This window comes from Bidens hawaiensis, unplaced genomic scaffold (genome assembly GCF_021521415.1).
Source record: "Bidens hawaiensis isolate Kalapana, Puna unplaced genomic scaffold, B.hawaiensis_p1.1 tig00002123_1, whole genome shotgun sequence".
Classification (NCBI taxonomy): domain Eukaryota; kingdom Viridiplantae; phylum Streptophyta; class Magnoliopsida; order Asterales; family Asteraceae; genus Bidens; species Bidens hawaiensis.
The window spans coordinates 3,597,931-3,670,019 of NW_027491112.1; the positions used below are offsets into that span (position 1 = coordinate 3,597,931).

The 72,089-nt window shown below is 38.0% G+C and overlaps 3 protein-coding genes across 7 annotated transcripts; all 3 read left to right on the forward strand.

The window, feature by feature from the left end:
• The first annotated feature begins 482 nt into the window (after positions 1 to 482).
• On the forward strand, positions 483 to 4,651 carry LOC143607442 (zinc finger CCCH domain-containing protein 46-like). Of its 5 annotated transcripts, none has more exons than XM_077082900.1 (9): positions 488 to 1,615; positions 2,388 to 2,567; positions 2,655 to 2,834; positions 2,924 to 3,018; positions 3,112 to 3,345; positions 3,421 to 3,505; positions 3,589 to 3,734; positions 3,884 to 3,952; positions 4,287 to 4,650. In XM_077082900.1, exons 1-8 carry the CDS (start codon positions 834 to 836, stop codon positions 3,898 to 3,900), a joined length of 1,719 nt encoding a protein of 572 aa, XP_076939015.1. In that variant the 5' UTR covers positions 488 to 833; the 3' UTR covers positions 3,901 to 3,952; positions 4,287 to 4,650. The 5 variants fall into 5 exon arrangements, with proteins under 5 accessions (XP_076939005.1, XP_076939010.1, XP_076939015.1 ...); XM_077082911.1 differs by having other exon boundaries at positions 490 to 1,615; positions 3,595 to 3,734; positions 4,287 to 4,649; XM_077082907.1 differs by having other exon boundaries at positions 494 to 1,615; positions 3,887 to 3,952; positions 4,287 to 4,648.
• Positions 4,652 to 50,261: 45,610 nt separating this feature from the next.
• LOC143606453 (uncharacterized) lies at positions 50,262 to 50,594 on the forward strand. The gene has a single exon (XM_077082221.1). The coding sequence runs from the start codon at positions 50,262 to 50,264 to the stop codon at positions 50,592 to 50,594; it is 333 nt and encodes a 110-aa protein (XP_076938336.1).
• A 57-nt stretch (positions 50,595 to 50,651) lies between these two features.
• Positions 50,652 to 50,996, forward strand: LOC143606460 (uncharacterized). Its single transcript, XM_077082228.1, has one exon. The coding sequence runs from the start codon at positions 50,652 to 50,654 to the stop codon at positions 50,994 to 50,996; it is 345 nt and encodes a 114-aa protein (XP_076938343.1).
• Positions 50,997 to 72,089: the final 21,093 nt, after the last annotated feature.

The following is a 72,089-nucleotide window of genomic DNA, read 5'->3' on the forward strand; positions in this document are numbered from 1 at the left end:
TAACCACCCTATCAATTCGATTCTTTTATCATCATAATCTTTTATCATATTTCATTATTCTGATTCCAAAATTTAATTGATAACATAAAAGGTTAAATTTTAAAAAACCAACAACCTCTATCTTCTCCAAATAATAATAATCACAAAAAATATATATATTCACATAAAAAATATATTATACTAATAGACTCCAACTAATAATCACAACATAATCTTACCATATATGCTTATATTTAATATTACTGATATATTACTAATACATTACTAATATAGAAAAAGTTAATATATTATTACTATGTTTAATAATTTTGATAATTACTTAAAAGAAAATGTTATACACCTGATACCCACTCCCTTTAACCCTAACACCCCCCCCCCACCCCCACTCCCACCCCCACCCCCACCCCCCAAAACCTCATCTTCCTCAAAGCTCCAAAACCCAAAGCCTCTGCTTGTAAACAAACCAACTCTTTGACCCATACAACTTACAATCTCTATGTGGGTTACAGCCAAGCATCAACTATGCATTAACCACTTGTACCTTATGCATCAACACTTGTACCCACACTCTTATCATTAATCCATCCCTAAATCAACTCTCTCAAACCGTTCCAAACATATTTTTCTCCGCTTCTTTCTCTATACTCTCTCTCTATATATCTTTATATCTATATCTATAGCTTTTTAACCTCACTTTCTCTCTCTAAAAAATCAAACCTTTTTCTAGAGAGAGAGAGCAAAATAAATGGTGGGTTTGTTTTAGTTTCTCACTCTGACTACTGGGTTTCTTGTTTCTTGGATTATTATTCAGTTTTAATATCATTATTCATACAATGGATACAGTTGAAGCTACTAAAATGGTGATGTCAAGAATCCAGAAATTGGATCCAGATAACGCTTCCAAAATCATGGGGTACATACTTATTCAAGATCAAGGTGATAATGAGATGATACGACTTGCTTTTGGCCCTGAAAACCTTCTTGTTTCGGTTATTAAACAAGCAAAAGCTTTCTTAGACATTTCGTCGAACACCTCATCTGCAACTTCTTTTGCCCCAAGAAACCCACCTCATATTATTATCCCACCCTCACCAAGTTCTCCCTGGTCGTTACCCGGCTCGTTCTCCGACCACCACCGCCCGCCGTACTCCGCCGTCGTTTCCGGTGGTGGGTCATTTTACGACGATTATCATACCAATAATAATAATATTAATAATAATATGGGTAATGATCAGAATGATGAGGTGCAGCAGCAGCAGCAGCAGCATTTACACCACCACCGGAGAAGCTGTTCGGTGAACGATGCTTATGAGGATGACGTCAGCGGGGGGGTTGGTGGGTATAAGATGACGTCATCGCCCTGCATGTATTATGCAAGGGGGTTTTGTAAGAATGGGACTGGTTGTAAGTTTTCACATGGGTTTGGAGATGAGTTGGGGCTGAGTGGTTCAAGTTCTTGTTCTTCACCAAGTGGAAAGATTGAAGCTTTTGAAGATTTGATGAGGATTAAAGCTATGCAGCAGCAGAGGATTGCAGCCATGGGTGGTGGTGGTGGAGGTGTTAACCATCCTTTTCATTTCAATAGGTGCATGAACTTTCTTAACGAGAATCCAAGGTGCAAAGTTTTTTTTTATTATTATTTAAAAAAATGCGAACTTTATTGATTATTATTCTTTAACTCATGTGTGGAATTTTTTTTTAAGTTTGTTGAAAAAGAGTAACATGATGTTTATTCTTGAATTGTATATGTTATTATTTGTGGTTTAATTTAAAAAGGATTATTTTTTGTTGAATTTGCTTGGATAAAGATTTATTTATTTTTCATTATTATTATTATGCCAAAAAAACTGAGCTTTATTGATTATTCTTCAACTCATGTGTGGGAATCTTGGGTTATTGTTTTGGTTTACAAAGGATGATTTTTGGTTATTCTTGTTGAATTTGCTTGGAAAAAGGGGAAAAAATGGAATCTTTACTTGTGTTTTATGTTTTTGGAACATGATTATTCCCTTTCTCCAATTTCCCAGCAGCTTCATCTATAAAAGTTTAAGAATATGTTCAGTAAAAAAATTATAACTTGGTGTTCATTATGCATTTTTAGATCAATTACAGTAAAACACAGGTAAAGATCCTCTTTTTTTTTTTTTTTTTTGGGTAAGTTTGAAGAAATAGAAATACTACAGGAAGAACTAAAAAAATATCTTTTAAAAGCACAAATAATGACATATAATTGAGGAATAAATATGATGTTCTTCTTTTTCATCATAGTATTTTTTGTTGTTGGAGAAAACATGATTATTCCTTTTCTCCATCTTCCCATTTTGTAAAACTTCAAAAATATATTATCAATGAAGGAATATAACTTGGTGTTGTTTTTGAATTTCTAGATCACCAACAGCTGCAATGATGCTCGGAGACGAATTTCACAAATTTGGTCGATGCCGACCCGACCGAAATGATTTCGGGCCGATGGGTTTTGGGGGCTCGAATTCGAGTTCTCGACAAATTTACTTGACGTTTCCAGCTGATAGTACTTTTAAAGAAGAAGATGTTTCAAATTACTTCAGGTAACTGGTTCTAACATGCAATGTTCATATTTGACATTGATTTAATTATTTTGTTTGAATAATGAAATGTTTGTTTTAATGTTTTAGTATGTTCGGTCCGGTTCAAGACGTGAGGATCCCGTATCAGCAAAAACGCATGTTTGGTTTTGTTACGTTTATGCTCCCGGAGACCGTGAAAGCAATTCTTGCTAAAGGAAACCCTCACTTTGTATGCGATTCACGGGTGCTTGTTAAACCGTATAAAGAAAAGGGAAAAATACCTGACAAGTATGGCTCTTTTGCTGTCTTGCTTTATTATATTTTGATTTTTAGTCATACATTGTTATTATAAACAATAATATGAATATGTTATGTAGGAAGCATCTACAACAGATGGAAAGAGGCGATTTTTCTGGTTGTTTGAGTCCAACTGCACTCGAATCAGCTGAACCATTTGATCATATACCATTCGGTGAGCAAAAGTTTCAATCCGAGTCCAACATTTAGCTTCTAAAACTATGCTATTTATATAAGTGTTTGATCTCCCAACTATTTCTGTTTGCAGGTGCTAGAATGTTTAATCATGACATGATGTTGAGAAGAAAGTTAGAGGAACGTGAATTACACCAAGCGATTGAATTTCAAGACCGACGGTTAATGAATTTGCAGTTAAATGATGTGAAAAATCATATGTTTCAAAGGAGTTTATCTCTAGGCGCTGCTATTAACTCGCCAACTCAATTGAACCAGAATCTTGTGTTTCCGATGGATTTCAACAATGAAGAACTTGTGGCTGGAGGTAGTTTTGAATATTATTTGTATCATATTTTTATATTTATTACTAATAACAACCAATCTATCGCATGTGACGCAGCACTGAATGATAAATCTGATCCCATTTTTCTACCAGAAGCAAAGGAAGAAAGCTCTGATCAGAATGAAACTCCTAAGAAAGAAAGGTTTTGAACTTTTCATAAAGATGCAAGTTTCTTAAATATTATAATTTGTGTTGTGTTATAATTGTGTGTATTTATTGTTTAAGTTGCAGCTTTGAGTATGCACTTCCGGATAACTTGTTTGCTTCCCCTAAAAAGTCAACCACCACAGATCAAACTAGTTTCTCAAATGATACGCCCGAAGCCGATTATTCTGCTGCAATTCCTATTAATGTTACTTCCAAATGCCAAGGTATAAATCCAAACACATATATTCTTTAGATATTTACTTTTAGTGAAAAAGTTTGTAACTTTTGATCATCTTTGTAATTAATCTTCTAATAAAAACAATGGTTAGTGCCAAAATTCTTTTTTAATATTTGCCTTTCTTTTTTGTGCAAGAAGCCATTGAAATGTAGGTGATTTTCGGCTTTTCAACAAGGGATCTTGGATCACAATTTTTACTTTGCTTGGTAAGAATATTTCAAATATTTTTTTGGTCATATTTTGAATAAAAACATCTAAACTTGATGAAAGTTCAAGTCTTTCAAGCCAATACACGGTCACGATCTTGAATCTTGAATATTTTCTTGTCAATTGTTTAATAAACTTGATGAAAGTTCGAGTCTTTCAACCAATATGCGGTTAAGATCTTTAATCTTGAATATTTTCTTGTCAAGCGTTAAAAAAATTCGCACAAAGTTGAAGAAAGTTTGAGTCTTTAGCCAATACGCGGTCAAGATCTTAAATCTTGATTATGACAATTGATGCTAAGTTTAAATTTTGTTTGTTTGTTTGATGCAGGTGTAGGAGCAGGATATACTTAAGGAGAAAACTATCATCAACAACAAAAAGAAAAACAAGGAATATTATTATTAGGAAAGACTTCAAGACTATTGTTATCTTCAATACCTACCTCCCCATACTACTTACAACTATACATAATATGCAATACATAAAAGAAAAGCAAGGATAGATGAACTGATTTTATGACAGTAGGGTTTCTTTGTTTGTTAACTTTTGTACCCTTGTGTGCTGGACCCCCCCCCCCACCCCCACCCCCACCCCCACCACCATACACTCATTGAACCATGCATATAACAAATCAAAAGAAAAAGGGTAGTAGTGGTTAGCAACTTTCTTTTACTCACTTGCATCATTATATATGATCATTTCATTTCTACTTATTTGGTACAAACTTATAATGCATAGCTTACAAGCTGCATGTGTATTAGTTGGTGTGTGTGAATGTTTGTGTTCAGATTGGGTATATTCTATTTTCTAAAGGCTAAAACGCAATTGAGGTATGATTGAATCTTGAATTCTTGGAGTAAAGCTGTGATCTTTGTCATATTTTTATACCTTTTTAAGTGTTTCTTTAGATTTGACTTAACCTATGAAGTCATGTTGATAATATTTTCATATGGTTTAGGCTTTTTTGGTTAAATAAGGTTTTGATGGAATTTTGGCTTGTCCACTTTGGGTAATTACTAATTAGGTTATTTGCATGTTTGGACATGCTTTGGTGAGTTGTACTTTGTGCATTGTGAGTTGTACATTGGAGTGGTTTGTTGTCTATAAAGTAGGTGGGATGAAGGGGATTTTGATTTAAAGGATACTTTTAGGAGTCTTTTTGTCTTATTTTATGGCTTGTTTTAAGGTCCACCATGTCACATGGGTTACTGACAACCCATTTTCAATCTTTCAATGGTAGAGTACCACACACCTTTCACTTTCATTATTTCCTTGCTTCATGCACATATTATTGTTACTGTGTGTGTTTGGCCTTTTGTTTTTATGGCTTGATGGTACATGTCCTTTTAAAAGCAATAATGTTATAGTACCTGTATGGTATGCAATAATACTTGTACCTTTAGATTTAGTCTTTGATTTGCTTATAGAATAACCTTTTGGTTTCGGAACATGGTTGTTTATAAACCGATGAAACACACCAAAGCGTTTGAAGCTAGGTGATTCGGCCGGTTTTGAGATTCAAACGGTTGGTTCGCTTTTTGGTTTAGGTGGTGCCGGTTTTAATGGTTTGGAACTTGAACCCTAGGTCCGACGGTGCATGCTATACAATATTAGTTTAGCTTTTCTAAACCAAACAATTTTATTGTCCATTTTAGAGACTTTATTGCATAAGTTGGTAAGTAAAATTGTTGCTTTTAGAGACTTTGAGACCCTATTGAAGGATGGGTTTCCAATGACATTGTTTATATATATGGTACAACACTGTAATTGACAAATGAGAAATTAGAATAATACTTTTATCAAATGTTCATGATTTTGAGACCTAATTCCTTCCATGCATTTATGTTTTATGTCCTTACATGATTGTGTGTTGTTTTCAATTTGATAGGTTAATGTTAATCCAGCAGAATATAATAATAAGCCACACAAACATAAAGTCATTTGTAATTTACAAAATGGTCCTTGTAGTTTGTTAAACGACTAAGTTATACACAAATAGATTATTAGGGGATGTCGGAAATCAAACCGAATCAAATTCACATGAATGTCTAGAAACCAATAGTGGTGGTGTTGGCATGGGAGATGAGATACTCAATGTATGGATTGTAGACGGCAATGTGTACCAAATCCGAAAGCGAAGGAGCTTTAGGATGATTTTATGTAGCAAATATTAAAGTGAATGAGATCAAGAGAATGCAATAATGATAATAGTTAAATTTTTTTTTAATACTTATGATGGTAAGTTTAGCATATCATAATTTAAGTAAAAATATGTGATAATGTTAAAACTACGAGGACCGTATTCTTAATTTTGGCATGACAAGGATCATATATGTAAATTGAGATAAAGTATGAGAATATTAAATTTAGATGTAGGCATGTGGTTACATCAATGTCTTTCTTTTTATTGAATACTTTTGCATATAATAAAATCTGGTCATGTTGTAACATCAATAGTCTATTATTAATGCTTATTTTCCATATTTTATGCCTTCAAGACATTTTTTTACTCCACAAATCTATGTCATGTCCTTCTTTAGTAATTCTGTTTTCATTTTTAATGTTAAACATGTACACGTTAAACAAAACATTTTATCTATAGATATACAAAGAAAAAAAGAATGATTTTAAATTATAAAATAATACTTTTTAGGCGACTATAATAGTTTAGAGTTTTGTAAAAGTTAAAGCCAAGTATAAAATGATTACAAAGTGCTAAGACATCCTAAAAGGTTTTTAAGAGTCATCCAGTGGATTCTGATTTGTAAGATTTGCGGCTTATTAGGGTGTAAAAGCGTGTTTATTATTTATTAATTATTATACATAAGTATTATTCTATACGTCTATAGTTGTAATTTGCATGTATATTTATTACTTATATTGGTGAAACTTATTATATTAAATCTTGATATATGAAGTTTGAGCTTGAGTTTGTTTATCAAACAAGTTCTAAATTAGGTTCCGTTTAATCCAAGGTAATAGTAAGTGGATCTCAAATAGTGGACGAATGACCGGACCTTTTTACATGTCTAGTCTTGTTTTAAATATGTGTTAAACTCTATTTTAAATATTTATTACAAATTTGTTAAGTAGTGATTAGTTGATAGCCAAGAAAAAGGTTAATGTACAATTATACATAGAAACATGAGTGATACCTTCAGATTTTTAACAGACAACCTCTAAATTATTTGCTACCAATGACACAAAAGAAAATATAAGTTTTGTAATTTAAAAACTATTAAGTCATTAAAAAATAAATAGACAACCTATTGACCTAATCACACATTTTTTAGACCTAAGTACCAACTCAATTACCCAAATCACACATCTTTTAGACCTAATCTCCCCTCCCCAAATCAACTAAAAGACATGTAAATTAAATCACCCGAGGTGGCAGGTCTTGAACAAATAATATAAGTGGGTCGGAGGATCTTGAACAATAATTTGGATGAGCCTGACTCAATACATATAACTTTTTTTTTCTCGGAAAAATTACACTACTGAGCGAAAAAGCTGGGTGGGTCGGCCCCGTCTATACCGTCGATTTAATGGCCCAGTTCAAATGGGTGAATCTAACTAGTTTTCAGTCTATACCGTCAAAACCTATTTCATTATCTGAAAGTAACTAACCAGGTTACAACGTGATAGGATCATAATTCTTGTGCCACATTATATTTCTTAAAAGATAAACCAGAAGTCCAGAAGTTTTCTAGAATGCATCTAACTTTAGTTTCTATATTTTTAAAGTTTATATCTCACATTTAATGTTATTGTCTCACATGAACTTTTGGTTCGTGATACATACATAATTACACCATACATATTTCTCATATCTGGATGTGGTTTTTCAATAGTCCACGATTATTGGAGGTTGGAATCATTCTATAGTGCATGTAGAGTTACATGAACGAGACAAGTAGATGTTATTAATTTTAATGTTATCAAGTCATTTTAGTTAGTTTGATTTATTCATTTAAAATTAAATAGAAATGCGAATAAACATTTATATAAGTTAGTCAAGTCCCGATCGATAATCAAACACGAAGTAAACAACTAACTCTCGTTTATATTAATCAGAAAATATAACTCAAAAAATTGATTACAAATACTCAAACCCTAACTCGGTTTCACTCTTCTTGACAAACCTAACTCTGTTTGACCCTTGATGAACCATTACTTGGTTGCATCCAATGTGTTATCTAATGTCTAACTATAACTCAGTTTATATAGACCAACTTAACTTGCTTGCCAATATATTACCTATTTTAGTTACAAAACAATTAGGAAACATATTGTAATTAGGATAAACTATGACCTATTTATCAATATTGGTCCCTCAAGTTCGTCGGCTTGTGATTTCGAGTCCGAAATTATCAATTGTTAGGAGGTGTGAAGTAGGGATGGCAATGGGTCGGGTTTGGGTATTCCCAAACCCATACCCGGTTATGAAAGTCTGTCCCAAACCCGTCGGGTTTTAATCAGGTAATTACCCGTCGGGTTTCGGGTTTTCCTATCAGGTTTCGAGTTTCTTATCGGGTTTTGATAAAATACCCGTCGGGTATACCTTGCTCAAAACCCGCTAGGTTTCTACCGGGTTTTGACAAAATATAACTAATCGATTACAAAGATGATTACGATAAATATAAAATGTCTCAAATAATTGACATAAACAAGTTCCGACAAATAATATATTTGGAATATAGTATATATATAGAGAGAGAAAGGATCAAATAAGAAGTTTGGTTTTCCTAAGAAGGCTAGGAAGGAGAGTATTTTAGTCTACTACCTTAATATTGAAACCCATAATTTAATTTCAAAAACCCACTTAATTAAAACACATTTAATTACACTTAAATTTTCACTCATCTCCTACAACTACCACTGCCCACCGCCACCCACCGCCACCACCTTGCCGGAAAAGTTTTCGAAAATTTCGCCGGAAAATAAAACACTATGAAAAACACAATGTAAAAAACACAATGGAAAAAACACTATGAAAATAAAAACACAATGACAAAAAAGACACAATGAAAAAAAACACTATGAAAATAAAAACACAATGACAAAAACACAATGAAAACACAATTAAATAACACAATGTAAAAAACACTATGAAAAAATAAAACACAATTGTATAACACAATTATGATAAAACACACCTTGTAAAAACCCACGATTTTTTTATTATTTTTATAAAACAATATGGTACTCATATAAAAGATAAAAAAACACTCGTTTTTATGGTGAAATTGTTTTGAAAAACAAATGTCGTATAAAAAAGTTATGGACGTTTTAAAATTATGGAGGAATTTGACATGTGCCTTGCATGTGGAGAGAGAAAGTCAACAAATGTGTTATCCCTATATGCCCTTACCCTTGTTTTACACTTGATGATCTCTCTAATCTAATTTCAACCATTCAATTCTCAAATGAATGGACAAGATTATTTCATATCCTTCCTAGGAAAACTAATTTTCTTATTATAACTCAACCCTATATATATAATATAATAAGCTATATCGGGAATATAATCGGATAAAATGGGTTTATGTTATAGGGTAACTGGGTCGGGTAATCGGGTATATTAGAAATCCCAAACCCGTCCTTAACCCACGAAAAAATTCAAAACTAATCCCAAATCCGTCCCAAACCCTAATGGGTCGGGTATTACCCGTCCTATTTATGTCGGGTTTCGGGTTTTCCTATCGGGTTTCATTGTCATACCTAGTGTGAAGTGCGTTCAAGATTATTTTAATTTCCAAAAACATTGAATTCGGTTGGGGGGGGGGGGGGGGGAGTGTTAGCCCATGATGGGGGGTATCGTTAACTAGGCAGCAGGCCGCGCCCAACTGCCCACAACAAACAGAAATCCAGTTTCTATGTATAAGGGCCTTCAGAAATTCTTTTGGGCTAACATGGCTACCTGTTTCAATTGGTATAAACTAGCCATCTTTCTACAATTGTGTTCGGAGGAAACAACTTTGAGCATAAATAATTGTGACCCTATTATGCATATTCAGTAATTATATATATGATCCTAAGATGCAAACGTAAATAGAGCATATGTAACATTAGTGTTCGGTTAAACGGGTTGATCAATAGGACACGACACATTTAACATGACTACTTAATAAACACATGCATAATAAGCTGGTACACACTTACACGGCATGTTTAACACTATTAAATAATAAGCGGTTTAAAAACACGAACAACATCATATGTTTAACACATTCAAGAAGATATAAGACACAATAATAAATATGTTTAGAAGTTTATTAAAATATAAGTCACCAAAAACTATTATCCATATTCATTTAAAATATATTTAAATAAATAATTATAAAATTACGTCGTTTTGATACAACAGGTCATAAACGTGTCAACGTATTGACCTATTCAAAACGATACGATAAACATATTGTGCATGTCATAACTATTTTAGTCGGGTCATTAACGTGCAAACCTGTTTTATGACCCAAACCCGTTCACCCCATAATATGCTTAAAAATTTACATCATAATGTTCAACTCACCAACGTAAATAATTACATTTTTATTCTCAAATAATTAAAAGTAAAACCTTGCTTTACCTGGGATGAAACCGTACAACTTGCATGCACGTGAGCATAACACCAGTTTCTTATCAATGGTAAAACACCAGTTCCTTTTCAACTCCATAGCTTTTAGTTTTATTGTCTACAAAAGGCAATTCATTCCATCACCTCATCAATTCACACGTAGAATCTTTCTATCAGGTGTTTTTGACCCTAGTTTTGATAGATAGTGTATCACACGTGAATATGTGACACAACTCATCTTGAACTCATAGGGAATTTTTTTTATTAAATTCTAAACATCTTTTGGCGTATCTAATCCATTATAGATGCATGTAAAATCGGGATAGAGAAATGTGACGTGACAAACATTATTAGGCGTTTTGGACCCTAGTTACTTAGGATGTGACGTTGTGCACCACAAGCGATACAACTCATCTTGAACTTGTAGGGATTTTTTTTATAAACTTCTAAACATGTTTTTCGTGTTTCTAATCAATTAAAGGCGCATATAGTTGTAAAACCGGGGTAGAAAATGTGTCAGGACTACAACACTTGAAATATGGATAAATCCACATTCAAAAGTTAAGAATTGATGTAATTTGTATTATAAAAGTACAATATAAAACATACTTTATAGTGTGTAAAATACGTTTTAGGGATACGCCATCGTTACATTTTTAGTTTTGTTTTATCGAGGTCATTAATTTGTTAATTAAAAACATTATAGTGGTCTATTATCAAAGATAAAGTCTATAAACACATTGGATTAAGAGGGTTTGAGAGGTCTTGAATTCAAACTTTTCAAACGATAAAAATTAAAAGAAATACGACATAAAAAAAATCTTCTACCACATGCAAATTGCATCCAAAGTATGTTAAAAAATTGTCTTTGCTTATATGTCGACATATATAAATTTAAACTGGTATCTTTTTTAAATGAATAACTAGGATATGTTTGTGGGTGTAGAAACATGAAATGAATCTGACCTGATCCATGACGATGTTCCCCGGTCTTCGAGATGAACGAACCACGACTCGATCTTCTTCTCCGGTAGCTTAAGATCTGCAATGGTTTTTGGGGGTGTGGAGGTGACTGCTAAGAAATCTCAAGGATCTCTTGTTTACAGACACAAAAATGGTTATGGTGGTGGCTCTTATTGAGAACAACCAACCTTTAATAAGGAGGTGGAGACCTCCTTATATAGGGAGCCTCAAGGCCACCATCATGGTACCCTAATGGGCCTAGCCCAGTTAGGGTTACCTCCACAAAACCCCCTCAGCCCAATAATATTGTATTAGCCCATATAATAAAACAAGCCAAACATAATAAATTAAGGTCGTAAGCCGGGTTTAGTATCATACCCCTACAGTGGGTGATAACTTTAATCAGTTGGCCTTAATATAAAAACTTTAATATTTATATATATTAGTAGCTAGATTGCGCGCATGATGCGATAAGCGGATAACGACGCCAAATTGTAACACTAAAGTGGTTTTTATGTTGGTTCATAAATCAACTTGTGAATATGTAACATGTAATCGAATTTAAGAGGAAAAAACTAGCTAGATTGCGCGCGTGACGCGACATCGATGCCAAATTGTAACACTAAAGTGGTTTATGTTGGTTCATAAATTAACTTGTGAATATGTAACATGTAATCGAATTTAAGAGGAAAAAACTGCTAAAATTATATAAATTTAAGTTGCAACCTTTTTATGTTTTAAAGACTTGTAAATAGAAGTATCTATGGCTTGTACTTTATAATCCGAGCATCGGTTTTAAATAAAATTTATATCAAAACGTAAATCAAAATAATAACATATCAACGATGTGTTTGAATTTTTTAAAGCACATAGTATACCTGAAAATATAAAGAAAATAGTAAACATAAATAGATTTGAGAAATATGTGGAGAAAGATAATAGCTTAAAATGTAAATATTGGTTAATTTTTTTAAAAAAACCAAACCAATTGTTACGTAAGATATGTTAATGAAAAAACAAATTTAGCCCTTAAAATTCAAAAATTCATGCAAAAGGTGTAGTACTTATGATAACAAGTTAGATGCCTTTTAAAATTTAAGATGTCCGTAACTCGTATATTATATGGGTAGAGACAGAGATGTTTAAATTTTCTGATCCTTAATTTTGATTAAAGGTGCCAATTTTTATAAATTCCACACAAATTAATATTGCAATTACAAATACTATCATATTTTGTTATACTAACAATTGCTGATTATTTGATATAACATAATGTGCATTGTAATTTAAATTATATGATTTATTGATAACAGAAATATACTATTCAGTAAAAATCCATATGTTCACATGATAATCTAGTAAAAAGAATTTATTCTCTCACATTTCTACCTTCCTCTATTTAAGGGTTACTTGCTTGTAGATGTAAGGTAAGTGAAAACTCACGTTTGACCGGTCAGAATCAAAGAAAGCACCACTCTCTGAAGAAGATCAACAGGTTTGTTTCTATATATTTTTCAATTGAAAGGTGCTTTTTAATCTTTTATAAAATTTATTGAACTTGTACGTATGTTTTATGTATACTTGTAATGTTTTTGGCTAGGAGTTTAGAAGTCATGGAGGATGTGATCAACAACTTTTTCAATGGTAAACTTCTGAACTTATGAAATATATATAACTTTTTTACAAATATAAGTTTTCATACATTATGTATAAATAGTAAAAACTAAACTTTGTTTCTCTTATGTTCTCTTATATAACACTAAATTTATTTGCTTATTAAGTGAACTCATGAGTCAAATCAAAGACTTGAAATATATATAACTTTTTTAAAAATCAAGCAACTACGAGACGGGTGTCTAACATGATCCTAGGTGAAAAATCCAGCAAGTAGCCAGTCAAATAAGGGTTTCAGGGGCTGTTTGGTTCATTTCGATCTGAATGAGTCTCTGTCCCATTCAGCAACAACAATAAATCTGAATGATTAAGACCTAATTTTAACCATTCAGATGTTATTCTGTTTGAAACCAAACAGTTTGAAGTCTGAATGGATCAGATATTTACATCTGAATGGTTCTATTCAGATGTAAACAAACAGTCCCTTATAGTTATCTAATTGTTAAGTTTAATAGATTTCAAAGTTTATTTATATTTTCATGGTATCTTGTCTTTTGTTATTCCACAAGTGTAGTTGTCTTAATGATGTTATAGCTTTGATAAGCGAGTTTGAGTCGAGTTAAAGCCAACTTCGACTCAACGAAGTTAAAATACAAGATGAACTTAATCAGCTCGTAATATTCAATTTAAGCTAGCGTTTGACTCGTTTTATTAATAGAAACTGGCCATCTTTCAGCAATTTCTACTATTGTGTTCAACCACAACTTAGAGTTTAAATAATTGTGATTTGTGACCCTACCATGCATAATTAATTTGTAACTTAGACGATCAATAATAACTGAGTTACTATTAATCAAAGTACCATCAGTATTATGTAGATTTGCGAAGGCTTTGAGTCAAATTTGGGCTTGGGATCAAATTGGTGACAAGGAGAATAAGGGCTTGGACCCTTTAATGTTTCTTGTTTAGTAAGCTGCTAATCCTAGTTTTGTCTCTATTTATACCTTGTTTAAATTGTAATATTTGCACCTTGTTAATGAAACAACCTAGTTGCAGCTTATGAATGTAGGTCCCCCACCGGGACCGATCACGTAAAATTCTTGTGTTGTTTGTCGCTATTATTTTCTATATTCTACGTGATATTGTGTGTTTTGTTTGTTAGTTGTTAGATCCGCTGCGCCACTTTGTTCCTAACAGGAGTTACCACTAAGGGAGCTACTACTTAAATATTTTATGTTAACAAAGTGACTACAGATGTTAACCGAATAATTGCTATTTAAAAGGGGGTTGCGGCGCAACTTGTTGCCCGTTTACCAGCCACTTTATTGTAATCGTTTTGTAGTAGCTGAATGTTAATTACAGATCAATAACAAGTCGAATTGATCTAATTTTTTTTAAAGTTTTTAACAGGAAACTCCCACACTCTTTTATGAAGTATTGCATCAATTCCCCAACTATAAATTAAAGGTCTTAGGTCAGTTTTAAATAAATTTTGGTACGCATTTTTCATAAGTTCATAAATTTTGGTACGCATTTTACACATACTCGTCCATGATAACATTTTCCATAACATAAGACATAGACCACATGATTAACTAAACGTGTCATTTTCTTAACCGCTAGCATGTACATGTTTACTAAGCGGGTTACATGACACGTTTAACATGATCAGATATAGCAGTTTAAAAACACGACTGATGCCATGTTTAACAAAGTTTAAAATTATACGACACAATGAATATATCAAAAGATATAAACCGATCGATAAACGAGTCGTGTTGACTTATTAACCTATTTAAGAAAATAAGACAAACATACTACGCGTGCCTTAAACAGGTTACGCAGGTTGAGCCCGCTTAGACATGTTTTTTATCGGATCATTAACGCATAGACCCGTTTTATTACCTAAAACTATCCACCGCATAGATATATATACTAACCCGTTTTACTTCATGTCGAGTACCTAGTTTTAACGAATCATGGCATAAATTGTCATTAGGGGAGGCTCGGAGGGTGTGCGAGCCGCACCGTCAGTCGAGGCACATAAGTTTCGGGGGCACAAATTTTTTTATACATATTACATATTTATGTTTTTTGGTGTTAAAAATAAGGTTATTTACAATGATTTATAAGATAATTACATGCTCAGAATGGTTTCTGCTTATAATAAATCGGTCGATAAAAATTTTATCCATGTACATTTGCGAATAAAAAATTTTCATTAAGGCCTACGGGCCTTTTTATTTTAGCTTGACCGAGGTATTTAAATTCTCGAAGACGACCCTGATCGTCATCTCTACTGAGAAGTTACTGATAGGTGAATAAATTAACAAGGGATTAAAATTACAATTTCTCTCAAATAATCTACCTGGTGTGTGTGGGATGAAACTTTTTGAGCATGTACATTGATGCATACATCATGGATTTTTATAATATTTAGCAACCGTACAACTTGCATGCACGTGAGCATAACACCAGTTCCTTATCAATGGCAAAACACCAGTTTCTTTTCAACTTCATAGCTTTTAGTTTTCTTGTCTACAAATGGCAATTCATTTCATCACCTCATCAATTCACACGTAGAATCTTTCTATCAGGTGTTTTGGAATTTGGACCCTAGTTTTTATAGGATGTGTATCACATGTGATACAACTCATAGGGATTTTTTTAAAATTAAATTCTAAACATCTTTTGCACGTATCTAATCAATTATAGACGTACATAAAATCGGGATAGAGAAATGTGACGTGACAACATTATCGGGCGTTTTGGACCCTAGTTTGTTAGGATGTGAAGTTGTGCATCACATGCGATACAACTCATCTTGAACTCGTAGTGGTTTTTTCGTATTAACTTCTAAACATATGTTTTTCAAGGTAGAAAATGTGATGTGACTGCAACACTTGAAATGTGGATAAATCCACATTCAAAAGCGTTAAGAATTTGTGTAATTTTTATTATAAAAGTAGTATAAAACATATTTTACACTGTGTAGTATACGTTTTAGGGACACACCATCATTACATTTTTTATTTTGTTTTTATCAAGGTCATTAAATTATTAAATAAAAACATTATAGTGGATCATTGGCAAAAACAAAGTCTTTAAACACACTCGATTATGAGGGTTTGGAAAGTATTGGGTTCGAGTCCCATGAACGACAAGAATTAAAAGAAATTTGCCGTTAAAAAAATCTTCTACTATATTATATATTTTATTCGAAGTATGTTAAAATTTTAAATGACTAATATAATCTTAACATTTTAAATTAAATAAGAATACTTTAACTAGGATATGTTTGTGGGTAATAACATATAACTTTAATATTTATATATGTGTCTGAATTTTATGATCCTTAATTTTGATTAAAGGCACAAAGATTAATATTGCACTCATTACAAATACTATCCTATTTTGTTATCCTAACAATTGCTGATTATTTGATATAACATAATGTGAATTGTAATTTAAATTATATGATTTATTGATAACTGAAGAAACGTGGATCGACTTACTAGTAGGATCAACTTTCCTCGGGTATGAGTGTGCTATATCACCGATGGTTTTCCGGAATATGAGTTCTTCCACCTACAAAATGAGCAGCACCGTGAAATTACCCCTCAGAAAGGGACAGAGGGGTCCTCTTTGGGGTAACCCTCCGGTGTGAGAATAAGATATTGTAGGAGAAGATGATAAGAATGTAAAAGTGAGTAAGGACTTAGAATATATTTTCTTGCTTACCTCCCCTTGTGGAGGTGGTGTGGTATTTATAGTGTTAGGGTTTCCAATGATTGGGCTCAGACCCAATTAGGGCCTTTTTGGCCTCCTCCTATTGCTTCGCGCCACGTGTCCTTAGGACACCTGGTGCTTTTTCATTGATTATTCTCTGACCAAGGTATTTCACCTGACCCATGTGCAATCACGTGGTAGCACATGGGTTTTGCTGAGTTGTCCACCTTTCATTGGCAGCTGTCAACATCAGCATATTCTTTATTCTTTAAAGGATACCTTCTGGAAGGTTGTCTGATGAGCACAATCATGGTTGTCCTTATCCTGATTTGGATAAGGACGTGGTTGATTATGTGCATGTGTGATATGCGCCTATCCTGGGGATGCGCGAGGTCTTCTCTTTATTCTCACGCGCAGATGTTTCATGCGCAGATGTGATATGCGCAAGCATATGTAATATGCGTGAGCATATGTGATATGCCCCACGCGCAGATGTGATATGCGTGAGCATTTATGATGCGTGAGCGTATGTGATATGCGCCACACGCAGATGCGCCACGCGCAGATGTGATATGCGTGAGCATATATGATGCGTGAACATGTGATACGCGTGAGCATATATGATGCGTGAACATGTGATACGCGTGAGCATATGTGATGCGTGAACATATGTGATATGCGTGAGCATATATGATATGCGCCACGCGCATAGGTTTTGGCTTTGTGTCTTCATGACATCCTGATTCCAAGCCTCTTGTCTATATCTTGTGGGTTGACCCGCCCCGCTCGATGTTAAGGCGGGTGCATACCTCTTCAAGCCCCCCCAGTCTAATGTGTGTCTTGTCTCGCGCGAGCGAGGTAAGATAGATATTAGACTTAATAGTTTGCTCTTTTAATAGGGTTTGTCTTTTCTTTTTTATTTCTCATATGTGCGTTGCGCGAAATTCTATCCTTTTGGTTGAAATGAATCGTCCATGTACGTGGTTGGTTGGTGCTGACATGCGTCAGAGATGGAGACGTTATGTGTCAGACTTTTCGTGTGCTCAAGGTGCTACAGTGACCTTTCATGTCTCCTCATACAGTGTCAGGAACACGTGTCGCGCTCATGTTGGCCTGCACCTGCGAGTGGGGGCGCGTGAGCGTAACTCTGATCTGTTTCTTTCTCTCTCCTGGGCCTATAAAAGCAAGCCTTTTGAGTGGTTTTTTCTTCATCTTCATTGTTATTTCAGAGCTCTTTCTCCTTCAATTTTCATTCCGATTAAGAGCCTTTGTCTTTTGCTTCCAGATTTCCGTGCTTAAAGTAACCGCTGTTTGATTCACAATTGTATGTCTGATAACCCAGACACCACAATTTCCCCCAGCAAACGCCGTGTAAAATCGCTAGTTATGTCCACTTTGAAGAAGACCGGCAAGGGTAAACGGGCTGCCGAGGCCTCGTCGGAGGAGGTGGGGAAGAACAAAACAGTGAAGAGATGGGATGAGATTCCCTGTAAATTGAAACAGTCTGATTTCGACAATCTCGTCGCCTCTCAGGGTTTTCTCCCTGAGTACGGCTGTCTGCTCCCGGTGGCCGGGAAAACGGCGGCAGATCCGCCCACCGGCTACATCTCTTTATACTCTCACTTTTTCACTCACTGTAACCTTCGTCTTCCGATGACAAGGTTCATGGGTGCGCTCCTTCAGTTTTATGGGATTCACATATCCCAAGTCCATTCTTGTGGACTAGTGCGCATGACTTATTTTGAGTTCATGTGCAAAGCTCAGCGCGAGGAGCCCACCCCTCGGCGCTTTCAATATTTTTACAAGCCAAAAATCAAAGATTCTTGGTTCTCATTCATACCGCGCAGTCAGAAGGTTAAGTGCTGCACTGTTTCCTTCAAAAGCCTTCATGACTGGTCTGAAAATTTTTTTTATATTAAGGCTGGTGTGATTCCCATCCGCATGACCAAGCGAGCGATCACTTCTGCGCCCGCGGATGAGAATGTTCTTAAGAACCCAACGAGCACATGGGTTAACAAGTTAACTGCTGAACCATCCCCCGCCAAGAATATTTGCGAGGAGGCGCTGGTGGGGGTTGGTATGAGCAAGAGGTGGACCGACAGCGCGACTGAGCCTGTCGTCCAAGTTGATGGCTTAGGTGAGTTATTAGCTCATTGCATTATTTCTGCGCAAATATAATTCGCTTTGCTGATATCATTTGTCTTGTTTTATGCAGTAAGCAAGGAATACGTCCATGCCGCCTATGACGAGCATATGGAGGGCGGCTCTGTCGCGCTGAGCGCTGGGGAAGTTGCTTTCCCCGATCGCTTCGATGATATGTTCATCCCTGTCGATTTAGAATTTTGCTTTGACAGCGATGCGCCTGGTAAGCCTTTGTACTTATGCTTATGCCTTTAGAATACCAAATTTGGTTAACATTTCTGTTGCACGTATTGTAGATGCGCTCGAGAACTATGAGTTGGAGCTTGCGGAAGAAGAGGTGGAGGAAGAAGCTGAGGCGCCACAACTCAAGCGCAAAGCTAAAGGCAAAACTGGCGCAGGGGCCAGTAAAAAACAGAAGAAAAATGATGCCCCTGTTGCCCAGGATCCTCCTACCCAAGCGAAGGGACTTGAGAAAACCAAGGGATTTACCTCCAAGTTTTCCTCGTCTTCTTTGTCTCGAGGTGTGGGCAATCCTCCTGTCCACACGAGGTATGGTGCTGCCACCTCATCTCTTCGCGCGGCGGACAAGGGAAGCGGCGCTGCGCCTGCTGTTTCATCTTCTCCAACAGGTATACTTTGTTTATATTTTGTGGTTTTATGAGCGTGATTCCGATAGAGTTATTAATGAAGCTTTGTTCACTCAAATGTTTGTAGAGCCGGCGACTTTGGTGGCTCAACCTCAGGCGCAGCAAGGTACCGAGGCTGCGCCGAAGGTTGCTTTGAAGTCCCCTGTTTTACCCTCGAAAAGGGGGAAAATGGACTTCATGGCGATGCTCAATTCGCGAACGGCGGTGCGCCAAGGTATTTATTGCGCTTTGATTTTCTGATTTTTTTCCTTTAGATCAAGTCATGAATCATTTCTCCTTGTTGGTTTTTTTCATAGAAATTATAGCTGGCACACAAGCTGCTGGTGGCACTGCCGGCGCCGGCGCCGGCGCCGTTAGTTCTGCTCCTGCTCCAACAAGCACTGAATCTCCTCTCATTGGGATTACTAAGGAGCAGGAGACTATTTTACGCGCTGATCTAACGGCGTCAAGACCTCCCTCACCTCCTCCTGCGCGCAGCCCTCCTCGCAAGACTGTTTTTGATTTTTCCAAGTCGCAGGAGAAAAGACCTGTTACAGAGGATGATGAGGAGGTCAATTTTGAAGATTCCGATGGCGGCCGTGCAAGCCCTGTAGCGCCACGAGATTTCGTGGCGCAGTCTTCTTCTCGTGGGGCTGGCGCTGACTTTTCTGCCGGCTCTCCGCAGGTATAAGTTTGTTTTGTTCCGCTGTGCGGACTTCCAGATTAGTGTTTAGATGACTAAAACGTTGCTTTTGCGTTGCTTTGTGTTTGCAGGAAGCCGATCACATATACCGCCCGAGATGGAATATTACTGAGGATAGCTCATTTCAATCCATGGGCGTGTGTGAAGACTTCTGGGCTCACTCTGTGCCTCCGGCTGAAAGGAGGTTTCAGGAGGACCGCGCTCGCGTGGACTTGCTCAACGACCACCTTTTTGCTGGGTCTGCGTTCTTTGCTGCCTCCCAAGAGCTTCGCAATGATTATATAAAAGTGCGCGATGCCCTTGCGGAGGCCAAGCAAGAGGCTAAGATTTATGCTTGGAATCTTTCTGACGCTCGAGAGAGAGCTGAGAAACTCCAAGCAGAACTTAGCGAGAACCGAGCAAGTGCCAACGCAGCCTTTGTGAAGCGCGGGCATGAGCTGCAGGCTGCGCGGGAGAAGCTGCTGGCGGCAGAAGCGGATGCGGCCAGGTACGCGCGCCGAGCGCTTGACTTGGAGTTGGAGGCAGAGGCGCGTGATCAAACTCTTGAGCAGGCTAACACTGACAAATCTTTATTAGAGAGTGAGGTTGCGCGCCTGAAGAAAGAGCTCGATGCTGCGCGAGCAGAAAAGGATGAAGCCTTGGCGGCAGCAGCGTCTGATAGAGAAGAGCTCGATGCTGCGCGAGCAGAAAAGAATGAAGCCTTGGCGGCAGCAGCGTCTGACAGAAAAGAGCTAAAACAAACCAAGGAAACTGTTGAGTTGTTAAACTCTCAGATTCCTGCTCTTGAGACGTCTGTTTCTTCTCTCGCGCAGGATCGTCAATGGCTAGTTTCACAGGGTGTGACTCGTTGCGCTTATGCGATGAAATACTCAGACGAGTTTCAGACCCTTGTGATGGATTGCAATGCTGCGTCGCGCTTGGTGGGTCGAGCTGAAGGGTTTAAGGATGGCTATGAATATGGCATGCTGAAGAAGAATCCATCCGACTACCCTTATCAGCTCGACGTTGTCTGCGCTGACATGGCCGAGGTGGGGGAGAAGTACTTGTATACTCCAATTCCCATCCTTGAGCAGGTATATTAACCTTAATGAGTTTACCTTGACTTATTTTCCTAATCTTTTGTACTCATACTTTTCCTTGTGACTTGCAGATAGCTGCGCTTACTGACCAGCCCGATCTTGGCGCGCTAAAGAAATTACTTGACGAATGCGAGGGGACTGGTGGCAGCGATGATGGCGCGGGCAATGCTGCCTCTGCTAGCGGCTCTGGCGTGGCCAAAAGACCTACTCCTGACACTATCGTGATAGAAGACGACTCCATTCAAGACGAACAGCTTGATTATGGTAAGTTTGGAGATGACGAGGAGCGGGCTGCGCCAGATGCTGAGGGAGGAGGTAATGATGAGGGCGATGAAGAGGCTGATGTTGATATAGAGACTTGAAAAGCCCTTCATGTTTTTTTTTTGTTTGTAGTTTTTATCTCATCATTTTGTAAATTCGTAAACTTCTATGTTTTGGAATGAAATTTAGTTTTTCCCTTATTCGCATCTTGCGCATTCCCAATTCATCTCTTTATATTGCATGTGTTTGCTTGTTGAATATAAGATATGCTTGCACATTGAAACTTGAACAATGTTGTAAGGAAATTATTTTACTTAATCCTTGTCATATTTCAAGTTATTTTGCAATATTCTGAATATGCTGACACGTGCCTTGGCATTTCATTATTCCTCTTTTGCGCGACGTTATCGCGCATTTATTATAGGGAATTATGAATGAGTTTTTTAGCCTTTACGTGTCAGTATGTGTTACTCTGATATCCATTACAATCCCCTGCGCGACCTCGACCTGAGACCTTAACAACTATGTTTTGGCATGTGCTTTGCCTTAGCTGTGCTTAGGTATTTTTATGGTTTAGCTGCGCAACATGTAGGATGGATGTTGTGAGTAATTTGAGCTAAGGCTCGTATTATTGGGCTAAGGCCCTGAGCTAAGGCTCATATTATTGGGCTAAGGCCCTGACGTTTTAGAGTTAAAACTCGTTAACGCGTTTGAGCTTGAAGCTCGCGCATGTATGTTTTACTTCGTTTTATTTTTAGTTTGATGTCAATACAATGTTGTCATATTGCTCAAAATTAATAAAGGGAAGTGTGAAACATGTATGCAAAAGGTAATAGAACACACATTAAGAGAAAATAGCGCGCATCATTATTCATAATGGCTTAAAGGGCCTTTATTACAAACTTGACAACTTTTACATGAAACATTTTCTATGTGTTGGTGCATAATGTCAGTAGTTCATAGTCTAGTGTCTGTAATCGAGTCTGTAATGTTAATTATGTTTTATATATGTCTTAAGCGAAGTTGTTAACAAGTTTGCCTAGGCGAACTTGTTAGTCAAGCGAAGTTATGGACAACTTCGCCTGAACATGCCAGGCGAAGTTGTCGTGTATAAATAGTCCTAGGTTACGGCTGTTTGGTTAGAATCAATTGTTTTAGTGTTCATTGTTCATCGAGTTCATTGTAACGTGAGGACGAGAGTCTGTAACAGTGATATTACATCACGTGTTTGAGTTATAATACATAACGTGTGTTCGTTTATTCGTGTGTTTGTTTGATTCGTTTTCTACGCTCGTAACGATCTACGCAGGGATTCCGCACCTGAGTAGATCGAGATATCTCGTGCGATCCATCCAGGGAACCTACAATTGGTATCAGAGCATTTGCTCGATTGTGTGGTTCGGGATATTCACGCGGGTGTAGAAATCGTCCCGTTTCGACTATTCGCGGGACGTGTTTTCTGTGTTTTTGAGTCAATCTTACCTCCTACCATCGTAGTCAAGCCTTTGCACCGTCAAAAACCTCGAAAAATCCAGATTTCAGATCTGCAAAAACGTCCGTGTTCATTAGGCGAAGTTGCCGTCAGGATACGTAGGGTTTCGGCGAAGATATAAGGTTAAGCGAAGTTATCCACAACTTCGCCTACCTTCTCAAGTTCGCCTAACTCAGCGAAGTTCTCTACAACTCCGCCTACCTCCTAAGTTCGCTTACCTTAAGCGAAGTTAATCATCTGCGAAGTTCTTCAGCGAAGTTAATCAGCGGCGAAGTTAAGGCTTAAGCGAAGTTATCCGTAACTTCGCCTACAGTACTTTTCAGAAAATTTTTTGATTTTTGATTTTTTTTTCGGGTTTCTTTGTTTTCGAGAAAGATGTCGTCAATTAACATCTCTGAGTTAGTAAAGATGGAAGTAGAAGCAGGGTCAGCTACTAAGGCCCCAAGGTTGCTGAAGGGAACCGATTTCGTTGCATGGAAGGATCGGTTCATACAATATGTCAAATACCAGGATGCGAAGATGTGGGTATGCATCCAGGATGGTTATATTCCACCAGTTATGAAGTATGAAGGTCGTGATCAAATCAAAAAGTATAGCAAAATGGAAGAAGAAGAGAAAAAGATGTATGAGGCCGAGAGCAAGGCTCATGCTGCTATTACTATGGCTCTTCCACAAGAGATCCTTCATACGTTTAGAAAGTATACGTCAGCAAGAGAGCTTTGGGAAGCTCTTGAGAACAGATTTGAAGGGAATGTAGGAATCCGTGATTCAAAGATAAAATTGCTCAAAACCCAGTTCTCAGTCTTCAAGTATTTGAAGAATGAATCTTTAGATGATATTATCACTCGATATTACCATCTGATGACTGAATTGAGCAACTATTCAATTTCCTACCGAGAAGAAGAAATAGTTGAGAAGCTTCTAGATGCTCTACCACCAAAATGGGAGATGTACACTGTGCTGATGAGGGAAGACAAAGACTTTCCCACATATGATCTAGAAACGGCAGTCAACAAGCTCAGAACCTTTGAGCTTAACATGGTCAGAAAAGAGACACCTATGGATCAGGTTCAAGATCCAGGTATGTATGGAGCTAAAGTCAACACTAGCTCAGGATCGAAGACTGAATCTGCTGCCTACTACTCGAAGGGAGAGTCGGGCGCAAATTCATCACATGAGGGGCATGTGTCAGTCAACACAAATGGTGATGTTTGCTATGTAGCAGGTGGATCGAGTGGTTCTCAACCCCAGGTAAGCAAGAGTAGTTGCTCTCCAAGTATTCCCAGCAACAACTACTCCAAGATGCCTATGAGTGTCAAGTCTGCTGAAGAGCAGTTTGGTCTCTATGCTTCTTTTATTGCTTCCTATGAGAACTACATTCAGGGGAAGATTGTTGATCCAGCTATGTTGGATGAAGATTATGACCAGATTGATGCTGATGATCTGGAAGAAATGGATCTACAATGGCAGATGGCCATGATCGTGAGAAGAGTGAAGCGGTTTATGAGAAAGACCGGAAGGAAGTTTGTCGGTGGAAGGCCAGGGTTTGACAAGACGAAGGTAAGATGCTACAATTGTCAGCAAAACGGTCACTTTGCAAAGGAATGCAGGAATGAGCGTGTGGAACGAAGTCAGGGCAGGTCTACACAGCAAAGTGGGGGTTCTAAAGATTATAGTGCAATGATTTCCAGAGGAGATGGTGAATACAACTGGAACTTGCATTCTGAAGAAACTTTCGAACAGGCCAATTTGGCGAAGGTTGAAACTGAAGGAAATGAGAAGGTTACCGGAGAAGAAAAAGCTTTTATGGCAGATGTTAAAGACCAGCTCTCCGAGGTATGTTCTAAACCTACTTGTTCTAAATGCGAAAACTTGTCTGAGCAATTAGCTACTATAACTGATCAGTATGTTAGTTTGGATGCTGAGTTTAAAACTTTAAAAGAAGATCATCACTATACTAAAACAAGAGAAAATAGTTATAAAGTAAAGATAAAAGCTTGTGAAAAAGATATTAAAAGTCTAAAAGCAAAACTTGCTGAAAAAATTGAAGTGATTGATCTAAGCTATGAAGTTTTGGAAGAAAAAACCAAACTAATCGCTGATAGAGAAAAACAGATTGCTGATCACCAGGTGAAAGTGGTGGAATTGAATAGAAAACTTGAGCAGTTCAGAAATTCCTCTGCTATTCTTGATCACCTTGTTAGTGATCAAGGTACCTCTGCTAAGAGAGGAGGAATCGGTTATCATGAGGTTCCACCACCTTATAATCACAATTACACTTTTAACCCTAGTGTTCAGAAATCTGTTGACTTTGAGGTTGCTCAGACAGTACCAGTTAAAGTAACTTGTAAAGAACCAAATGTTAGTGGAGGCGAAACAAGTTCGCCTGTTTCAAGTGTTCAAATTTCTGATCCAAGTCCAGTCTCATCGGATTCGGATAAGTCATCCAAGTCTGGTAAGGCAAAAGAGGAGGTGGTATTACCCAATGGTGGAGAGAAAGATAAGACGAATAAAAAGAGTACTCCACTAAACCCGTACGTCCCACCATATGTGAGACGAACGGGCTGTAATAAAGCCTCGACATCTAAAACACCGGTTGATAAAAAAGTTGAGCATAGGTGTTGTTTTAGGTGTAATCAATTAGGACATCTTGTTGCAGATTGCCCTATGAAGCAGCGATTCAGAGGTGTGAGGCCTACTAAAACTGAGAATGAGCCTAATAGTAATTATCATACTGCTAAAAATGAAAACCATTCAAAATTCAAAAATGTGACTAATTCAGGTTTTCATAGAAACAAATCTCAGTTTTACACTGCTAATAACCAAACCACAAGCTATAATTCTTTCAATTCACAAAGGTTTGGAAGGCCTCACAATCAATCTACAAGGAGGTATCCTAATAGGACTTACAGGAATTATCCAGATACTAACTTTGGAAAGCCAAAGTTTGGGATGTATAGATCCAAGACCAATTGGTCTTGGGTCCCTAGATTCTAATCTTTTGCTTTATCGTGCAGGAACAGTTGAACAGGGCTGCCAATAATCTTTGGGTTGTGGATAGCGGCTGTTCCCGGCACATGACGGGTAACAAAAACTTGTTACACGATTTGAAACCTGTTCAAGGAGGGAGAGTGAGCTTTGCAGGTGAAAGTGGAGGAAAGATTACAGGAATGGGAACGGTGTCTAACGGGAAGATGACAAAATTCTTGAACTCCCTTTCTGATGAACTGGTGGATGTCAGTTTCTTGGTGGCAGATTGGTGTCGTGGCAATGCAAGAAGCAGACTTCAGTCGCAATTTCAACCTGTGAACAGAATACATGGCAGCATCCAACTGCTGCTCCCAGGTTCTTTGGATTCAACAACAGTTGCGCGACTATGGTCTGAATTTCTTACTTACTCCTATTTGCATTGATAACACAGCTGCTATCTCAGTAACTAACAATTCCGTGAAGCACAGTAAAACTAAACATATTGACATACGTCATCATTTTATACGGGATTGTGCTGAGAAGAAACTGATTGTGCTTGAAAAGGTGGATACGCTTGATAATTTCGCTGATTTATATACTAAAGTGTTTGACAAAACAAGATTTCAGAACCTTATTGAGCTGAATGGGATGATCAATCCCGAGTAACCATGTTTTTTATGTTCGTTTAAAAAAAAAAAAAGAAAAAAAAAACGTCACTATCGCTTAGAATTATGTCGGTTGCCTCAGTTTGAAGGACATGTCTTAGGATATGTTTGGTCCTCATTTCTACTTGTAGAATATGCGGATAGCCATTAACCAGATGACTGAAAGTGACCGGGGCGGTTTACGATGTGTTTTCATTCTTTCGCTTAAAATTAGTCGATCATACTTAGTTAGAAGGACACATACTAGTATGTGGTCGGTCCAGCTGATCCATTGGATCTTCGGGATAGCCGTTTACCTGAAGACTTTGTTTTGGTTGGGGCGATTGATGTTAAAATTTTTCTTTTTGGGAAATGAAATTATTTTTCAAGTCTACTACTTCGTAAGAAGTTACTTTACTATGTTTAACAGAAAATTGATCCAACCTTGGAAAATGATAGATATACTGCTTTTGTGTGCTTAACTAGTGAAGTTATTAGGCTTAAAAGGCTTTAGAACAGTCATTGTATGTCATGGTAGCTTTTTATGGTGCGTAAAAGTAGATGTGATACAAACTAAATCTACTCGATTTTACGTGGAAACTCCTTAAGAGTTTTGCATGTCTTCATATATATCTTTCCGAATGATAGGCAGAAAAGCGATTACCCAGTCATACACGAGCCCATAAATGTTCTGATTCCCGTAAAGATAGTGTGTGAAGAAACTGCAGTGATCCAGATTCGGGACTTGCAGTTGTTTACTACTCTGAAGTCTATGTATATGTTTATCGTAAAAAAAAAAAAAAAAAAAAAAAAAAAAAAAAAAAAAACTTATGAGTTATTGAAACATTCTAGAGCTGACAATGTCAAGACTTCTCAATCATGGAGTAAGAAAGAGAACGGGAAGCAGATGAAGAGTACTTACAAACTTAATCAGACAATATGGGTCGAAGTCAATTCGGGGTGACTTGGGAAAAGCCAAATACGCTTTGAGAATAGATAGGAGGCATCATAATCTCTGAGTTATTGCCCACTTAAATTTTGAGGCATAATTGAACCTAACTCGTATCACAGAAATGATGAAAACCATTTTAAGTTATTTACCTGCCTACAACCTGTTTCTTTATGTCATAATACAGCTAAACATGGATCTATGTGACAGTCACGTAATTAGTATGATTCCTGTTCGGATCTTTTCTAAAACGTAGTAGTCCCTTATAAAGACTGAAATTTGATCCCTTAAACTTTAATTGTTAAAAGTTTTCTTTTTATGTAGTTGTATGCTTTTATATCTGGTTACTTGGACTTGATCGTGTCATTTAATTCTCAAAGGGAAGTTTTAAAAGTTAATTGAAAAATGTTCAAATTATAAGGTTTGATTTTGTAAATATAGGCGAAGTTGTTAAACAGGCGAACTTGTGAATAACTTCGCCTAGGCGAAGTTAACCGTAACTTCGCCTGTATAACAGCGCCCCTATATAAGGATTTTCAAAGGTCATTCGTTCATTATTCTCAAATATCAGCGAACTTATACTCTCCGATTTACCAACGAACTTAGCGATCTTACCTGTCGATTCATCTTTGTTATCTTTCTTCGATTTCAATCAGTATTCAAGGTGTGTTTGGGTTCTTATATCTGATAATCGTTGTTCATGTTGTTAATCCTAGGTTGTTTCGACAACCGGTTAATGACCTCGGACGATCGATCCTTAAACCCGATTTCAAAACTTGTCTTCACGTGGTCATGTACAACCTGGTCGTCTAGTTATCCTTAAAATCTTGTGTTTAAGAGTCCTAAATCTTCACATTAACCAGAAACATCAAGTTTTCGGAAGTTTGAAACGACCTTACTGTCGCCGATTCAGATTCAGGCGAACTTAGGGTTTGGGCGAAGTTATTCGTAACTTCGCCTGAGGCTTAACTTCGCCTGAGGCGATGTTGTGGTGAGGCGAAGTTATCATTAACTTCGCCTGGACCTTTTTAACTTATCAGTTATTAGACGAACTTAAAGCTGAAGCGAAGTTGTTCCCAACTTCGCCCCACCTTTAACTTCGCATATACAGATTTTTTCACAACTTCGCTCATGGTAACAAGCGAACTTGTGTTATGCCTTAACGTTTATCTAACTCGGTTCGTTTGTTGCAGATATGGCTGCAGTAGCAGGTGCTGGAGGTGCTGGAGGAGATGACGGAGATAATCAGAGGCAATTCTTCCCGGGTTACAACATGTATATCACCTTAGACCCGGAAGCAAGCGGTGTTGAGGATTACCGCGAGATAATCACATTCCTCCTTCGCTCGAGGATATTCCACGCAATCACTACGACTCTGCCGATTTCCTTACCCAATATTGAGGATTTTTGGCAGACAGTGGAATACGATTTCCGCGTTGAGCCCCCGGTTATGCGAGCAACCGTCAACAATCAAGAAGTTCAGTTCTCGTCTGAACAAATTCGGGTGGCTTTACGTTTTGGAGAGGAGACTAGGGATGACCCTACAGAGTTTGTTGCTCCGTTCCGCGATGGAGCATTTCTACGAATGGGCTTTCTGGTCCATTGGGCGATACACAACGGAGGAAGGGTTTCCTACTTGATCAGTGGCGCTTCCTCATGCACGTAATGATTGTCTGCATGTCTGGGAGGAAGGTGGGCACTGATGGTATGGGTGCGACCATGCAGTCAGCAATGACTGCTCTGACTTATAACAAACGTTATAGCTTTAGTCAGATGGTCTTTTATGAGATCGATAGACAGAGGAGAGCGATGGCTCGTGAAAGGTTCATCATGTATCCAAGATTCATTCAGATGATCTTGAATCATGTTGCTCCCACGTTGCCTCAACGACGTCCAATAAGATACGTGGAGAGTGTGAGCAAACGTATCTTCGCTCAATGCCGAACATCCAGCGCGAGGAGCAAGCCTGAACTGCGTCCAAGGCATACTCCACTCTTTGGGTACTTAATAAACCCGGGGTATGTGCCAGCTCGTGGGGATGAGTTCAGAGACCCGGCACCACAACAGGCAGGAGCATCTCAAGCTATACGTGCTGCTCCTGTTGTGTCACCGGAGGAGGAAGTGGACCTTGATTCAGAATTCGGAGGTCAAGGATTCTTCGATATGGATCGGGTGGATCCAGAGGAGAACGTTCAGATCCCAGTTGACCGTGTCTCGACTGTGCGTGTTACTAGAGCAGCTACGATGGTGGCTGACTTAGATCTTGATGATGTTATGGATGAGGCGAGAAGGATGTTGGTGACTCAAGAGAGGACGTTTGGGAAGAGAAAGAGGACAGATGATGATAGTGAGTCAGAAGAAGAAGAGGATATTCACAAGTTGATTAGACGTTCAAGACGGGAAAGGACAGGTGCAGGTATGGGAGGTGGAGAGACTTCAAGAGTTGTACGTTTCGCTCCGCCCGCACTGACAGGTATGTCAATTGTTCCTACATCACTACAGGTCACAAGTTTAAGCGCCACCGATGTACCCGTGGTGGCTACAACATCATCTGTTGGCCTCCCGTCTATCACACTCCAGCTGACGACTCCAGATATCGTATCGTTTCCGCCTCCAACGCTTACTCCGTCGGAGGTTGTTGCACAATTTGTTGAGTCGACAGTCGTTGCAACTGCAGGGTTGTCGCTCACGATACCACATGCGGTTACGTCCACAGCTGCTTCTGATGTCCCGGTTTCATTCGAAATCCCTGCTGAGTATACTCAAGACACATCTCACATGAGGTTTGATTTCGATGCAACCCTCTCAGACTCGGAGAGAATAGCTGCATTAGAGCGGGTCGTGGCAGAGCAAACAAAGATAAATCTTGTCCATACCCAGGCTATTCAGCGCCTTGTAGCAGAGAATCAACTACAGTCGTCCCTCCTGGTTGAACATGGGAGAATTATAGATGCTATGAAGGAGTTCTTGGCATCTCAGGGGGAGACAAGATGTAAAGGCGACGAGTTAAGGACAAAGAAGAGAAATGATAGAGACGATGATCCCAATGCATCGAAAGGTGCAGGTGGTGAGTTACCAAGAACTACTCAAGCTCTTGGGACTTCCACAGCTCAGGGGGAGTCTGCAGGTGCGGCTGGCAGTTCTGGTGGTGATGAGGTGGTGATGGTTGATGATGAAGAAATGGGAGATGATGTGATTGATGCTTTGAAAGAATTAGATGATGATATGTTTAGTGATGATGTGTTGTTTGATGATGATGTGCTGCCAATTGAGGAGATTGAGAAGATTGGCGCACAGATTGTGATTGAAGAAGATGTTGAAGAAGGTGAAATAGTAGAAGAGAATGTGGAGCATGACATTCCAGGTGTGGAGAAAGCAGATATGGGTAATGAGACAGTAATCGATGAGACTGAATGGGAAGAGCAGCCTAGGTGGAAGGAAGGCTATGCTCAGTGGTTCGTCAAAACGAAGAAACCGGCGGTCCCTACAATGTTTAAGAAGAGTTACAATATTAAAGGCTATGCTGAAGCGAAGAAAGGGATTATTTGCTGGATCTATGATGAGCAGTTGAAGCTCTTTGTGATTAAACGGTATGACGGCGTTCAGTATTTTAAAAGAATGTTAAGGTCGTTGAATACACTGCCGGAATGTGAAGTGAAAGACTTAGCCAGATTGGGGTTAATCAATCGAAATGACGATAATATGGCTAGAGTCATTGGGAAGATTGTATGGAAAGAGAGTATAAAAGAGAAGAAGTTTGAGCTGTTGAAACCGCAGAAGGGAAAACTTGTTGAAGATAAAGAAAGGGGAATGAGAGCAGATGGCAAGCCATGGATGGTGATGAAATACAAACCGATCCGATGCATTAAGGAGGTTCCAATGAAAATTATACCTCAAGATGTGTTGAAGAATCTTAAATGGTGGTATGTTGATTGCCAGACTGCTGAAGCCGTGATGGAAGAAGAAGACGAACAAGAAGTGCTAAGAGTGTATGATCCGATGCATCTTGTTAATTTATCAAAAGCTGATCTGCATGTGTTAAATGAAAAGAAGATATTTTATATTCCTGCTTGGAAAGACGAAGCGAGGAAATATCAGCGAGTAGTCACGGTACGTGTGAGAGAAGGAGTACATGCAGGAAGACAAAGAGATTGAAGGTTACAAGACACGTGCTTGAAGATCAAGACATGAAGCTACTGCCAAGGGGGAGTCTGTTGGTGCATAATGTCAGTAGTTCATAGTCTAGTGTCTGTAATCGAGTCTGTAATGTTAATTATGTTTTATATATGTCTTAAGCGAAGTTGTTAACAAGTTCGCCTAGGCGAACTTGTTAGTCAAGCGAAGTTATGGACAACTTCGCCTGAACATGCCAGGCGAAGTTGTCGTGTATAAATAGTCCTAGGTTACGGCTGTTTGGTTAGAATCAATTGTTTTAGTGTTCGTTGTTCATCGAGTTCATTGTAACGTGAGGACGAGAGTCTGTAACAGTGATATTACATCACGTGTTTGAGTTATAATACATAACGTGTGTTCGTTTATTCGTGTGTTTGTTTGATTCGTTTTCTACGCTCGTAACGATCTACGCAGGGATTCCGCACCTGAGTAGATCGAGATATCTCGTGCGATCCATCCAGGGAACCTACACTAAGCTGTGCTGGGTTCCATGTGCGCGGGATCTTCTTTCCATTCAAATCTTTTAGAGCGTATGCGCCTTTTCCTAATTCTTCAGAGACTTGATAAAGTCCCTCCCAGTTGGGAGACATCTTTCCCGGGGGTATTGCGCGACTAGCTTCATTGTTCCGAAGGACAAAATCATTCTTCTTGAAGTGGCATTCTTTCACGCGCTGATTGTAATATTTTTCTAGTTTTTTCTTGTATTTGGCTTCACTGATGATAGCCGCCTCTCTGCGCCCTTCAAGTAAGTTGAGATCCAACCTCCTTTCTTGCTCGTTGTCTTTTTTACTCATCATGAGCACTCTATAGGATGGGCATCCAATCTCTGCTGGAATCATGGCCTCCGTTCCATAGGTTAGGCTGAACGGGGACTCGCCATTGCTGGTTTTGCTTAATGTTCTGTGCGCCCACAAGACATTAGGTAACTCCTCGACCCATGCATGGGATTCTCCCTCCAACCTTTTCTTCAGCCCATTCAGCAAGCTTTGGTTCGCGCGCTCCACTTGGCCATTCCCTTGAGGGTGGTATACTGAAGTGAAGACTTGGTTGATGCGCAATTCCTTGAGCCAACTGGATATCTTCCTGTCAGTGAATTATTTGCCATTGTCGCTCACAATTTCCATTGGCAGGCCAAAACGGCATATGATGTGGCTCCAAATAAATTGCTTCATTGCCTCGGCTGTGATTTTTGCTAGTGGCTTGGCTTCAACCCATTTTGTGAAATAGTCTACTGCCACTACCAAAAACTTTACTCGCCCTTGCGCTTGTGGTAAGGGACCCACAATATCGATTGCCCATTTGTGGAAAGGCCATGCGGAGGTCACCGGAATCAAGTTGTTCTTTGGCCGCATGGTGTTTGGCGCATAGCTCTGACACGCTTTGCATTTTTGGATCTCTTTTAACGCGTCCAAGTACATGCCTGGCCAATAGTAACCTGCGTTCATTGCCTTGGCAACCACCATGCGCGGGCCAGCATGTATTCCACAGATTCCTTCGTGTATCTCTCTGATCACATAGCTTGCTTCCTCAGCATCCAGGCATTTCATGAGCGGTCCAAGATAAGAACGTCGATATAACGTACCATCAAGCAGTTCGTAGTTCTGCGACTTGTGTCTTATCTTCCTCGCCTGTGCGCGATCGTCCGGTACCTTTCCCTCCTTTAAGAATTCCATTATTGGAGTTATCCATGATGAAGGTGTTGTATGAATTACAAGGACAGACTTCGCTCCCACCGACGGGTTGCTCATTACTTCCACCCTGACATCTTTGCCAAAGTGATCAAAGCTGGTTGATGCCATCTTGCTCAGCGCGTCGGCAGACTTGTTTTCACTGCGCGGAATATGTATGATTTTGAAGAAGTCAAATTTCTCGGTGAGTTTCTTCGCTTGCTCTAAATACAGAGGCATAGTGTTCTCCTTGGCATCATAAAGGCCATTGACCTGTGCTGCTACCAAGTATGAATCGACATGAGCCTCTAGCTTTTTAACTCCGAACTTGTGCGCGATGCGCAGACCAGCCAGCAGGGCTTCATACTCAGCTTCATTGTTGGTGCTCTTGAAATCCAACCTGATTGCGTAAGTATACTCATGACTTTCTGGATCCACCAGTTTGAGGCCTGCGCCGGACCCTTCGTTGTTTGAAGCTCCATCAGTGAATAATCTCCAAACATTTTCTTCATTATTGGCTTGCGGAGGGTCTACTTCGCGCTGAGCCTCTTCGACTTTTCCTTCAGGGATTTCTGCAATGAAATCAGCTAAGACTTGTCCCTTGATTGCTGGACGAGGTTTGTAGGTGATCGTGTGCTCCCCTAATTTCAGCGCCCATTTTTTCAGCCTTCCTGAGAGCGCGGGACGTCGCAAGACTTGCTGGATGTTGTAATCAGTCAGGACTTCAATGAGATGACCATTGAAATATCTATGAAGCTTGCGCGACGCATGTGTTAGTGATAAAACTAACTTTTCTATGATGGTGTAGCGCGTCTCAGGATCTGTCAGCACCCGACTTACATAGTATATTGGTGTTTGGATTCCCTTGCGATCCACCAACAACACTGCGCCAATGGCGCGCTCTCCTGCTGACAGGTCCAACGTTAGAGTTTCGCCAGTAGTGGAGCTGTGAGCGCAGGCAGATTTATCAGACATTCTTTTATCTCACTGAAAGCTTGCTCGGCCTCAGGCGTCCACTTAAATTGGCTTTTTTTTAAGCAATTTCTCAATGTGTTAACGAATGGGGTAGATTTGCTTGCATGGTTTGCTAGGAACCTGTTAATTGATACCAATCTGCCATTCAACTTTTGAACTTCCTTCATGGTGGATAGTGAGGGCATGTCAAGGATAGCCTCCACCTTCTCTGGGTTCACCTTGAAACCATCCTTGGTGACCATTACACCGAGAAATTTCCCTTCTTCTACGCCGAATGTGCATTTGCTCGGGTTGAGCTTCATGTTTACTTCCTTTAGGCGCCAAAGGGTTTCTTCGATGTCTTTGAGCATTTGTTTTTCCTCCCTGCTTTTAATCACCAAATCATCCACGTAGACTTCTAAGTTTCTTCCAATTTGCTCGTTGAAAACCGCATCCATGAGTCTTTGGTAAGTGGCTCCTGCATTCTTCAAACCAAAGGGCATTTTTGTGTAACAGAAAACACCCTTGTCAGTTCTGAAGGCAGTCTTGTTCTCATCTTGCGGTGCCATTTGAATTTGGTGATAGCCCTTATAGGCATCCAGGAAACATTTGAGCTTAAATGGCGCCACAGAGTCCATCTTCGCGTCAATGTTTGGGAGGGGGTAACAATCTTTTGAACACGCTTTCTTGAGGTCCTTGAAATCAATGCACATTCTCCATGACCCATTGCTCTTCTTTACCATCACAGGATTGGCTACCCATGTTTGGTATCGTATTGGGCGGATGATATTTGCGCGCAGTAGATCTTCTACTTGCTCATTCATGGCCTTTGCCTTCTCATCCCCCATGACTCTTTTCTTTTGAGCAATTGGCTCTACAGACTTGAATGTGTTGAGAGAATGCTGCGCCAGGTCTTGCGGAACCCCAGTCATATCAGAATGTTGCCACGCGAAGACCGATATATACGTTGTGAGCAATCTTTTCATTCTCACCCTTGTGTCATCTGATATCGTAGCTCCAATTGTGATTGTTTGTTCTGGGAATTTTGGGTTGAGAATCCATTCCTCTGGCGCGTTGTTTGCCATTGGAAGCTTCATTCTCCCTTCTTGCGGTATACTTGTTACTGCGCACAAATGATCTCGGTATACAAATGTTACACCTGTTGGTGTTGGGAACCCCAACACGCCGTGCGCTGGTGACGGTATGGCGTTGAATTGGGCAATCGTTCCTCTACCCAAGATCATATTATGGCATGAAGTGGTGAGCAAGACCAAGAAGTTGACAATTTCAGCTCGCTTGTGTTTCTCATCCCCCATAGTTAGTTCGAATTGTATCTGACCTAGGGGGTGAATAATTTCGTTTGAGACACCCGAGATTGGTGCATTCACAATTTCGAGCCTTGCTTGGTCTGCTGGATCCAATTTCCTGAAACATTGCTCATACATGATGTCTGATTCACTGCCGGTGTCCACCAGGACTTTTGACACCTCATAATGAGCGATGTGTGCAGTGATGACTAGAGGACTGCTGATAGACGGGCCTCCTCTGATTCTTGGGAAGATTACTTGTTGCTCGCGCCAATCCCCTTGGACTTGCGCGCCTCTCTTCCTCGATCTTTGCCCTTGCTTTCCTCCTTCAGCTACACAGATTCTTTTGAATTTTTTACTGGCTGAGGCTCCGTCTGGTTGTTCATTCTCTGGTCTTGGGTTTTTCACCAGGTGAGCCAACTTGCCTGATTTCACATCTCTTTCAATCGCATCCTTCAAATGGTGGCATGCGTCGGTGTTGTGCCCTGTGGACTTGTGAAACTCACAATACTTGCCACTGTTTGGTGGTCCCTTATTGAGTAATGGCTTGGGGCTTTTAAACTGGACATTCTCTGTGCTTAACACTTGCGAAGGCGTTTTGGTGAGGGGAGTCCATATTCTTGGTAGAGGTCTGTTTGGCTCTCTGCCGCCTTCCCTCTTGTCACCTTCTCCGCGATTACGAATGTCTTTTTGGGGCTGGGGTGAACTTGGTTGCGTTTGCTTTTCTGCGGGAGAATAACTGGTTTGTTGCAACCTGGACCATACGGAGTTTTGTTTGCCCCTCCTTTCATTGTTGCGTGGTGCTTCTGTTTGATGCCCTCTATCTCTTGCTCTGTCTTGGGCAATTTGATTTTCATTTCGCGCGAAGACTCGCGATGCTTCCATAAGCTTAGCCCAAGTGGTTGGCATGCCATCTCTGCTCACGAGAGCTCTGCGGAGTTGATCACTGCGCGCACCTTGTATAAAGGCTACGCGCAAGAGTTGTTCGGTGATACCTCCAATTGCAAGAGATTCCTGATTGAAACGAGTTATGTAGTCTTCAATGGTTTCATCATTCCTGCGCACGCAGTGCATGATGTCATCGGGGTCGCGCGTGTGTCTGCGCTGCTGTACAAAGTTAGCCTGGAACTTCTCCAATAGCTCTTCGAACCCATCGATTTGTCCAGTCGGCTAGCTTTCGAACCAGACACGCGCTGCGCCCGTGAGGCAGCGAGCAAACATGTAACACCATGTTGGCATCGTCCAGCTTTTTAGGTTTCCAGTGTTGTAAAAACCTTGTAAGAAATCATCTGGATCTGTTGTACCATCGTACTTGCCTAGACCACTTGGCATCTTGGTTTTGTGTTGAATGGGAGCCTTCGCGATGCGCTCAGTGAATTTTGAATGCTTCACCAAGATGGATGGCCTATATGGTGTGGTTACGTCCACTTGCCCTCTCGCTTGTGGGTTGTACGGTGTGTATAGATCCAGATCGGCTTTGGTTCCAGGCGCTATGTTCATGTGCGCGCGGAGCTGTGACCCTCCTGCATGAGTATCTCGCGTCTTCCTCATGCTGTGCACTTCTTCCTCATCACTAAAATCAGCATGTTCGGTGTGAACAGAGTGACCATCTTCCGGCGCGCGCGCCCTTTTTGTTGTTCCCTGAATGGTTTGTTTATCAAATGCGAGCCTTTGTGTTAAGTCGGCTAACTTTTTGTGTTTGACCAGCTCATTGTATTTGTCCATTAAACGCCGTTGTTCGTTTATGAGCCATTCTTTAGGGTCATTGGTTTCAACTTCCGGACCCATTGGTCCTTTTTGTTTTGCACCAGTCAGGTTTTGGAACGTGAGATCGTCTGGAGGAGTTTCAGTCTGGCTATGAGGTGTTGTGATGAAGGGATAGTTACTGGTGGTGCGCGCAGTATCACGCGGCGCCCTCAGAAACTGCTGTCCCTCATTAACATCCTCAAGCTCATTATCCTCCAGAACTTGATCGCTGTTTCGAACACCGGAAACCATGGTGAAGATTCTCAGAGAGACCTGATGAGATAGTGGTTTTGTTGCCGTTGTAACAGGTGATGGCGCCAATGAAGAAACGTGGATCGACTTACTAGTAGACGATCAACTTTCCTCGGGTATGGGTGTGCTATATCACCGATGGTTTTCCGGAATATGAGTTCTTCCACCTACAAAATGAGCAGCACCGTGAACTTACCCCTCAGAAAGGGACAGAGGGGTCCTCTTTGGGGTAACCCTCCGGTGTGAGAATAAGATATTGTAGGAGAAGATGATAAGAATGTAAAAGTGAGTAAGGACTTAGAATATATTTTCTTGCTTACCTCCCCTTGTGGAGGTGGTGTGGTATTTATAGTGTTAGGGTTTCCAATGATTGGGCTCAGACCCAATTAGGGCCTTTTTGGCCTCCTCCTGTTGCTTCGCGCCACGTGTCCTTAGGACACCTGGTGCTTTTTCATTGATTATTCTCCGACCAAGGTATTTCACCTGACCCATGTGCAATCACGTGGTAGCACATGGGTTTTGCTGAGTTGTCCACCTTTCATTGGCAGCTGTCAACATCAGCATATTCTTTATTCCTTAAAGGATACCTTCTGGAAGGTTGTCTGATGAGCACAATCATGGTTGTCCTTATCCTGATTTGGATAAGGACGTGGTTGATTATGTGCATGTGTGATATGCGCCTATCCTGGGGATGCGCGAGGTCTTCTCTTTATTCTCACGCGCAGATGTGATATGCGCAAGCATATGTAATATGCGTGAGCATATGTGATATGCGCCACGCGCAGATGCGCCACGCGCAGATGTGATATGCGTGAGCATTTATGATGCGTGAGCGTATGTGATATGCGCCACACGCAGATGCGCCACGCGCAGATGTGATATGCGTGAGCATATATGATGCGTGAGCATGTGATACGCGTGAGCATATGTGATGCGTGAACATATGTGATATGCGTGAGCATATGTGATATGCGCCACGCGCATAGGTTTTGGCTTTGTGTCTTCATGACATCCTGATTCCAAGCCTCTTGTCTATATCTTGTGGGTTGACCCGCCCCGCTCGATGTTAAGGCGGGTGCATACCTCTTCAAGCCCCCCCCAGTCTAATGTGTGTCTTGTCTCGCGCGAGCGAGGTAAGATAGATATTAGACTTAATAGTTTGCTCTTTTAATAGGGCTTGTGTTTTCTTTTTTATTTCTCATATGTGCGTTGCGCGAAATTCTATTCTTTTGGTTGAAATGAATCGTCCATGTACGTGGTTGGTTGGTGCTGACATCCGTCAGAGATGGAGACGTTGTGTGTCAGACTTTTCGTGTGCTCGAGGTGCTACAGTGACCTTTCATGTCTCCTCATACAGTGTCAGGAACACGTGTCGCGCTCATGTTGGCCTGCACCTGCGAGTGGGGGCGCGTGAGCGTAACTCTAATATGTTTCTTTCTCTCTCCTGGGCCTATAAAAGCAAGCCTTTTGAGTGGTTTTTTCTTCATCTTCATTGTTATTTCAGAGCTCTTTCTCCTTCAATTTTCATTCCGATTAAGAGCCTTTGTCTTTTGCTTCCAGATTTCCGTGCTTAAAGTAACCGCTGTTTGATTCACAATTGTATGTCTGATAACCCAGACACCACAATTTCCCCCAGCAAACGCCGTGTAAAATCGCTAGTTATGTCCACTTTGAAGAAGACCGGTAAGGGTAAACGGGCTGCCGAGGACTCGTCGGAGGAGGTGGGGAAGAACAAAACAGTGAATAGATGGGATGAGATTCCCTGTAAATTGAAACAGTCTGATTTCGACAATCTCGTCGCCTCTCAGGGTTTTCTCCCTGAGTACGGCTGTCTGCTCCCGGCGGCCGGGAAAACGGCGGCAGATCCGCCCACCGGCTACATCTCTTTATACTCTCACTTTTTCACTCACTGTAACCTTCGTCTTCCGATGACAAGGTTCATGGGTGCGCTCCTTCAGTTTTATGGGATTCACATATCCCAAGTCCATCCTTGTGGACTAGTGCGCACGACTCATTTTGAGTTCATGTGCAAAGCTCAGCGCGAGGAGCCCACCCCTCGGCGCTTTCAATATTTTTACAAGCCAAAAATCAAAGATTCTTGGTTCTCATTCATACCGCGCAGTCAGAAGGTTAAGTGCTGCACTGTTTCCTTCAAAAGCCTTCATGACTGGTCTGAAAATTTTTTTTATATTAAGGCTGGTGTGATTCCCATCCGCATGACCATGCGCGCGATCACTTCTGCGCCCGCGGATGAGAATGTTCTTAAGAACCCAACGGGCACATGGGTTAACAAGTTAACTGATGAACCATCCCCCGCCAAGAATATTTGCGAGGAGGCGCTGGTGGGGGTTGGTATGAGCAAGAGGTGGACCGACAGCGCGACTGAGCCTGTCGTCTAAGTTGATGGCTTAGGTGAGTTATTAGCTCATTGCATTATTTCTGCGCAAATATAATTCTCTTTGCAGATATCATTTGTCTTGTTTTATGCAGTAAGCAAGGAATACGTCCATGCCGCCTATGACGAGCATATGGAGGGCGGCTCTGTCGCGCTGAGCGTTGGGGAAGTTGCTTTCCCCGATCGCTTCGATGATATGTTCATCCCTGTCGATTTAGAATTTTGCTTTGACAGCGATGCGCCTGGTAAGCCTTTGTACTTATGCTTATGCCTTTAGAATACCAAATTTGGTTAACATTTCTGTTGCACGTATTGTAGATGCGCTCGAGAACTATGAGTTGGAGCTTGCGGAAGAAGAGGTGGAGGAAGAAGCTGAGGCGCCACAACTCAAGCGCAAAGCTAAAGGCAAAACTGGCGCAGGGGCCAGTAAAAAACAGAAGAAAAATGATGCCCCTGTTGCCCAGGATCCTCCTACCCAAGCGAAGGGACTTGAGAAAACCAAGGGATTTACCTCCAAGTTTTCCTCGTCTTCTTTGCCTCGAGGTGTGGGCAATCCTCCTGTCCACACGAGGTATGGTGCTGCCACCTCATCTCTTCGCGCGGCGGACAAGGGAAGCGGCGCTGCGCCTGCTGTTTCATCTTCTCCAACAGGTATACTTTGTTTATATTTTGTGGTTTTATGAGCGTGATTCCGATAGAGTTATTAATGAAGCTTTGTTCACTCAAATGTTTGTAGAGCCGGCGACTTTGGTGGCTCAACCTCAGGCGCAGCAAGGTACCGAGGCTGCGCCGAAGGTTGCTTTGAATTCCCTTGTTTTACCCTCGAAAAGGGGGAAAATGGACTTCATGGCAATGCTCAATTCGCGGACGGCGGTGCGCCAAGGTATTCATTGCGCTTTGATTTCTGATTTTTTTCCTTTAGATCAAGTCATGAATCATTTCTCCTTGTTGGTTTTTTCATAGGAATTATAGCTGGCACACAAGCTGCTGGTGGCACTGCTGGCGCCGGCGCCGGCGCTGTTAGTTCTGCTCCTGCTCCAACAAGCACTGAATCTCCTCTCATTGGGATTACTAAGGAGCAGGAGACTATTTTACGCGCTGATCTAACGGCGTCAAGACCTCCCTCACCTCCTCCTGCGCGCAGCCCTCCTCGCGAGACTGTTTTTGATTTTTCCAAGTCGCAGGAGAAAAGACCTGTTACAGAGGATGATGAGGAGGTCAATTTTGAAGATTCCGATGGCAGCCGCGCAAGCCCTGTAGCGCCACGAGATTTCGTGGCGCAGTCTTCTTCTCGTGGGGCTGGCGCTGACTTTTCTGCCGGCTCTCTGCAGTATAAGTTTGTTTTGCTCCGCTGTGCGGACTTCCAGATTAGTGTTTAGATGACTAAAACGTTGCTTTGTGTTTGCAGGAAGCCGATCACATATACCGCCCGAGATGGAATATTACTGAGGATAGCTCATTTCAATCCATGGGCGTGTGTGAAGACTTCTGGGCTCACTCTGTGCCTCCGGCTGAAAGGAGGTTTCAGGAGGACCGCGCTCGCGTGGACTTGCTCAACGACCACCTTTTTGCTGGGTCTGCGTTCTTTGCTGCCTCCCAAGAGCTTCGCAATGATTATATAAAAGTGCTCGATGCCCTTGCGGAGGCCAAGCAAGAGGCTAAGATTTCTGCTTGGAATCTTTCTGACGCTCGAGAGAGAGCTGAGAAACTCCAAGCAGAACTTAGCGAGAACCGAGCAAGTGCCAACGCTGCCTTTGTGAAGCGCGGGCATGAGCTGCAGGCTGCGCGGGAGAAGCTGCAGGCGGCAGAAGCGGATGCGGCCAGGTACGCGCGCCGAGCGCGTGACTTGGAGTTAGAGGCAGAGGCGCGTGATCAAACTCTTGCGCAGGCTAACACTGACAAATCTTTATTAGAGAGTGAGGTTGCGCGCCTGAAGAAAGAGCTCGATGCTGCGCGAGCAGAAAAGGATGAAGCCTTGGCGGCAGCAGCGTCTGATAGAGAAGAGCTCGATGCTGCGCGAGCAGAAAAGAATGAAGCCTTGGCGGCAGCAGCGTCTGACAGAGAAGAGCTAAAACAAACCAAGGAAACTGTTGAGTTGTTAAACTCTCAGATTCCTGCTCTTGAGACGTCTGTTTCTTTTCTCGCGCAGGATCGTCAATGGCTAGTTTCACAGGGTGTGACTCGTGGCGCTTATGCGATGAAATACTCAGACGAGTTTCAGACCCTTGTGATGGATTGCAATGTTGCGTCGCGCTTGGTGGGTCGAGCTGAAGGGTTTAAGGATGGCTATGAATATGGCATGCTGAAGAAGAATCCATCCGACTACCCTTATCAGCTCGACGTTGTCTGCGCTGACATGGCCGAGGTGGGGGAGAAGTACTTGAATACTCCAATTCCCATCCTAGAGCAGGTATTTTAACCTTAATGAGTTTACCTTGACTTATTTTCCTAATCTTTTGTACTCATACTTTTCCTTGTGACTTGCAAATAGCCGCGCTTGCTGACCAGCCCGATCTTGGCGCGCTAAAGAAATTACTTGACGAATGCGAGGGGACTGGTGGCAGCGATGATGGCGCGGGAAATGCTGCCTCTGCTAGCGGCTCTGGCGTGGCTAAAAGACCTACTCCTGACACTATCGTGATAGAAGACGACTCCATTCAAGACGAACAGCTTGATTATGGTAAGTTTGGAGATGACGAGGAGCGGGCTGCGCCAGATGCTGAGGGAGGAGGTAATGATGAGGGCGATGAAGAAGCTGATGTTGATATAGAGACTTGAAAAGCCCTTCATGTTTTTTTTTTGTTTGTAGTTATTATCTCATCATTTTGTAAATTTGTAAACTTCTATGTTTTGGAATGAAATTTTGTTTTTCCCTTATTCGCATCTTGCGCATTCCCAATTCATCCATTTATATTGCATGTGTTTGCTTGTTGAATATAAGATATGCTTGCACATTGAAACTTGAACAATGTTGTAAGGAAATTATTTTACTTAATCCTTGTCATATTTCAAGTTATTTTGCAATATTCTGAATATGCTGACACGTGCCTTGGCATTTCATTATTCCTCTTTTGCGCGACGTTATCGCGCATTTATTATAGGGAATTATGAATGAGTTTTTTAGCCTTTACGTGTCAGTATGTGTTACTCCGATATCCATTACAATCCCCTGCGCGACCTCGACCTGAGACCTTAACAACTATGTTTTGGCATGTGCTTTGCCTTAGCTGTGCTTAGGTATTTTTATGGTTTAGCTGCGCAGCATGTAGGATGGATGTTGTGAGTAATTTGAGCTAAGGCTCGTATTATTGGGCTAAGGCCCTGAGCTAAGGCTCATATTATTGGGCTAAGGCCCTGACGTTTTAGAGTTAAAACTCGTTAACGCGTTTGAGCTTGAAGCTCGCGCATGTATGTTTTACTTCGTTTTATTTTTAGTTTGATGTCAATACAATGTTGTCATATTGCTCAAAATTAATAAAGGGAAGTGTGAAACATGTATGCAAAAGGTAATAGAACACACATTAAGAGAAAATAGCGCGCATCATTATTCATAATGGCTTAAAGGGCCTTTATTACAAACTTGACAACTTTTACATTAAACATTTTCTAAGCTGTGCTGCGTTCCATGTGCGCGGGATCTTCTTTCCATTCAAATCTTTTAGAGCGTATGCGCCTTTTCCTAATTCTTCAGAGACTTGATAAGGTCCCTCCCAGTTGGGAGACATCTTTCCCGGGGGTATTGCGCGACTAGCTTCATTGTTCCGAAGGACAAAATCATTCTTCTTGAAGTGGCATTCTTTCACGCGCTGATTGTAATATTTTTCTAGTTTTTTCTTGTATTTGGCTTCACTGATGATAGCCGCCTCTCTACGCCCTTCAAGTAAGTTGAGATCCAACCTCCTTTCTTGCTCGTTGTCTTTTTTACTCATCATGAGCACTCTATAGGATGGACATCCAATCTCTGCTGGAATCATGGCCTCCGTTCCATAGGTTAGGCTGAACGGGGACTCGCCATTGCTGGTTTTGCTTAATGTTCTGTGCGCCCACAAGACATTAGGTAACTCCTCGACCCATGCATGGGATTCTCCCTCCAACCTTTTCTTCAGCCCATTCAGCAAGCTTTGGTTCGCGCGCTCCAATTGGCCATTCCCTTGAGGGTGGTATACTGAAGTGAAGACTTGGTTGATGCGCAATTCCTTGAGCCAACTGGATATCTTCCTGTCAGTGAATTATTTGCCATTGTCGCTCACAATTTCCATTGGCATGCCAAAACGGCATATGATGTGGCTCCAAATAAATTGCTTCATTGCCTCGGCTGTGATTTTTGCTAGTGGCTTGGCTTCAACCCATTTTGTGAAATAGTCTACTGTCACTACCAAAAACTTTACTCGCCCTTGCGCTTGTGGTAAGGGACCCACAATATCGATTGCCCATTTGTGGAAAGGCCATGCGGAGGTCACCGGAATCAAGTTGTTCTTTGGCCGCATGGTGTTTGGCGCATAGCTCTGACACGCTTTGCATTTTTGGATCTCTTTTAACGCGTCCAAGTACATGCCTGGCCAATAGTAACCTGCGTTCATTGCCTTGGCAACCACCATGCGCGGGCCAGCATGTATTCCACAGATTCCTTCGTGTATCTCTCTGATCACATAGCTTGCTTCCTCAGCATCCAGGCATTTCATGAGCGGTCCAAGATAAGAACGTCGATATAACGTACCATCAAGCAGTTCGTAGTTCTGCGACTTGTGTCTTATCTTCCTCGCCTGTGCGCGATCGTCCGGTACCTTTCCCTCCTTTAAGAATTCCATTATTGGAGTTATCCATGATGAAGGTGTTGTATGAATTACAAGGACAGACTTCGCTCCCACCGACGGGTTGCTCATTACTTCCACGGATATCGCCAATGAAGAAACGTGGATCGACTTACTAGTAGACGATCAACTTTTCCTCGGGTATGAGTGTGCTATATCACCGATGGTTTTCCGGAATATGAGTTCTTCCACCTACAAAATGAGCAGCACCGTGAACTTACCCCTCAGAAAGGGACATAGGGGTCCTCTTTGGGGTAACCCTCCGGTGTGAGAATAAGATATTGTAGGAGAAGATGATAAGAATGTAAAAGTGAGTAAGGACTTAGAATATATTTTCTTGCTTACCTCCCCTTGTGGAGGTGGTGTGGTATTTATAGTGTTAGGGTTTCCAATGATTGGGCTCAGACCCAATTAGGGCCTTTTTGGCCTCCTCCTGTTGCTTCGCGCCACGTGTCCTTATGACACCTGGTGCTTTTTCATTGATTATTCTCTGACCAAGGTATTTCACCTGACCCATGTGCAATCACGTGGTAGCACATGGGTTTTGATGAGTTGTCCACCTTTCATTGGCAGCTGTCAACATCAGCATATTCTTTATTCCTTAAAGGATACCTTCTGGAAGGTTGTCTGATGAGCACAATCATGGTTGTCCTTATCCTGATTTGGATAAGGACGTGGTTGATTATGTGCATGTGTGATATGCGCCTATCCTGGGGATGCGCGAGGTCTTCTCTTTATTCTCACGCGCAGATGTTTCATGCGCAGATGTGATATGCGCAAGCATATGTAATATGCGTGAGCATATGTGATATGCGCCACGCGCAGATGCGCCACGCGCAGATGTGATATGTGTGAGCATTTATGATGCGTGAGCGTATGTGATATGCGCCACACGCAGATGTGATATGCGTGAGCATATATGATGCGTGGGCATGTGATACGCTTGAGCATATGTGATTCGTGAACATATGTGATATGCGTGAGCATATGTGATATGCGCTACGCGCATAGGTTTTGGCTTTGTGTCTTCATGACATCCTGATTCCAAGCCTCTTGTCTATATCTTGTGGGTTGACCCGCCCCGCTCGATGTTAAGGCGGGTGCATACCTCTTCAATAACAAAAATATATTATTCAGAAAAAATCTATATGTTCACATGATAATCTAGTAAAAAGAATTGATTCTCTCACATTTCTATTTTCTACTTTCCTCTATTTAAGGGCTACTTTCTTGTAGATGTAAGGTAAGTGAAAACTCACGTTTGACCGGTCAAATCAAAGAAAGCACCACTCTCTGAAGAAGATCAACAGGTTTGTTTTTATATATTTTTCAATTGAAAGATGTACTTTTTAATCTTTTATAAATTTATTGAACTTGTACGTATGTTTTATCTATAGAAGCTGATTTTCTTATTATGCATGATATTATACACTTTTAATGTTTTTGCTAGGAGTTTGGAAATCATGGAGGATGGGAACAACCATTTTCATGGTAAACTTAATTCTAAACTGATAAATTATAATATATCTTTTACAAATATAAGTTTTCATACATAATGAATAATTGTAAAATTTAAACTTTGTCTCTCTTCTGTTCTCTAATAACAATTAGGAAAAACAATGTCTTCGAAGAAGGAAACTTTGCTAAAACAGCACGAGAAGAAAAACGAGAAGATCCGTGAACTCAAGATTCAAATCAAAGACTTGAAGCGCCGACTAGAGAAACAAACGAACAATGTATCAAATAATAGCAATGAGGACACAAAGAAGTTAAGTGAAAAATACAAGCAACTACGAGACGAGTATAACATGATCCTAGGTGAAAAATCCAGCAAGACGCAAGTAAATTAAGGGTTTTAATTTATTAACTAATTGTTGATTAATTTAAAATTTTGTTGGGGAAAAACAATATTATATATAAATATCATGGTATCTTGTCTTCTATTACTCCACAAGTTCTAAAGTGTCATTGTCTTATAATGATATTATTATAAATTTAATGAGCGAGTTAATTACATCAACTGCGACTCTACAAAAATAAAGTGCGATTGAGTTGAACTTAATCAGCTCATAATACTTAATTCACGCTAGAGTTTAACTCGTATTCAACTAAAGTTAACTCGTTAACAACTGGAACTATAACGTCTCAAATAACAAATTAACAACATTCTAATCGAGGTTTCAACGAGTTAATTATGATTAAGAGTCATGAGTCACAAGTTATTTATCGGAAATCACAAGAGATGAAAGATTGCTTGTGTTCTAAGCCTATTTGATCCGTTCGAAGAGGACAAAAACGATACCAAGGTGGCAAGGTTGTTCATGGTTTTACAACTATGCATACATAATCATTTTAATCCCATTAGTGATTCTATAGTTGGACCATTTACAATGCCACAATATCTATCCCCTTATATAATAAATGAAGAACACTTGTACCTCTCTTAAGAGTCGTGTTTACTCGTTAACCATAAAGACCATGTATTGAGTTGTCAACCATTGAAAGCTTCACGGGAAATCTTCTCCTAGAAGCTTGATGAAAAAACCATATCCCATTCAAATCAAGATCTCACATATCTATTATCCATATCTTAATTTTCAAACACAGTTTCTACCTTAATCTTCTTCATCGGCCTCTTTCACCAATTCCCTAAACACCCAACATTAGCATCTTTGTCGCACCGAATGCTTCAATTGATTTTGTAATATGTTGGTCCAGTATTGGGTGTTCAAAGAGATGGACAAAACTTCTACAATCGAATTCCCAGTCGTAAACTCGGTGCCTCAACGATCGGGACCGACAACGTTTAAGGTTTTACCAACTTTGCTTATACTATAACGAACATAACGCCGCTAACCGAATTAACGTTGACCCACCATCATAACACTCGAGTTCTATCAACTTCAGGCACCAACAGCTAGGTATTGCCGACCGAGTAAATATATTAACTTTTCTTATAATACCTTTTACAAATGTCGCAACTTTTTTTTTTTGGTTTTTATTTTAAACATGTTAATTTAACGAACTTTTTTAGGTTAGTTCCGATACCTTAACGAACATAGCCAATATCCACTGAACTCGGGTTGACTCTCCGCTACCACGCCCGAGTTTTACAGAAAAATTTCATGCATAACACGCGGGTAATTTACTAGTCTAGAAATTAAAAGCACGAACTAATACGATCTGAATTCATAATCAATATTTGACCTTTTGTATAAAGAGACTAAGACGGTGTAGAATGGATGATGGAATATAATGGACAAAAGAATATAATGAATCATTACTATTATATTGTTTTGTTTGGTTACCATGTAGTAACTAAGAATGAAATGAATTATGTCACACTCCAACCTACGACGGAACATGATGGGCAAGACAATATTGTATCATAGCTCAAAAGACACTAAATAAAATACATGCGTCAGTATCTAAATTATTTATTTCATATAACGGTCAAGTATAAAAAAACATAATATTGTCTTAACGGAAATAGCATTACAATAAAAAAAAAACTTAAGAAAATAAAAATTGTTCTTTATTCAACATGCAACCCAAGGTATCAATTTATTCTTAACTTCTTTCTTCATCCCAAAAAGCTACATGATTCATGCGTGAATATATATATAGATCCATCCCTTATATATATATATATATATATATATATTAAATGGCAACTTGCGGTTATCACAAAAAACACACTATTCATTACACCAACTGGTTACTTTCTGATACGTTACAAAGTCTATGCACATTTCAAGGTAAACCGTTACAATTTCGTCTCTATCCTACTTTACTCTTTCTTGCTTCTTCTTCTTTAGGCCACCCTAGTGGGCGATAGCCTGGTGCGAAATTCTAGCGACTTGAGCGAGCACCCCCACCCCTCCCCCCGGCGAAATATGGGGCAACAAGGGGGTATTTTTTGTTGGGCGAATTGTTTGTGTGTGGATTGACTATTATTATATATTATTATTATTATTATCATATATGTTTGTGTGTGGTATACCTACCTATATTCTAATATAGTAAAATAATTGTGACACGTGTCAGTTTATGGTTAATCCTCACAACTTTTTTCCCTCCAAAAACTAAGATCTTAATTGTCTCTAATACATGTTCATATTCACTTTCCTTTTATATTTTATTTATATTATATTTATACATTTTTATAAAAATAGATATTAACATATTATTTTACTATATATTCCAAAATACTTGGTGAAATCCAACAATTAACAACAAACCATATTTAAAGATTGAAAAGAATATATATATAATTTCAAATGTTATAATTAAATGTTTAACTATGTATATTGTTGAAGATTATAAGGCTGAGGGTAGTGGGGGGGGGGGTTGAGCGGGGGGCGCGGCCGCCTACGTGGCTCGCGAACACCGCTATACCCCTCAAGTGTTGGGGGCGCGGTGGTCCAGCGTGGCTGTGACCGCGGGAGGAAAGAGCCGTTGGAGACTCGTTGACTGGTCAACCTATCCGTTGGCCAGTCAAATATATTTAATTTTTTTTTACCTATAAATACAAATCCACACTTTCTATAAAAACTCAAACCACACATTCTCTCTATCAAAACTTCTCTTTATCTCCATATTTATAAATGACATCGTCGTCATCGTCTTCGTCTTCCTATTCTACCGAAGAATACGAACACATTTGTCAAGCGTTTTAAACGACGGTAAGATTTTTGAGAGATCAAAATCGCCCCCGAGCCCCATTGTTCCGGAAACCGCGTATTCGTGATCGAAAGACCGCTAACGAAACTTTGATACGTCACTATTTTAGTCCCAATCCCACATATGGTGAGGATAGTTTTAGAACCCATTTTCGAATGACTAGACGATTATTCATGCGTCTAGAAAATGACTTGCTGGAGCACTTTGAGTATTTTCAACAAAGGGATGACGCTAGTGGTAAGCCCGGGTTCACGGCTACTCAAAAAATTACCGCCGCTCTTCGGTAATTAGCGTATGGTGTTGGATCGGACATGTTGGACGAGTATCTACAAATGACTAAAAAGACCGGACGCGATGCGCTTAACCACTTTTGTAGAGGTATATATTTTTTACATAACTTATATCGCTATACAAGCGGAGATATATTTTTTTACGTTTGTTTATATATTTTTTCAATATTTACATAACTTATATAACTTTAATAATTATATTTAGGGGTCATGTCGCTATACAAGCGGAGATACTTACGTAGACCAACAATATATGATATCCAACACATATAAGAGATGCACGGTGAAAAGCATGGCTTCCCCAGGATGCTCGGTAGCCTTGATTGTATGCATGTTGGTTGGGCTATGTGTCCCATTGCTTGGCGAGGTCAATTCCATCGAGGTGATCACCCCAGCCCTACTATTGTACTTGAGGCGGTGGCGTCACATGATCTTTGGTTTTGGCATGCGTTCTTTGGGGTTGTCGGGTCTAATAATGACCTCAATGTTATCGATCAGTCACCGATAATCGATGACCTTATCGAAGGGGTTGAACCCCCTCAAGCCTTTTTTGCAAATGGAGAACATTTCAAGTACGGGTATTACCTCGTTGATGGTATTTACAACTAATGGGGGATACTTGTTCAAGCTTACGCGTCTCCAGTTTCTGACAAACGAAAGTACTTCATGAAGAAACAAGAATCGGCAAGGAAAGATATTGAAAGGGCGTTTGGAGTCCTAAAGAAAAGATGGGCAATGTTGGCAAATCCAATAAGATTTTGGACAAGGGAGAAGATAACGGAAGTCGTCATCACGTGTATAATCCTACATAACATGATACTAGAAGACGAGGGTCAAGCTATTTGTCAAAACTACCAAGGTGATATTCCAAGACAAGAATCAACGATTACCAATGAACAACGACTCGACAACATAAATATCATCAAGAGTGGTGAGTTACACGGCAACGTTCGGCATGAGTTAGTCGAGCATTTGTGGGATAGAAGACCCGATAATCTTGTATTAGACTAGTATCAACGTAATGTTTTATATTATTATTAATGTAATGTTTTATATTATTATTTAATGTATTATTTAAAATAATTATATAAATAAAAAACTGGATCAAGCCCCTGATCACCTGGACCACTACACCCTCTGGGGTTTGATCCATGGCCATGTCATCGACTACGTGGCACAAATATATTGGATCACTTGGGGCTCATTTAAGCCCCACTACTTTTAGCCTAAAGAAAAACAAAACTCAAACATACTTTCATTTTACAAGTTAACTACATTTGGGTCAAAATTTGTTATGGGTAAAAAATGAGAAATCTAAGTGTTTTTAAAGTTTGAGAATGCATATGGATTTATCATCAAATTTGTTACGGGTTCAAAGTGTTGACTTGTAATGTCAATATGTGAAATTTAGAATTTTAAACATGACTTGGATTTCTAAATTATTTTCAAGAACAATTTTGGAAAAAAATCGAAAGGTTCGGGATTTGGTAATTTGACTATTTCCCCTCGACTATTAAAATTTAAGAATAGATTGTAAACACTTCCGACATGCCACCCCCGGGCCTATCAATGCTTCTAACTTGTATCAAATTTGAAGCATTTGTGTCAGTAGTAATTTTTCCGTCAATGGTGATCAGAACGTTGTATGAGAAGTATGTCATGCAACACTATGCTCAAATGAAGCAACACATTCACAAAATTAAATGAGTTAACATGTTATTTTTTATGTTGTCAAACTTATCAAAATCTTTTTCATGGTTTATATTAGAAAAACATAGTTTTTGAAGAACACCTATCATTATAATTTAATATTCCCATTTCCTTCTATGGGTTGCAAATATCATAAATATATAAATAAATGTAACGCTACTTCAGTATTTAGACTGAATGGTCAAAACTACTATTGTATGACTATTGTACGAGAAGTCTTCTTCCTGCATTCTTTCAATTATACATATATGACACTGACAATGAAAGTTTCAATAAAAGAAGTGTTTCGAGGTACCTTTTTGAACGTGCATTTTTTTATTAAGTTTATTTAAATAATCATTTTGCGATATAAATAAAATCAATTTATATACACATAGTTTAGACACAAGCATAGATGCAATACATTTTTGCATATACATTATGCAGTTATTTTCTGTACTTATAATTTTATAATTTGGATAATCCCGTATTTTACACGGGCTCTAAAACTAGTTTTTCGTATAATATTTTATAAAACTTTATCATGTTTATCCATTTAAGTTTTAATGGTCAAAGATGAAAAACTAAATCATTGTAAATATTGTATAAATTAATGATGACACGATTAAGAAGAGGTGTATTGGCACCAAGCTTTGATGCAACAGGCCAATGTGTACATGTAGGCCAAGTATATGAAAAAGAAGTAAATAGATAATATAAAATCACATACACAATATTTAAAAACATAAGAATGTTGATCATTTTGGTTAAAAAAGTGATAGTTGATGCATGGTAAAGTTCTTCTCGACACCAAGAAATTCAAGCTCCAAGATTGTATCCTTTATAAAAATAGAAATAGTTGATACTTGGAAATACAAATATACGTGCTTAGAGTAAATAAATAAAGATGACAAAAGGGGTTTTATAAAATACCTTCAATTAGTATTGCCCAGGTGGTGCAACACTGCAAGATATGTTATCTACCCCATGGCATTAAGAGGTTGAGCAATTTGATAGTGGTGTGCAAGTTTTGATTTAGTGCTATTTTGGGCTAAAATCAAACCTAAAACCAAATTATTGTTTTTTTCTAATTCTACAAAACAGTTTTGACTTTTTTTTTCACAAAACCTAATGGTTTTGGATAATTTGGTTTTTGGTTTTCGAGTATGATTCAGTTTTAGATGCGGTTGTTTTAGTTTTGCAACCAGACTAAAATATTTTAAGGACAAAAACATTGACCGAAGATATTGAATAAATCATGTTTTTTCTTAAAAGTTAGCAATCAATAAACTATTTTATATTTGTGCCAAAAATATTAATGGCTTATAAAAGATACTTAACACTAAATTTAAGATAAAAGGTAATAAAATAAGAAACTCTTAAAAAGGATTCAAGCACATCCAAAATTATAAAACATAACTACTAACGTTAAGTGTAAAGCAAATATCCAAGTAGACAAACGATAAATAATTCAACCGAAAAGCAATTCAATTTGAAAAACGCAATGAATCTGCACTCATTTGAAAAAAAAAATGAACACATAAAAATATTCTTTAAATCATAAAAACAAAGAAATTTTAAAACCAAACCTAAAAGAATTGATAATAAAATTTCAATTATAATTATAATAAGAGGAAATCAAAGCAAATACTGGGCATTTTGCAAAGGAAACATGGTGTCATAGGGCAATAAATGTTGGTCTTTGATTTATGTTTTTGATTTTGGCTGGACGTTTGCAAAGGCGATGACCAAACATTTAACTTGATTCATCTGTGGCAACCACTTAACCACCACCGCCAGTACAATAAAGAAAGGGGGCAGAGAGAAATGTGTGATTTTTATTATTATTTATTATTCTTCAGTGGTGTTGGAGGTTTACACTTTACATCGAAGTTGGAGGAAAACACGGAACCACGTTGAAACCACCATAAAACACATTAACATATCAAAAACTATAAACGCTTAAATTGACTTGTACATTGACGCAACAATGACTTGTACCTTATAATTCACATCTCTTTATTCAATAAAATTTATGTCGAAACGTAGACAAAAATAAACACGTCGTAATCGTATGTTCGAAATTTATAAAAACTTAGTATATTACTTGATATAAAAGAAAAATTAAATAGAGGAATATATAAGAAAACTTAAGGGGTTGAAATGATAATTATTATTAATATTTACAAAAATTTAGTATTGATAAAGGGTAAAAGCTATAATTATAATTTGACAATTGAATGTATAAGTGAAACGGATTAATTAAAAGACTTTAATACCCTCTTAACCTCTTTATTACATGCAATAAGGGTAGTAGCTTAAGCATAAGTATTTGTACATCTTAAATTTTAAGAGGTCCTTTACTATTGTATTATACATAGTAGAGATTATATTACATTTATATATTTTTATAAAAATAGATATTAACATATTATTTTACTATATATTTCAAAATACTTTATGAAATCCAACAATTAACAACAAACCATATTTAAAAATTGAAAAGAATATATATATATATATATAATTTCAAATGTTATAATTAAATATTTAACTATGTATATTGTATGTATATTGTTGAAAATTATAAAGAAAAACAAAATTCAAACATACTTTCATTTTACATCTTAACTACATTTGGGTCAAAATTTGTTATGGGTAAAAAATGAGAAATCTAAGTGTTTTTAAAGTTTGAGAATACATATAGATTTATCATCAAATTTGTTACTGGTTCAAAGTGTTGACTTGAAATGTCAAACATATGAAATTTAGAATTTTAAACATGACTTGGATTTCTAAATTATTTTATATATATCTATAATATATATAAACGAAAACATAAAAATCCTACGTGTCGCGATGTGGTCGCTCCCCCTTTTTTGGAGTTACCAGATTTGCTTGATTTTTAAATTGAGGTTTTTTATGCATTTGACCTGAATTCATAGGTATGGGTCATATCAAACCCAAATATTTTTTAAACGGGTTATAACATCTCATTAAATTAAAAACTAATCTCACCAATATTTGATACAAAAATCCTATAAAGTAGGAATATACTAAAAATTAATCTCTGATTTATTTAAAAAAAATTATAGTAAAAAAAATAAATGGTTCTTGGGTCCCATCAAACTCATATAGCTTTTAAATCGGGTTATAATATCTCATTTATTTGTGAAACAATTTAATATCAAACCATAAGTATATTATTAACTATCATACAATAAAAAAAATCAAAATTCAAAAAATAGATAAATATTAAAAACAAATAATATAAAATGACCTGGGTAATAAGGGGAATAAAACTAGTGTGTATATATATATATATATAAGTGTGTGTGTGTATATATATATATATATTAGCCTGCAACACCATTACACCCTAAAAATAAATTCTTACCATTTGCTGACTAGGCGCCATGTGTCATGATTCGCCCAATTTGTAGCCCTCCACTACACATAGCTTTAGAGCCTTAGGACATAGACATCTCGCCTCTCTTCTTCTTTTGATTCAATCATTTAAAATAACATTCATTAAACATATCCTAATAATGACTATTGTCAAGCGGTGTGCTGGCTACTGCCGGTGAGCAAGATTTTTTGCAGGGTAAGTAGACGTCGTTCGTCACCCATCTTGGCGAAGCTGTGAGTTCATGAGCAAGTGAATGAATATATGTGTTTTTTATTCTTTTAAATGCTCTTTGTATAATTTAGATAAGAAAATATGTTAATATTAATTTATTAATTCGTTTTGCAGAACCGTCTTCACGCAACTGAGCTTGGACCAAGGTCTGCCCTTCTTCAAATAATATTCATTTTTTTAATTTATTTTCTATAGTTTAATGCAGTGCCAATACTTTAATAATTTAATTTCTATAGATCGAGCTTAGAAGCATATTAGGTTGATCCAAAGTTTGGTTGCAACGGCTTTCTCTGGAACGTGATAATGCAATAATGGAGGTGTAGTTTTTACCTGCGGCATCTATTCAACTTGATTACTTTAAATTTTAGGTCTATAAACGAACCGGACAAACACGAACAAGGGCATGTTCATGTTCGTTGATTTAACTTTAATCGAACACGGACAAGAAAGCGAAGTTGAATTTCTTGACTAAATAAATATATAATTGGCAGGCCAAAGTCAACTAAACCAGTTTCAGTAAATCACAACAGCCAACAAAGCAAATAATTTACTAAATGTGTATTTGGAATTAATGTAAAGGCATATTATGGTCAATCTCCTCAGACCCTAACATAGCTTTGCTATTGATGGGAGTACGATAATGAATATGATGATGATGATGATGATGATGATGGGGAGGAGGAGGAGGAGGAGTGTCAAAGAGATTCAACTTACCTACACCGGTTATCATGGTATCATTTTTACTCCTTTAGTTTACTGTATACTTTGATAATGAAATGACTAGGTGACAAGTTATACCACAATTTTATTTATTTATTTTTATTAATTTACAAATTTACCACATATACCTACACTTTTATTTCATTATTGGAAATTCACACGTTTAGCCTCATAGGAGAGAATGAATTATTTAGAAGATGGGACTGTAATGTAACTTTCATAGAATAAAAGTCCGAGTCAACAAAGGTTCTTGTTGTAGAAAGAGTTGAATAAAAGAAAATAGATGTGTGTCATTTGCAACAAATCAACAAATAGTAATGAAGAGAATAACAAAGGGAAGAGAATTGATGATGCAAGTACAAGTTCATTTGCATCAAATAGTAATGAAGCCAAATAACTAAGGGAAGACAATCGAGCCCATTTTCTTATGATGTTAATGTAATTTTGTAGTTGCCAATTTTTAGGTCTAATATATTAGCAACAATTTGTAAGTTAATTTCTAAAAGTTACCTACTTTACCCACCCCCCCCCCCCCCCCCGCAGCGAAGCGAGGGTAATAATACTAGTTGTTAGTTAATAAATTAATTAATTAAAAAGGTCAGATCTTTAAATAATAATCCGATTTTTTTTAACCCTATTAAAAAATAAAGAATCAATATCATAACTTTCAGCTTTTCATGGGTGGCCTAGTGATGGAAAAGCTTGGGTTTTTTAGTGAATATCAAAGTTTGATTCTCATTTATGTCATTTTGGGTGGATATTGATAATAAAATATTTAAACTAGGTCTTGCGAGGTTGTCACTTTGGATGCCGAGCCCACCTGGGTTTTCGTCCAACCGTGTGTCACGCTAAAGAGTTATGCTCTTATGGCAATGCGACTGTTAAGTGGCAGCCGACGGTATGGTTTCTCGATGGAACACTCCAACCAAACTCTCATGTTAGCATGTGCCCGGTTAAGACAATAAAGTTTGGTCAGAGTGAGACAACAATGCTCTCCAAAATTAGAAAATACAATAGGCTAAACACAAAATAAAATCGCAGTTCTAAAGAAAAATGTCCTAACTTTCAGTTCTTCAAATTAAACAACGACATTTATTATCTATATAGAGTAAAAGAGAGTTGGTGCCACAAAGTTGATATAGGTTCCAAGACTTTCATATATATAAGATACTTGTGTAACTAAAACATAAAATTCAGCTTTGGTCCGTTGGCTTGGTGGTGTTGTTTGAAAGTCGGTGTTTCCGTGATTTGCCCGGGTTCGATTCTCAACAAGAGGCAAAAAAGTATCTTTTTTCATTTTTTTTCATTTGTCATTATTGGGCCATCATTTTTTTCCATTTGTCATTATTGGGCCATCAGACTCTAGCAATGGGCAAAAAATATTTTTTTCAATTTTCTTTTTCATTTGTCATATTGGGCCACCAGGCAATGTTTTGATAAACATAAATTTAAAGCATTCATGAAACAAGTTTATTACAATTCCAACTTCTAAAACGTCCAAGTTTTACCAATTGATTTTTTTCTAGATTCGTAACAAACATTTTGTTTTTTGTTTTACCGAATTCGTGTTGTCTCACCGCACAACGTCCAGTATCGACAACCCTCGGATTATACTCACGCCCGGGTTTTACCGAACTTTATTTTAGTTCTGTTGCCATAACAAATGTAAAGAAATCGACAAAATTTATGTTGAGCCACTGCCGAGTAACTCGGATTTTACTAGTGCCCCGGTTTTACCGACTCACCATCACAAATCCTGAATATGAGTCGACTCGCCACTCCAACGACCGAGTTTACCGACCGAATAAACATTGTTTCAAATTTGTTAACAAAAAAAATATAATATGTTATACGAGTGTCGTTGAGTCATGTCTCGGTGTCTGGGCCTGACTGACGTCACCCCAGTGGCTCACCTCTATTTTTATTTTTTGTTTTCATTTTATTTTAGTTCCAGTACCATAACGAATGTAGTAATTACCGACTAGATTCGCGTTGACTCGCTGTTGTCGTCCGGTACCAACCGACGCCACCCAATTGGCATACCTCAATTTTTATATTTATTTTTTGTTTTCAATTTGTTTTAGTTTTAATACCATAATGAACGTTACTAATATTGACTAAATTCACGTTGACTCACCGTTACGACACCCGAGTTTTACCGACCGATTTTGCCGCACAACGCGCGGCTAAATCACTAGTTATATATTAAAAGTAAAGCGATGAAGTTTGGTTTATCATAGTTTTATCACACACTTTTGTGCACTTTTGCTCTCCTTCATTTTAGTTTTTTTTATTAGTGTATTCATTTGACTTTCAAACATTTATCGAATTACCTTCTATATAGTTTAGTTGTTTTAGAGTTGTACCATCTAAGTTTCGAATATTTATTTTGTTGTTCTTTTACCAGTAATAAAACTTTTGATCTTTTAACTTTTGTTCTCATACTTTTTTTCTTTACAACTTTAGCCACTAAACCTTTATTATAATCTTTTTAGTTTTTCAACCTTGACCATAAAAGTTTTATAGTTATACGATAAGACTTTTACTTTCAATTTTCGCTTCAAATATTTTTTCTTAATGAATTGAATCTACATCGACAAAGTTCTCATCGCAACGCGCAGCAGCTTACGAACATGTAACTCATTTAGCACACTCCACTGCAACGCACATATAAAAATACTTGTTATTATAGAAAAGTTCACGTATGTTCTTGTTTGCATCTATGTGATTTGGTCGTTTTAACTAGTTAATTTGGATAAAAAATAGAACATTCAACCTTTAGTGCTAGGGACGGAAATTATTAAAAATTAAAACCATAGCAACTCAAAAAGGATTAAAGATATCAATTTTAGACTGAACTAGTTAAAATTGCTAAAACATAACATTGAAAACATAAGTTAACTCTAAAAAACTAAAATTTACTTCGTGTGGAATGAAACTTTTGAGCATGTAGTTGCAGTGTTGTAGTAACCGTTTAGTCGGGATTTTTACTACTATTTCTTTATGTATGCATAGATAATGGATTTTACCTAAGGACATTTAACCAAATGATATCTAGTGTTGTGATAGGTGCTCCCATCCTTTAGAAATCGAGAGTTCAAATCCCGTACTAGATGGGTTAGGTGGATTTATGAGTAGATCATTAGTTGTAAAAGTAAATTACTAACCTTTAAACTTCCATGCACGTGAGCACAACACCCGTTCATTTTCCAAGTCCATGGCCTCAGAGCATTCCCAATGGGTTCTCTATATCTATCTTAATTTCTAAAATTTAAAAAAAACATCTAAATTATCACTCTAACCCATTCTCTATCTCCAAACTCCATCTCTAAATTTTAGTGAAATGATATAGGAAACCTTCAAATTTAGAGTGTTGTCACAATACTACATTTCGAACCACCATTCTATAAACATATATTAGAAATCAATTTATATTTGAAAATGATAATAAGACAAAAGAATATAGAGATGGTAATGGAGAATGGGTTGGGGGAGTTTATTAGAAAATGATGTATAAATTAATAAGTTATGTTTTTTTGTTAAATTTGAAAGATAGAGATAGAAAACCCATTGAGAATGCTCTCATAAGTTTTCTTGTGTGCAAAAGGTATTTCATTATGTCACCTCTTTCACATTCAGATGTAGAATCTTTGCATTAAATATTTGGAACCCTAGTTTTGTTAGGATGTGAAACACATGCAATAGTTGCTTGATGATGTAAAAGCTCAAAGCGTTTGAGAGCATCCACAACGGTGGATGAGTAAAAACAAACTAAATGCGTCACATCAGTTGTCACATTAGATTTTCACTCATTCACTTTCAAACATCAAAAACTCTCATTTATCCTCCAACACTACATCCACTTTTAAACACTTTTATATTCTACATAATCACCTACTTCTTTATTATTTTTCTATAAATTAAAATACTTTTATAAATATTTCATTTTTTCATATTATTTAAAAAAATAAAATAAGTTCTAGTAAATAGATTTAAAATAAAATAATAAAATTTATATAAATAAAATTCCGAAATTATATAAACAATAAATAAAAAAACCACACGCAAACACACCAAAATAAATTATTAATTTTTTTTTAAAGTTACATAAACAATTGTCACACCCCAACCTACGGCGGAAATGTCGGGGCGCGAACTGATTGTCACAGCTCTCAAGGTTACTATCATGCACAATATTTAAATGACAATATCTATTAATTGAATTCAATTATCAAATAAATCAAATACAAACAAGTACATAATTCATACAACAATACAAATGTTATATTTCTTGATTAAAATATTCTTAAGCTACATTCTTCACTAAGTTTTCACCAACCTGCATATGCGTATAAAATAAAGTTTTGTCAACAACACATGTTGAGTGAGCAACACACCAGTTTAGTTGTACATATAGTATATATAACAAAATACGTAGCTGCAACAAGTCATATGAGAATAACAAATTAACCAATGAGCAAGTATAGCTGAGATGTCGAGAAGCACAAAGGCTAACGACTGGTGTATGATCATACTAGACTGAGATTATGTTGGACCTCTCCGAATGTGAAAGCATACAAAGCAAATAAGCACATAAACAAGTAAGGTATAAGTTGTTAACACATAAGACAAAGTTGCAGTTTTAAGTATAAGTATATAATGAGAAATATATTTACGCATATATCCCCAAAATATGGAAAAACGAGTAAAAGAGGGGAATGTGGTACTCACCTCGATAGACGAACAAAATGGAATAGATAACAATAAGAATGACGATTTGCGGAAATCACACGTTGACGATAAGCCCTAATACGAAAAATAGAATGCGGATACGCTAAGTTAATGATAAGAAAGTCCGATAATATAATTATTATTAAGTCATATTATATAATATTTTATTATATATAAAGTTATTATATGAAGAACTACTAGTTTGCTAAATTATAAACAAAGTATACTAGTTTATTAATCCGCTTAAAAATATATTATAATATTTTATTATATAAAAATTATTATAAATCTTTAAAAATATTTATTAGTTTGTTAAAACGTTTAATAAGTTTGTCCATTTATATATATATATTATATAACCAAAATATTAGTTTACGTGGCATTGTATATTCGTATATATATATGTACATACACGGGCAAAAGACGTGAGAAAATAAATATATATGTGATCGGTTTCTAGTAAAATAGTTTTATTTATTCATTATTAGTATTAATATATATTTTAAATGGCTTAAAAAGAATTAAATCAAGGAAAATCCGACAAAAACGGTGTGCAGGGGTTCAAACTCGCGACCTCTGCCCCCATAGCTTGTATGATTAACCAACTGGGTTGACCAACCTTTGCAAACAAATCTGATTTCGTCTAATTAAATACACAAGCTGATATGAACAATCTGATTAAGAACCCTAATATTTTGATTTGATTAATCCAATTATAATCAACCAAAACGACCTTAGGGCTTTTGATCAATGCCTAATCGCGATTAAAACCATATGATCCATTACCTTTTTCTATGACCGGAGGTAGGGTAATCGGACAGATGCAGGCCGACGCTAAGGATGAAAGAACGAGTTATAAATGACGAAAGTAATACAATTATATATAGGGCTATGAACGGCGAGGGTTAGAGGATCGTATCTTTGCGTTTAATTGAATTATTAACAACGTTTTCGTGTCTAACAAGATTAAACGAGTGTCGGTTAGGTTAAAAGTAAATGCGGATCAAGATTGATACGATTACCATGTTAGGAGTGTCGGCTAGGCCGAAAATACCATTCTTGGATGATTTACCAGATCAATTACAACTTGTAAACGCGAATTATGGTTCAAGATAACTGATTTAACAATCGGGTACAAGAAATATATACTAATACGGGTACGGGTTCAAGGGTATCCAGCTCAAATATATGGGTTATAATATCAGTTACAGTTTTAGTCCTTGGGATTTGAAGATGGGGCAAAAATGGATAAAAGTTTATATTTCGGGTTAAAAGTGCCAAAACCATAGAGATATAATTATAAAAAAATAAATTAACAATTAATCAGTTTATACTCGATAAACGAAATGAAAATAACCCGAACGTCGAACCTAGTCAGGTATTAAATAAATTCAAAAACCCGAGTTGTTACAGTCTCCCTTACTTTAGAAAATTTCGTCCCGAAATTAAAGAATACAATAATAACACCATTAAATTTTTGAGTAAAAATAAAATCTTAAATATAACTTTTAAAAAATTTATCATAGCATAGAAGCTTGAATAGTCAAAACAACGCTCCAAATGTAATCCGGTAGGGACACTTATATATAGGATGTACTAGCGGCGTATCCACCATGTCCTTATCATCTTTACATTTGTACCGTTATCTCAACTAAGTTCGATTCTATATTATGACACACAATCTTATGCATCATGATTTCCATGCGAGGACTTCTATAATTATGTTCCGGACCATAATTATGTTCATCGTCGGATGGTCCACATGATTCGTCCCATCGTGTGGATTTACAAAACGTTTGATTAAAACATGACTTTGAAGAAACAAAAGTTTTAAGGAGTTTTTATTTAGAACACTAGAATGTATAAAATAATTTCAAAAATTTTAGTGAATTTTAATAAAGCAAAGAAATTTTAAGACAACTTTTAAACGTAAAGATATACGTATTTAAAGTGTAAGAATGGTAGCTTATAAATAGTTAAGGTTAATGAACGTAAAGAAATAAGATAGAAGTAGGCTTCAATAAACAATCTATTTAATCAAAAGAAACTTTATTTATTAGATAGAAGATAAATAGCCCAAATACGGAAATAATTCAAGGCCATAAGAAGGCGTTACAATACGTAATTAAGAAAAGACAAAAGAAATTAAGATAGATAAAGGGAATGACAAAAGTCTTCACGATCGTTGAGTAGCTTAATTGACGAGTCTTGAGGCACTATGAGAAGTTGCAGGAGTAGGAGTTGGAGCAGTCGAGGTAGATTGGTTTGGGGTAGCTTGGATGACGTGAGCTTGAACAGTTTGCAAGAAAGTTGTTTGGTGGAAATATGTCCGGTAAACTTGAGCTTGCGGTTGCGGGGTTTGGTAGTGTTGGTTTAAGTAAAGGTTGACCTTGATTGATGGGAGAAGTTTGAGGGACATGAGGTTGAGGGGTTTCCACAATGGTAGCAAGCACGAGTATTAGGAACACAGGGTTGAGCATGAGAGGTAGGTTGTTGAGGAACATCTTGTGCAGTAGGTGGAACATGGCATGTGTTAGCAAGATGGCCATAACGATTACAGTGGGTGCATCAACGACATAGGGATTCAACCGAGTGATGTTAGTTACAAATGGAGCATGACGGAATAAGGACCAATGTAAGGTTTCTTGTTTGAGGAGACTTGCGGGTGGGTAGGATTTGTTGCAGCAAGGTTCTTACGTTTCTTGTTGTGAGGATGAGTGGAGGTAGATGGTTTGTAGTCACCAGCAGGGGAATTAGTGGGAAAAGTTAAATCGGTTGCATTAAGGTTCCGAATTTGGGTTACTATCCTAGGGATCGCACAGTTAACTCTCTGGCTATACAAGCAGCTATGCGGTGATCGTGAGAATCAAACGATTGATGTCGAGGATAACGTTGGTTTCTTGAATGAGATATTCTATAGAGACCAAAAATGAGGATTTATAAAATGAAGGATAAATTGAGGAACCATAAAAATAGCAAAATGTTTAATTATGCGAAAATAATAATGCTGCGTTAAGAAGTGAGAGGAATTGCGTCATGAAGATTAAATGTAAAAGTTTATAAGATGAGGGGGGTACATAGCGTAAATAGTTATTAAATGATGTAGTCAGTATGATTAATGTGTGATGACTACATAAGGAGTTAAGTCAGTTTAAAATTTAAATTATTAAGTTTACAATAAACTAACGAAATATAAATTGTGGATGTTGGCCTCCCATGAGCTTTCCATGGCAATTTGAATGGCCCAACGAACTAACGAAAAACAACTGAGTTGGACAGCCCATGAGCGTTACATGGCAATTCCATTGTCCCAACTAATTAACGAATTAACAATGCAATGAAGCTTTTCGGCCCAATGAGCGTTACACGGCGTTTTAACCGACCAAACTAAATAACGAACTATCGAAATAAATATGGGTAGTTAGAAAATATTGTGAATCAACACGTTGATTACTCCAACAAAATACGAAATCAAGTTAAGAATTGAATAGTAGGAGTGTCCATGGGTTTCATGGATTTTTCACCCAACTAACCATTTAAATAACAGAACACAATAATCGGGACAACCGAGTTTAGCCATGAAATCACCGTGAATTCGGTTAAAATTAACCTAAGGTGTCGGTCATATGGCGTTTATGGGTCTCGCTCGGGTCCATAGGGTTGAGTACTGTGGTCAGGTTATCACCCAGGTAAGGAATAACGTTTTACCTTTGGTTCTTGGGACCGTTTTGCCAGTGCCCAACTCACAGTTTCTCTTCCCCTTTCATTTTTCATAGGGACATGCCACATAACCTAGCCTTAAGGTTTACGAGTGAAAACAACAGGTGGGAATTCTCAAGGAATTTCCCAAAAATAAAAGCAATCTAATTTCAAAAAGTTTTCTTTGAATGTTGAGGCATAGCCTCGGAGTTTGTGTGTGTGCATAATAATACAATAGATAATAAATAATAATTATCTAAGAAAGCTGTAAACAATTAAATTTGAGCACATAAAGGTAAACAGATAGGCACGTATAGGGTTCCTAAACATGTGTCTAAGGCAATTTTTAACGACCTATCTTAAACAACCTGGCTCTGATACCAATCTGTCACACCCCAACCTACGGCGGAAATACCGGGGCGCGAACTGATTGTCACAGCTCTCAAGGTTACTATCATGCACAATATTTAAATGACAATATCTATTAATTGAATTCAGTTATCAAATAAATCAAATACAAACAAGTACATAATTCATACAACAATACAAATTTTATATTTCTTTGATTAAAATATTTTTCTAGCTAAATTCTTCACTAAGTCTTCACCAACCTGCATATGCGTATAAAATAAAGTTTTGTCAACAACACATGTTGAGTAAGCAACACACCAGTTTAGTTGTACATATAGTATATATAACAAAATACGTAGCTGCAACAATTCATATGAGAATAACAAATTAACCAATGAGCAAGTATAACTGAGATGTCGAGAAGCACAAAGGCTAACGACTGGTGTATTGATGTGCTAAAAACAGTCAATAAATATTAACTAAATTAAACAAGTAATAAAAACAAGACCTAAGACTCAAATAAACAAAACACCGGCAAGTGAACCGGTCAATTGTCTTAAGCTAAGTAAGTCCGGAATATCGAACCCACATGACTCTATAAATTACGTTAATTAACTAATTAGACTCGACTTACGACACGACTATTTATTATTAATGTTTTAAGGGGGATTTTTAAACTAAAATTTAACTAAAATTAAACTAAGAAAGTAAATAAATAAGTTAACGAGAAACAAGCAACTAAACATAAGGTCGAAACCAATCAGAGAAGGAATCTACCTAAGAATCCCATGTATCAACAATCATCAAGCAATGGACAAATAACATGATTATGGAAACTGATTTCTAAACGTATTCATCTAACAAACCCTAAGGACCTTTGATTGAATCAAATGAAATCCCAAAGAAGAATAATTAAATTATTAAGCAATCAGTTGAATTGATTTCCGCAAAGTTATCAAATAGGGTTAATTAATAGTATCTAAAGCAAGCAATCTTACGAAACACTAAACCTTAGATAACTTGATAAACTAACATGACATCATGAACATGGATCAACACAATAAGCAAGAATATTGTCACAATCTATCCTAGCATGCAATTGACCAAGACACACGAACAACTCCTCACCTTACAGCTATTGGAATTTAGCAAAACATTTAAAACCCTAACCAACTATCAACAAGCTTCTATGATCTAATAGGCCTATTCAACCATAAAAATCAAAACACCAAGTAAAGATTAAACATGAACCCTGAATCTAAGAACACAATCAATAGATAAAAGATCCATGTGAAGCAATAGTTAACAATCAATCAAGCTAACAAATACTTATACGCATGATGAAAACAAAATCAAGTCTTTACTATTAAATAACGCAATCCATAATCAAACAATAGTCCAAAGCAAGAATCAAGTCTCAAACATGTTCATCAAACTGTAAGGCCCCGTTACCGGTAACCCTACTTTCGTGTTGGATTTACTCATAAACACAGTTCTAAATATCAGAGTTAACTAAAACATTTACGCGGAATATAAAACTTTCATAAAACATTACAATATTTCACAACTTGTCTCAAAACATCCTTTGTCTTTCACATTAAAACATTAAAATTAAAACATCATAAGTCTTCAGATGCCAGACTCTTGTTCAGTGCCATGTGTCTCCTCAAGCGAGCTGCCTCATCCTACTCACCTGCGTGCATACTAAAAGTCAGCTACGCTGAGTGAGTTCTAGATAATCACATAATCATACCATTCACATAACATTATATTCTTTCATTCATACTTTTATACTTTCATACTTTCATACTTTCTTACATTCATACTTTCTTACTTTCATACTTTCTTACTTTCTTTTGTATTAACTTACTTTCATATCTTATGTTATAAAGAGCATTACGCCCTACATTCCTCGAGTATTATTAGGGCTTGGTGCCCTCTTTCCTCGAGTATTATTAGGGCTCGGTGCCCTCTTTCCTCGAGTATTATTAGGGCTCGGTACCCTCTTTCCTAGAGTATTATTAGGGCTCGGTACCCTCTTTCCTCGAATATTATTAGGGCTCGGTACCCTTCTTCCTCGAATATTAGTAGGGTTCGGTTCCCTAGTTCTCGAATATTAGTAGGGTTCGATTCCCTCTTCGTTACCATACAACCATACATCATACCTCGAGTATTATTAGGGCTCGGTACCCTTTTCGTAACCATACAACCATACATTATCATTTCTTTCTTCTATTATCTCTATCATGTTCATACACATAAACATACATAACATACTTACCTTATACATAGCGTTACAACCTGACAGTACGTGCAATATCCGAAGATCGTTCACGTACCATCAAGCAATCATTCATACATTTCACATTATCCACATAAGGCATACACTTATCTCTTAGGATAAGTGTATTAACAAACATGTTGAGTATGCACACAGCCCCGAAAACATAACACATAAATGGGGCTAGAAACTCACCTGAACACGGTTACGTTCACCGTTAATCGTAATCCCTTTCTTCAGTTGTGCACGGCTGACTGTATAACAAGTATACGTATCAATTAACTATCACTTCTCATAATGTACTTCTATCTTTATATGACCCACAACGAACGGGGTCCGGGGGCAGCGCCCCTGGCAGCGGGGTCTAGGGGCGGCAGCCCCTAGCAGGGTCCAAGGGGCAGAGCCCCTGGCTGGGGTCGAGCTGCCAGGTCAGCTTGGAAAAATTTTATTTCCATTAACTGTCTTAACACATTTTTCATTAGGTTTTTAATTTATTTTCTAATCGAACTTGGCTTTAGGCGAAGTTAAACCTCAGGCGAACTTAGCTTTAGGTGAAGTTAAACCTCAAGCGAACTTGGCTTTAGGCGAAGTTAAACCTCAGGCGAACTTAGCTTTAGGCGAAGTTAAACCTCAGGCGAACTTGGCTTTAGGCGAAGTTAAACCTCAGGCGAACTTATCATCAGGCGAACTTAGCTTGCAGGCGAAGTTCATCAGGCGAACTTAGCTTGCAGGCGAAGTTCATCGCTTGAAGGCGAAGTTGCCCAGATGAAGGCGAAGTTGCCCAGATGTCCGCTGTTTCGGTTTCTGATCAACATTTCGGGCGATTTTAACACCCTTGTTAAGGTTCAATACCACCCACTACACTTCCCGACCATTTTCGGTCGTTTATACACTAAAAGCTCGGATCTTTAAACTTCCAAGATCAAGAATCATACCTTTTGAGCTTGTTTGGATCTCGTTTATCTTGGTATCACCACTAATCTTTCTCTCTTACCCGGACCTCGCTCGATCCTTCCTTCTTTCTCGGCCCGGCCGGCGGCGGTTTTGGGTGTGCTTGGTGTGTGTGTATGTGTGTGTTTAGGAGAGTGGGGGAAAATGAAGATATTTTGGGATTTTGGGGGTATTTATATCCCTGAAATCCCATTCTCATTTAACCCATCTCAATTAATCCAAGTCCAAGACCCGCTCCTTCCCCGACATTAATCAATTACGCGAAATCACTAAACATAACTTCCTTTATTCAACATTATAAATTTTAGGATGTTACACAAACCTAGGTAGACATGAAGTCTAGCCTATAATCATTATTAAAAACAATCCTAAACAAGTCTTAAAAACAAAGAGGAAAGACATCAAGAATAATGAACAAGGAACGAAAGTTAGAGCGATAAAACCCTTTGCGATTGATCCTCGAACACCCGGATGAAAGCTCTCTCAATCCTCCTTGGTTCCTAGCTTCAAATCACCTTCAAACCCTTGGTTTTTGACTCAAAATCGGCTGCCAAAAGTTGTAGAATCGGATTAGTTATAAAGATGTATATATAGAACGTATAATGGGCTTGGACTTGCAAAAACGAGTGACCAGAAAGTCCTAGGCGTCCGCGACGGCAAACTGCCTTTTGCCTAGGCGCGGCGCGACGCCCCCTGGGGTGAATTTTCGTTTTTTGCACTTATTTCTTGTTTATTCATGTTAGGCCCCTTTCTTGAACTCCAAGTAACGATGAGAAACTTCTAGAACTTATTTTCCTTGACTCCAAAGCCACCATCTACATGAAAACAAATCTAAACTCTAAGTGAACTAATCATGTAGTCATTGACGAGTAAAACGAACATAAACTTCGCATGAAATGATAGAAAGAATTAAGTTTAACATGCAAGACATCAAAAGAGTTAAAATACGATAAATATATAAAACTTGACTCAAAACCTTAAATAATAAAAGATAAACGAAACTCGAACTAAAACGAACTCAAAACATTAAATAAACAAAACTTTACACGGGATTCAAGATGTATAAATAGACGTATATCATGTATGATCATACTAGACTGAGATTATGTTGGACCTCTCCGAATGCGTAAGCATATAAAGCAAATAAGCACATAAACAAGTAAGGTATAAGTCGTTAACACATAAGACAAAGTTGCAGTTTTAAGTATAAGTATATAATGAGAAATATATTTACGCACATGTCCCCAAAACATGGAAAAACGAGTAAAAGAGGGGAATGTGGTACTCACCTCGATAGACGAACAAAAGGGAATAGATAACAATAAGAATGACGATTCGCGGAAATCACGCGTTGACGATAAGCCCTAATACGGAAAATAGAATGCGGATACGCTAAGTTAATGAACTAGATTGATAAGAAAGTCCGATGATATAATTATTATTAAGTCATATTATATAATATTTTATTATATATAAAGTTATTATATGAAGAACTACTAGTTTGCCAAATTATAAACAAAGTATACTAGTTTATTAATCCGCTTAAAAATATATTAAAATATTTTATTATATAAAATTATTATAAATCTTTAAAAATATTTATTAGTTTGTTAAAACGTTTAATAAGTTTGTCCATTTATATATATATTATATAACCAAAATATTAGTTTACGTGGCATTGTATATTCGTGTGTATATATATATATATATACGTACATACACGGGCAAAAGACACAGTAAATGACCTAACAAAACCCTATCCTATGAAACAATAAGGGCAATGTGAAACAATAAATTCAAGTAAACAAAACCAAGTAATCATACGCATTAATTGAATCAAACTCAACCGTTTACTTAAAACATAAAATCCATAACGAAACGAAAATCCAAATAAAAATCAAACCGAACTAAGGTTCATCACGACCTAGGCAGTCTATGGAATTTAGCCTAGCATATTAAAATCTAGATCAAACAAAACAAATAATAACGAAAACATGGTGAAAGTATAAGAAACGGGGAATCGAAGATGATAAAACCCGTAAACTCGAACGTGAACGTGTAGCTCTTCACCGGATGTTCTCTCGCCTTCAAAATCACCAACAAACACGTAAAATAGCTCCAAGAACTCTCCAAAATCGTCCGGTGGCTTCAGGTTATGTCAGGTTTAAGTTAAAGGTGTTTAAATAGCAAAAACAAGACCCGACAATAAGCAAAAACGAAATAATTTTAGCCCCGCTGTGCCTAGGCGCCGCGCCTAGGCCTTTTTGCCTTTCCCCTAGCCGCAACGCCGCGTGCTTTTCCAAGGGGGCGGTCAGACCGGCCCGGTCTGACCGGTTCTCTGTTCCGGTTCTTCCTGACGCGTTCCGGATCTCCGTTTCGGCTCGTTTTAGCTCGTTTTTCGCCCTTTTTAATCACGATCAAATCCCGGAACCTACGACACACAAAAACGTTAGTAGTATACAAATCTTGACTAAAAACGAACAAAAACAATTAAAATATTAAATAAAATAAACAAGGGAAACATATATATTTAGCATTATATCAAATATCCCCACACTTATTCTTTTTTCGTCCCTGAAAAAGTTTGATGCAGTTGGATCAGAATCGGAAAATTAAAGTCTAACAAACATATAGGTTAATTTTTAAAGCTCAGAAAAACGTAAAAACCGCGATCACCGATATTGTTGTCCACTTAAACCCATGCCTTAATCTTTACCAGGACAAATATGATCCGAAATTTTTTTTTACTCAGTGGTTTACACAATTAAGACCCGCTTATTTTCAGCTTTTACAGGACCAGACCACCCCAACTTGACTTAAACCTCAAAATTAGCAGATTTAAAACTTTTGTTGCTCTATTATTTCATGAATAGCTAAGATGATCAATGGTATTGTTTATCCATCTAAGCTTAAGCATCAAAGTCTACCAAGCAGCCATTAGATACGATTAAGGTTCAATTATTTTATAGCTAGTGTTCCCCACAACATGACATACCCCCGTTATCAAGCAACACCCCGAACCTTTCACCATAGGTGAGTATGCAAAATTTCATCTGTAGGGCTTACATGTAGCGTGTCCCTTGTGGTCCGTTTCTTAATGGTAATGAGACGCGAGCAAGGGGACCCCACATGGCTAACAGCGTGGATGATCAAGTCTGTAGTGAATTTTGTACTTTTGTACTCTTGTGATCATGTTTATAGACTTATAAGGGTTTGCTCTTTTTGGCTTTATTTTAAATTCACAACCCCACTTAGGAATTGTGAATACCCAGATGATAGTCGGCATACAGACCCATGGTCTCCGGACCCGAAGCATCCCATCAATACAGGATTTGAGGTTATAAAACCATACGCCGATGAGGTGTAAAACACTAAACTAGCAGTTAAGATTTATATCACAGGCTACACGACATACTATAACGTTAACCCTACCCAAACATCATATGATAACGTATTCAATTTTTAAAATTTATAATATTTTCACTTTTTTCATACCAAAATTTGAGGCTTGAGTATGGCCCGACCTTTCATTACTTATTTTCTACGGACAAAACGCTTTACCCACAAGAAATTTACGTTTTAACCATTTTATCAAATTGCCCTTTCATTTTTAAGGCTGAGCCTACCGACACATCCCAAGTTAAGTGCGCTTTCTATTATTTATCTCATATTATTAGTAGTTTGAAAAACCAATTTCCGATAAAATCATCATCTCCCACTTTAACGCAAAAAAAAACTAAATTCAAATGACATTTTTAAAACATTTTTCATTTTTAATAAAAAAAAATTTTAAATTTTTTTTAATTTATTTTTTTTTCTTTTTTAAATTTAAACTCGATTTAAACTACGACTCAAATATCCTATCCCCACACTTAAATTTTGCATTGTCCTCAATGCAAGGATAAGGACGACATAAAATAAAAATATAAATAAAGTCGGACTACAAAAAACTAAAAACTAAAAAAATTAAAAACAAAAGCAAAAGCAAAAAGTTAATAAGCTAGATAATGGAAAAAGACTTAGCGGGTAATATGCGCATGAA

What these genes read in the sequence shown, in the direction of transcription:
- LOC143607442 (XM_077082890.1), top strand. Translation starts at nt 834, where the DNA reads ATGGATACAGTTGAAGCTACTAAAATGGTGATGTCAAGAATCCAGAAA. An exon ending in AAGGGAAAAATACCTGACAA is followed by an intron (nt 2,835 to 2,923) that starts GTATGGCTCTTT and finishes TATGTTATGTAG; the next exon opens with GAAGCATCTACAACAGATGG. An exon ending in GAAACTCCTAAGAAAGAAAG is followed by an intron (nt 3,506 to 3,594) that starts GTTTTGAACTTT and finishes TTTAAGTTGCAG; the next exon opens with CTTTGAGTATGCACTTCCGG.
- LOC143606453 (XM_077082221.1), top strand. Translation starts at nt 50,262, where the DNA reads ATGCACGGTGAAAAGCATGGCTTCCCCAGGATGCTCGGTAGCCTTGAT.
- LOC143606460 (XM_077082228.1), top strand. Translation starts at nt 50,652, where the DNA reads ATGAAGAAACAAGAATCGGCAAGGAAAGATATTGAAAGGGCGTTTGGA.